This window comes from Sciurus carolinensis, chromosome 2 (genome assembly GCF_902686445.1).
Source record: "Sciurus carolinensis chromosome 2, mSciCar1.2, whole genome shotgun sequence".
NCBI classification, from domain to species: Eukaryota; Metazoa; Chordata; class Mammalia; order Rodentia; family Sciuridae; genus Sciurus; species Sciurus carolinensis.
In genome coordinates this window covers 6,240,132-6,312,220 of record NC_062214.1, presented here as the reverse complement: position 1 = coordinate 6,312,220, position 72,089 = coordinate 6,240,132, and the positions used below count along the sequence as shown (strand labels likewise).

Sequence of the window (72,089 nt, the reverse complement as noted above, 5' to 3'; positions counted from 1 at the left end):
ACAAAGTTCTCTCTCCAAACTTGGGATGTGTGAAAAGAACCCTTCACTTAATAAAAAAGACCTCTAACCATGAAAGCAAGCAGACAGAGACTCTGGACATCGCTACAGGTGATGTGAACATAAAGGGGACTTTGGGGAGCTAGAGGATGAGCATTTGCTTCCATCACCTGCTCGATCACTCGCTCACTACTGCTGAAAGTTTCACCAGAGTAGCACAATTCTTTTAGCTTCCTGTTTTGACTCTAAGAAAAATGCGAAATATAAAGACTGGTGATGGGAGACAATTCTTCATGACTTCATGACTTGAATTTCTCCAAGTCTTATTAGCAGAGGCACTGGCTGCTCTTGTTATGATGATGACTCTTTCTAAGATTTTATACAGCAAATGGCCTTGAGAAATGGAGATGGTGTGCCCTTGTGGAGCAAAGTTCAGGTTTGTTTACTTACTAAAATAATTAAGACAATGTCCCCCACTGGTGCAAACACTGGAATTTCCAACTATAAAAAATTTGAGTTCCCTAAACTTGGGATTCCTCTCTTGTAACACAACCCACAACCCAACGCATGGCTCCATGTGCACACATGACCTGGCCCTGTGGGGACTGAAGCTCAGAGAACCAACACAAATGTTGATCTCTGGATGCTGCCATTACTGTGAGTAATACAAACTGTCCTTTGTTTCTGACCCGGGAGTCTTGTGTCTTCCACATCATTTATCCAATAGTAGTGGGCTAACTTCTTTGCACACAAGTAGGAAAGTGTTTCTTTCTACTCTTTGATCTGTGACATACAGTTAATGTTCCTTTGTCAGCTGGAAGTTGGTTTGCAGGAACTTCTCCCCTGGACCTTTGAGCTCTCCATTAGCATGTTTTGGGATCATTTATCAAGTGTGTTTACAGTTTGTAAGATGATATGCTTGCTATGTTATTATTTGTTTAAAACAAGTCTTTTTAGCCAGTTATTCCTCTGAAGTCCCTCCTCTGTAGAAACTCACTTCTCTGCAAACTGAGCTCCCCAATTTGGAATAAATTCAAGAGAGATAAAAACCTAGGCATCAGAAGAGGAGCAGAGAGGAAGAGACAGGGATAACTCCCAAATTCTTCACAGTTTTTCCAGAAGTCAGTTCTAACAAATATTATTTAATTCAGAATTGAGAGTCCCTAAGAATCAGTTTATGAATTCATCTTTGGTAAAAGTAAAGAATCAAGAACAAATCAAAAGACAAAAAGAAAAAAAAAGGGAGTAGGAGAAGGGAAAAGGAGGAGGAAGAGGAAGAGTAGAAAGGAAATTTAAATCTTTTGCTCATTTCAGAATAGTCTAATTATCATAGTTCAGTTCCAATATTCTACTGAAATTCCAAATGTTCTACTGAGATGTCAAGGATCGGTATGCCCACAGCACACTGACCAAATCTAGCCCACTGTCTGGTCTTAAATAAATGCCTGTTAGATGCAGTCACACCCTTTGCACATTTTCTATGGTTGCTTTTCTGCTTCCACCTCAGCAGTGAGTAGCTGCAACAGAGACCTCACAGCATACATATGACCACACTGACTTCTGTGCTATTTCTTTTTTTCTTTTTTCTTTTTGGTTCATTGTACACAAATAGGGCACGACTTTTCATTTCTCTGGTTGTACGTGATGTAAAGTCACACCGTTTGTGTACTCATACATGTACATAGGGTAATGATACTTGTCCCATTCCATTTTCTTTCCTTTCCCCCACCCCCTTCACACCCCTCATTTCCCTATACACAATCCAACAGTCCTCCATTCTTCTCTTACCTCCTCCCCTCCCATTATGTATCATCATCCATATATCAGAGGAAATATTTGTTCTTTGATTTTTGGGGATTGGCTTATTTCACTTAGCATGATATTCTCCAACTCTATCCATTTACCTGCAAATTCCATGATGTTATTCTTCTTTATGACTGAGAAATATTCCTTGTGTCTAAGGAGCACATTTTCTTTATCCACTCATCTGTCGAAGACCATCTAGGTTGGTTCCATAGTTTAGCTACTGTTAATTGGACTGCCATAAACATTGATGTGGCTATGTCACTATAGTATGCTGATTTAAAGTCCTTTGGGTATAGGCCAAGGAGTGGGATAGCTGGGTCAAATGGTGGTCCCATTCCAAGTTTTCTAAGGAACCTCCATATTACTTTCAGAGTGCCTGTACCAATTTGCAATCCCACCATCAATGTATGAATGTACATTTTTCCCCACATCTTCACCAACACCTATTATTGCCTGTATTCTTGATAATATCCATTCTAATTGGAGTATGATGAAATCTTAGGGTAGTGATAAGCATTTCTCTTATTACCAGAGATGTTGAACATTTTTTCACATATCTGTTGATTGCTTATATATCTTCTTCTGTGAAGTGTCTGTTTAGTTCATTAGCCCATTTATTGATTGATTGGTTATTTATGGTTTTGGTGTAAAGTTTTTTAAGTTCTTTATAAATTTTGGAGATTAGTGCTCTATCTGAAAGCATGTGTGGTAAAGATTTTTCTCCCATTCTGTAGATTCTCTCTTCACACTGTTGCTTGTTTCTTTGCTAAGAAAAAGTTTTTTAATTTGAATCCATCCCATTTATTGATTCCTGCTTTTATTTCTTATGCTTTGGGAGTCATGTTAAGGAAGTCTGGTCCTAAACCAACATGATAAAGATTTGACCCAATGTTTTCTCCTAATTGATGCCGTCTCTGGTCTAATTCCTAGGTCCTTGATCCATTTTGAGTTGAGTTTTGAGCAGGATGAAAGATAGGGGTTTAATTTAATTTTGCTGCATATGGATTCTCAGTTTTCCCAGCACCATTTGTTGAAGAGGTTATCTTTTCTCCATTATATGTTTTTGGCACCTTTGTCTAGTGTGAGATAACTGTATTTATGTAGGTTTGTCTCTGTATCCTCTATTCTGTACCATTGTTCTGCCTGTCTATTTTGGTGCCAATACCATGCCATTTTTGTTACTATTGCTCTGTAGTATAGTTTAAGGCCTGGTATTGTAATACCTCCTGCTTCACTTTTCCTGCTAAGGATTGCTTTGGTTATTCTGGGTCTCTTATTCTTCCAAATGACTTTCATGATTGTGTTCTCTATTTCTATGAGATATGCCATTGGGATTTTAATTGGAATTGCATTGAATATGTATAATGCTTTTGGTAGTATAGCCATTTTGACAATATTAATTCTGCCTATCCAAGAGCATGGGAGGTCTTTCCATCTTCTAAGGTTTTCTTTAATTTCTTCCTTTAATGTTCTATAGTTGTCATTGAAAAGATCTTTCACTTCTTTTATTAGATTGATTCCCAAGTATTTTATTTTTATTGAGGCTATTGTGAAGTGAATGGAGTGGTTTTTCTAATTTCTCTTTCAGAGGATTCATCACTTATGGATAGAAATGCACTAGATTTATGAGGGTTGATTTTATATTCTGCTACTTTGCTCAATTCATTTATTAGTTCTAGAAGTTTTCTCATGGAATTTTTCAGCTCCTCTAAATATAGAATCATGTCATAGGCAAATAGTGACAGCTTGAGTTCTTCTTTTCCTATTCATATCCCTTTAATTTCCTTGTTCTCTCTAATTGCTCTGGCTAGTTTCAAGGATGATGTTGAATAGAATTGGTGAAAGAGGGCATCCCTGCCTTGTTCCAGTTTTTAGGGGGAATGCTCTCAGTTTTTCTCCATTTAAAATGATGTTGATTGTGGGCTTAGCATCGATAACCTTTACAATATTGAGGTATATTCCTCCTATCCCTGTTGTTTCTAGTATTTTGAGTAGGAAGGGGTGCTGTACTTTTATCGAATGCTTTTTCTGCATCTATTGAAATAATCATATGATTTTTAACTTTAAGTCTATTGATGTGATGAATTACACTTATTGATTTCCAGACGTTGAACCAACATTGCATCCCTGGAATGAACCACCTAGCACCATCCTTTTAATATGTTTTTGTATGTGATTTGCCAGAATTTTGTTAAGAATTTTTGCATCTATGCTCATCAGGGATATTGGTCTGAAGTTTTCTTTCCTTGATGAGTCTTTGTCTGGTTTTGGTATCTGGGTGATACTAGCCTCATAGAATAAGTTTGGAAGGGTTCCCTTCTTTTCTATTTCATGGAATAATTTGAGGAGGATTGGTGTTAGTTCTTCTTTGAAAGTCTTGTAGAACTCAACTGAGAATCCATCTGGTCCTGGGCTTTTCTTGGTTGGTAGACTTTTAATGGTTTCTTCTATTTCACTGCTTGAAAATGCTCTATTTAAATTGTGTATGTCCTCCTGATTCTATGTCTTCAAGATTTTCTATTTTGTTGAAGTATGGACTTTCAAAATAGCTTTTAATTATGTTTTGTATTTCAATAGTGTCTGTCATGATATTTTCTTTTTCATCATGAATTTTGGTAATTTGAGTTTTCTCTCTTCTTCTCTTCATTAGTGTGGATAAGGGTTTATCAATTTCATTTATTTTTCCAAAGAACCAACTTTTGTTTTGTCAATTTTTTGAATTGTTTCTTTTGCTTCAATTTCATTGATTTCAGCTCTGAATTTAATTATTTTCTGTCTTCTACTACTTTTGGTGTTGATCTGTTCTTCTTTTCTAGGGCTTTGAGATGTAATGTTAGGTCATTTATTTGTTGACTTTTAATTTTTTTATTGAATGTGCTCTATGCAATGAATTTTCCTCTAGTACTGCTTTCATAGTGTCCCAGAGATTTTGATACGTTGTTCTCATTTACCTCAATAATTTTTTTTATCTCCTCCCTGACATCTTCTACTATCCGTGCCTAATTCAATAGCATATTATTTAGTCTCCAGGTGTTGAAGTAGTTTCTATTTTTTATTTTATCATTGATTTCTTTTTTAATTATTTTATTTTATTTGTTCTAATTAGTTGTACATGATAGTAGAATGCATTTGGTAGAGCAAACAGAGTGTAATCTCTCATTTTTCTGATTTTACATATTGCAAGATCACATTGGTCATGCAGTCATACATGTACATGGAGTAATAATGTCTGTTTTACTTCACTATCATTTCTTCTCCCATACTCCTTCCCCTCCCTTCACTTCCTTCTACCAAAGATAAAATAACTCTGTTCTTCCCTATCTGATCCCCTTATTGTGAATTAGCTTCTTCATTCAGCCTTTGTTTTTTGGGGTTTGGCTTAGTTCACTTAACATGATATTCTCTAACTCCATCCATTTACCAGCAAATGCCAGAGTTTCATTCTTCCATTGTGTGTGTGTGTGTGTGTGTGTTTGTGTGTGTGTATGTGTGTGTGTGTGTGTGTGTATATATATATATATATATATATATATATATATATATATATCACATTTTCTTTATCCATTCATCTGTTGAAGGGTATCTAGTTTTCTATGTTGGTTCCATAGTTTAGCTATTGTGAATCGAGCTGCTATAAACATTGACGTGACTGTGTCACTATAGTATGTTGGTTTTAAGTCCTTTTGGTATAGGCCAAGGAGTGGGATAACTGGGTGAAATGGTGTTTCTATTCCAAGTTTTCTGAGGAGTCTTCATACTGTTTCCCTAATTTCTTTCCACTATGTTCTGATAGAATACAAGGTAGTATCTCTATTTTTTAATTTTTTTATTTTATTTGTTCTAATTAGTTGTACATGATAGTAGAATGCATTTATACATTTGATAGTTCATACATAAAGAGTGTAATCTCTCATTTTTCTGATTTTACATATTGCAAGATCACATTGGTCATGCAGTCATACATGTACATGGAGTAATAATGTCTGTTTTACTTCACTATCATTTCTTCTCCCATACTCCTTCCCCTCCCTTCACTTCCTTCTACCAAAGATAAAATAACTCTGTTCTTCCCTATCTGATCCCCTTATTGTGAATTAGCTTCTTCATTCAGCCTTTGTTTTTTGGGGTTTGGCTTAGTTCACTTAACATGATATTCTCTAACTCCATCCATTTACCAGCAAATGCCAGAGTTTCATTCTTCCATTGTGTGTGTGTGTGTGTGTGTGTGTTTGTGTGTGTGTATGTGTGTGTGTGTGTGTATATATATATATATATATATATATATATATATATATCACATTTTCTTTATCCATTCATCTGTTGAAGGGTATCTAGTTTTCTATGTTGGTTCCATAGTTTAGCTATTGTGAATCGAGCTGCTATAAACATTGACGTGACTGTGTCACTATAGTATGTTGGTTTTAAGTCCTTTTGGTATAGGCCAAGGAGTGGGATAACTGGGTGAAATGGTGTTTCTATTCCAAGTTTTCTGAGGAGTCTTCATACTGTTTCCCTAATTTCTTTCCACTATGTTCTGATAGAATACAAGGTAGTATCTCTATTTTTTAATTTTTTTATTTTATTTGTTCTAATTAGTTGTACATGACAGTAGAATGCATTTATACATTTGATAGTTCATACATAAAGAGTGTAATCTCTCATTTTTCTGATTATACATATTGCAGGATCCCATCAGTCATGCCATTATACATGAACTTAAGATGTTTGTGGTATAACATGGTCTATTTTAGAGGATGATCCATGTGCTGCTGAGAAGAAAGTGTATTCACTCATTGATGAGTGGAATAGTCTATATATGTCTGTTAAGTCTGAATTATTGATAGTGTTATTGAGTTCAATGCTTTCTTGGTTCAGTTTTTGTTTGGAAGATTTATCCAGTGGTGAGAGAGTTGTGTTAAAGTCACCAAGTACTATTGTATTGTGGTCTATTTGAGTCCTAAATGAGAAGGATTTGTTTGATTACAAAGATGCTCCATTGTTTGGGGCATAAATATTTAAGACTGTTATGTCTTCTTCATTTATGGTTCCCATAAGCACTATGAAATATCCTTCCTTATCCCTTCTAATTCTGGCTTAAAGTTCACTTTACTTGATATGAGGATGGAAACTCCTGCGTTTTTACTGAGTCTGTGTGTGTGGTATGTTTTTCCCATCCTTTAACCTTCAGTCTGTAGATGTCTTTTCCTATGAGATGAGTCTCTTAAAGGCAGCATATTGTTGGGTCTTTTTTTTTTCTTAAATCCAGTCTGCCAATCTATGTCTTTTGATTAACAAGGCCATTAACATTCAGGGTTATTATTGAGATGTGTTATTTATTTGTAAGTCATTTTGGCTTTTTTTTTTTTTTTTTTGGTTTTTAATTTGACTTGGTTTCTCCTTTGATTGGTTTTTCATTTAGTATAGTTCCTCCCTTTGCTGACTTTCATTATTTTTCATTTCTTCCTCCCTCAAGGAATATTTTGCTGAGAACATTCCATAGTGCAGGTTTTCTATTTGTAAATCTTTTAACTCTTATTTAGCATAGAAGGATTTTATTTCATCATCAAATCTGAAGGTTAGTTTTGCTGGGTATAATATTCTTGGTTGGCGTCCATGTTCTTCAGAGCTTGAAATATGTTGTTCCAGGCTCTTCTAGCTTTTAGAGTCTGGGCTGAGAAATCTTCTGATATCTGTATTGGTTTCCCCCTATATGTAAGCTTATGCTTTTCTCTTGTGGCCTTTAAGATTCTATCTTTATTTTGTATATTAGGCTTTTTCATTATAATGTGCCTTGGTGTGAATCTGTTGTAATTTTGTGCATTTGGTGTCCTATAAGCCTCTTGTATTTGATCTTCCATTTCATTCCTCAAATTTGGAAAATTTTTCTAATATTATTTAGTTGAATAGAGTGTTCATTCCTTTGGTTTGTATCTCTGTGCCTTCCTCAATCCCAATAATTCTTAACTCTGATTTTTTCATGTTATCCTATAATTCCTGGAGTTTCTGCTCAGGATCTCTTACTGTCTTCTCTGTGTGGTCAACTTTATTTTCAAGATTAAATATTTTGTCTTCATTTTCTGAAGTTCTGTCTTCCAAGTGATCTAGTCTGTTGGTGATACTTTCTAATGAATTTTTAATTTGGTTTATTGTTTCCTTCATTTCAAGGATTTCTTTTTGTTTCTCAGAATCTCTGCATCTTTATTGAAATGGTCTTTTGCTTCCTGCATTTGCTCTTTTAACTGTTTATTGGAGTCATCATTCATTGCCAGCATTTGCTCTCTTTCATCATTCTTTACTTTGGGGATCATTTTAATTAGTTAATTTTCTGAACTCCCTTTCTGACATTTCCTCTACCATGTTTCATTGGATTCTATTAATATAGCATCTTGGTTTGTTTGGGGCACTTTCTTCCCTTGTTTTTTTCATGCTGTTCATGTATCTTCCCCTCTAGCAGTGCAGATCTGAGGTATTGCAGTTTCCCCCATAGGTTTATAGTGTCTCTGCAGGTTTTCAATGCCTCACTTTTAAGGGGGAGATCAATATTAGCAGCACACAATACAAACAATTTGCAGCCTTAAACCAAACAGCCCTATGAAGACATTAACAGTATTGTTGTAATAAACAGAGATGATGAGTTCGATTATTATCTACAGCATAAACAATAGGCTTGCAATGAGATCTACAATTTCTAATGGTGGACAAAGAGGATTGGGGAGGGGTGTAGGATGTAATGTTAATGAGATAAGAAATGAGTATATAGAGGTACTAGATCCTAGGAAAAGTGAAAGTGGAATCAAAAGAAGTTAATTGTTAGCATGAGAAAAGGGAGAAAGAGACTCCAAGGAAACAGATAAGTGGAAAATAGAGTGAGAAAAATAATAAGAAATAGAAATATAGGAATAATAATAATAATAAAACTTACAACAAAACTGTAATATACTATTCAAACCTCCCAGTTTTCAGTAGCCTGATGCACGAAAGGTACTTGATAATATGGTGTCCCAGGATGGGAGCTGCCCCAACTAAAGATGGTGGCATCTGAATCAGGGATAATCCATGATGGTGGGCAGAGGCATCCCCTCATGTTGGTACATGGGGAGCACCAGTGCAGCTGCACTAGAGATGCCTATCTGGGCGGCAAGGCCCTGGAGTTCTGTGAGGCTGGGCTGTGCTATTTCTTAAAGCACCAAAATCCACTTGCACATGGGGGCTTTGTGTTGGGCATTTCCTCCAAGCTGCAATAGCACACATGGAGTCCCACAGCAGTTTAGACCCTGCTAAAATACTGTTACTTTACAAGGAACTTTCCTGAAGAACCCATCTAAAAAGGAACTGCCCTGTCCCTCTGTGGACTCCAACAGGCCCTGGTGTTTCTTTGTACCACTGACCACTACCCCTATGTGAAGACTCTTTTCTGTGCACATATGGTCTGCAGCTACACTGGAAGCTAGGCTTTGAGGAGACTGTCTGGTGGAGGAACCATGATGTGCTCCCCAGTACCCACAACACAGTATGGAACTTTGTACATACACAAATGGACAGGTATGTTCAGAGCTACATACCTAAGACTAGAAAAGTACACGTTGCAAAATAAAAGGCCCCAATCATACAGAAAGGAAAAAATAAGGGAGTTGGAAGGAGAGGGGAAAATGGAGAAAAGGAAGACGCTGGTACTTCTCTGAGTGCAGGATTTAGAAGGAGCATTTTAGTAAGCATTTTTACTGCTGTGACCCAAAGATCTAATAGGAACAATTAAAGGAGGAAAAGCTCATTTGGGGCTCACAATTTCAGAGGTCTTGGCCCACAGATGGCCGATTCCATTGCTTTGGGCCTGAAGTGAGGCAGAGCATCATGACAGAAGGGAGGGAAAAGGAAAGCATCTCAGGACATGAAACAGGAAGCAGAGAGAGCTCCACTCTCCAGAGGCAAAATATTAACCCCAAAGGCACATCCCAATGATCCATATCCTCCTCCACACCCTACCTGCCTATGTTACCACCCAGTTAATCCATTCAAGTAAATTAATGTGCTGATTATGTTAAGATTTGCACAACCCAATCATTTCACCGCTGAACTTTCTTGCATTATCTCTCACATGAGCTTTTGGGGAACATCTCACCTTCAAACCATAACAAGGAGAGACAATGAAATAACATAAAGACAAAATGAGTAAGAAGACCAAAAATGGCACCAAGAGAGAAACTGATGGCACAGAGCAGAGGTGAGGGGTAGGTATCGCAGACCCACTGTGCCATTTGATCAGGGTCTCCCATCCCCAGGCACCTGGTGCCATTGCACACACAGGCCACTGAATGTTCAACATCCACACAGGGATCTCCAGAGACCTCACGTCCCTAGTGCTTCCTTTGAAGTAGAACTGAGGGAACACAGCATTGTGGCTCTAGGTAGCTTGTTTAATTGACAATAGATACCCAGATACTATCATGCCCACATGTAAGATCTGAAGTGAAGAAAAGACCTCTCATTGCCCAGTAGAGCAGATCATAGCAGAGTGCCAAGAAGCATGGGCCAAGGGCTGGGGTGTCACTCAGTGGTGGAGTGCCCGCCTAGCATTCCTAAGGTCCTGGGTTTGATCCCCAACACTAAAAAGGCAAAGCATGGATTTGAGATGAACTTTCTGTCTTCCTCTCTAGTCATGAGAGCTGGGGCAGGTCTCCAGTTCTCAGAGCCAACCAGAGATAACTGTATCTACCAGTGGTTTTAACACGAGGAGCAATTGAGTGGGAATTTCCAAAACACGTAGCCCCAGCATGTCCCCACTAGCCATCAGTTCTACCAACCATGATAGCGGTGGAAACACCATGGAAATATTGGACACCTGAGGATGGAAACTTCGCTAGTCGCTTCTCCCTTCTCCATGGTGGCTTTGTGACTATGGTGGCTGATAACAATGGCTGGTGTCTCCACGTTCTCTCTCTTTTCCAGGCATTGTCCTAAGCCTTCCTACGCGTTACTTCAGTGAATCTTGAAAAAGTCCCAGGAGGTAGTTGTTATTATCTTCAATGGAGAAATGAGCCAGAGAGATGAATGTCCTTCCTAAGATCACATGAGCCTTAAAGCCAGTATTTTAATTCACATGGATCTCACCTCAGATCAACAAATCCGTGAATCAGTGAACAAATACAGCCAAACAAAACAGTGTATTGGAGAAGGTGGAGGAAAGGCCCTGAGAGGAGAGGGGCCCCTGTGAATGAGCTGAAAACCTAAATGTCCCCTGGGTGCTTGTCCTTGGATAGCTTGTTGGATGTCACAAACTGGACTATGGTTTCACCCTGTTAAAAATATTCCTCAGGCTGTGTTAGCTTAACCTCCTCTTCAACTTCTTTATGAAGACACAATAAAACACCTGACCCAGATAGTAAAAGGCTAAAATGCATCATGGGTGCTTGGGTGCCCCTTCTTCCAGACAGATTCGCTGCCCACAGTTCCGTATATGAAGGGAGAGGAACAAAACAGCACCCAGCCCAGCTAATGCTCATCAGCAAAAGGTGATTTATTAAGAGAAAAATAAAACAACTGCCTCCAAGAGACAGCCCTCGCAACCAGATCCTCAATTAAAGCTGAACTGTGCAATCTTTGCATTTAAAGGGAAATCAATAGCATTGATTGAATCAAATAAGAACAGCCACATATGAACGCATTACAGATCTGACTGCTGCAAAACACTGTTTTGAAAAAAAATATTTAAAAAATCAGTGTGAGTGTCTTGTGGCCAAACGTGATAACTGGGCCTCCCGACAGGGAAGATAAAACGTTCTTATTTCATCAAGAAATGGGGTGCTACTGCCTTGACTGAGACCTTGACTGGAGACCCTAGCTCAGCATATGCCTCGGTTGCCAGTAATTTGCTGGCGGGTTTTATTTAACAGTGAGGATTTGAATGGATTTCTCACCTCTTTTCCTGGAGTTACACACAGCAGTCAATTAAATTAGTACTAAAACCTTAAAAGACACCGAAGTAGTCAGTTTCAGGGGATTTAGGCCACAGGGGCTCCAGATCTGGTTTTGCAAGGTCCTCCTGAGTCTGCAGTCAGCTGGACTTGAGAACAGTACTTCCTTCTTTGGGAGAAAGTATAACAGTATCAGGGAGACCAGCAAGCTGGGGAGTTGTCACTCAAATCTAGCATCCTCATTCCACCAGCTCTGAATCTCAGTCTTAATAGTTTTATCAGTCTCAGGAAGTTTGATGTTCAATAATTAAAGGGGCATCCAGCTCTCCAGCCCCAGCATATGTTGAGATATTTAAATATGTGAGTAGCTATAAATTATGCAAAAACAAAAGCATCGATGGCAAGTTGAAAATGTTCCATAAAGATTTTTTTGTTCAAAAAAAAAATGGCTTTTTTGAAATGTAGCTCAGATGTGGAAAAGCCGACCAAGCCAAACACAAAAAGCTGCTCTGAAAATATTTATTCTCAAGTCATGATGATTCTGGCAAACTCGTACCTAAGAGGGAGCCCTCGGGAAGCCTCGAGAAGAAATGATTTTCCACATGAGGTTTTGAGATAGAATTTCAGGTTTATCTTAGCTACTAGAGGTGTGGGCCTTTTGTGTTACTTATACCCTAATAAAATAACCTGGAGATATTTTCACCCCATTATTAGAGTTTCCTTTAAATCTGATGCAAGGAAAAGAGAGAGCCCTTGAAAGAAGAATTGAAGAAAAGCCACAGCCAATTTTCCTATCTCTAAATGAAAGCGAAGTCGGATGAAAACCATAATGCTGCAAATAAATCCCCGGATCCTGGCGAATTCATCTCAAGAGCTGAATAACTAAACGACAAATGAAAACTAAACTAAATAAGAGAGAGAAGGCTGCAAAACCCAAGAGCTACAGCCCACCTTTGTTTGGGTTCCTTTTTGTAAACTGCATAAATTCATTCATTTGTTCACAGAACATCCGGAAGCACCTACTGTGTGCTGGGTACCTCTTGATGCTGAAGATGCTGCAGTGCACGGACAGACAGAATCCCCCAGGTCCTGAAGCCTACAGCTGCAGGCAGGGCACGTGACACAAAACCCACAGGACAGCAGGTGCACTGAGAGCAGCCACGGGTTGGGCCAGCCAGAGAGCTCCTCAGAGCTTCATGATGGTGCCCCCACCTGACCCCGTGTGGCTCCATTAGAAAGAGGCCCCTCCTTGCACCCCTCCCCAGGAGGCCAGGAAGGACAGAGTGGGCAGGACCTTGAACTCCTTCAGCTCCTCTGCTGCAAACACCCAGTCCTACATTCATACCTGGTGTCACAGAGGCTACGGTGGTCAGGAAAAGCCTCAGGGACAAGGTCTGACTTGGGGAGGAAACTGGTCATCTTGACACTGTCAACAGGGCTATGCCAGCTAGAGGCGAGCAGGAAGGAGAGAAGGGAGACAGGAGAGGGGAGCAACTGTGAAAGTCCCCAGACGGGAACTGTCCCCAAGGTACAGTCTTCAGCCACATTTGGAAGAAGCCCAGCACTCTCTTCCATGGGGCCAGGGGCACGCATCAGCTTCCCAGGGTCACGCATGTCCACCAGCTGCTCTGAGGGTGAACCTCCCGGCAGCGTGTAGGCCAGAAAGGGCAGTTTTCACACGGCCTAGGCGCGGGCTTCCCAGGAGCCCGCCACAGCTGCACCAAGCACAGAACCCAAGAGGCCTGCCCGAGGTTTCACGCTCCTGCAACAAACAAAAGCAAAACTCCTAACCCTTCTGTGCATTTGGACCCAAGCCTCTCCTCCACCCCTTCTCTCCAGTGTGACCCTCACTCTCTCCTGCCTTTCCTTCCGCTGGCAGGAGCCCAGTGCTGTCCCTTTCTGGCTGTTTTTCTGCTTCTGATGATGGCCCTAATCTTACATCGCACCCACGGACCCAGAAACAAACCACACTGCTCCACCGTTGACTCCTGACCTCCAGGGACAATGCCTGAGAAAAGAGAGTCTCAGGCAGAGGAGCCACGGGCGCAAGGTCTTAAAGCAGGACCACGCCGCCTGTTGATGGAGGAGCGAAGAGGCGAGGGGCCGGGGTGGAGGGCCATCTTTCCTCAGTCTTATAAAATAAGTGCTTAAATAATTAAGGCAAATTGAATTATAATTTAACTCAAAATCATTTAACTTCAAATGAGATACAGACATTGTACTTTCCGAAGGCCCAAGACCTCACTAAATGCTGCAGACTTGCTTGGAGGCGAACCTTTCTTCAGTGTCCAGATCCTATATGAGAATTTTTAAAGGAATAAAATTTGAAAACCTTGCGTGGTCCTGTTTCTGTATGCAGAATGGTGATCCTGATGCAACCTGGAATATCCATTCGACAAACACGTGTTGGACATTTACAACGAACGAAGTCCTAGCCAGGCAAGCAGTGAAAGACCAAAGGAACGTCACCTTCGCCAACCTGTTCACGGTGTGGGGGAAACAAATAGGCAAAGGAATGAAACTAGAAGTGCCGTTAAGGGCTGTGAGATAATTAGCAGTGTGGGCTATAGAAGGTCGGGCAGGAAGTGGGTTCCCACTTCAGGCAGAACAGCCATGCTGATTCCTGAAGGAGCAGGCTTCCGTCTAGAGAAGACCGACAGGGCGCTGCCTCGGAGCCCAGGGAGAAGCTCAGTGTTTTCTGGGAAGAAGTCCAATCTGTCCAAGGACCAAGGGAAGTCCAGTGGTGGCAGGCTGCCCAGAGGGAGGGGCTCCTGAAAGGCGGGCAGTGCCTGGTCCTGCTGGGCTGAGGGAGGGGAGAGGGCTGAGGGAGGGGCAGTGGGAGGCCACCAAGAGGAGCAAGGGAACAAAGTGACTGCTCTGAGGCTGCCCTTGACCCACCGCAGGACTGAGGCACCAAGCTGTGTGCCCTTCCCTTGAAAACCTAATGGTTCCACGCATTAGGTAGTTTGGGCCAAACAAATTAATAACCATTTATGTCCTGCAACCTTAGTAATCATTTGAAGAAAACAATTCACACAACTTGAAATTTTAAAGTAACAATTTTATTTTATTCTTAAATGACCACCTTGCTTGCTAATGGGCTCTGTGCCTATTGGGAACCACACAACGTCTGGAGCCCTGGAATCAGATTGAACCTGCTGTCCTCATTTCCCGAGACAAGTTCTTTTCTGCACGGTACTTCTTTCTTATCTCGGCAACTGCCAAAACCCCAACTACACAAAGATGTGCTGTTCTAGAAAGACAGGTAGCACAACCTGAGGGTGAAGTCGGGATCTAACTCAGGCTGGTGGTTTGCTTGGTGACACCATTTGAAGCACCCTGCAATGCCCCCGAGCATTCACCGCAGGGGCCTTCAGTGCTGTGGCACAGTTTGGGAACCTTGGCTGCAGGACCTTGAGAGGTCAGTGAAGTTAAGTGACTTCACTCAATGTCTTTCTAAGATCTGTCTACGGGAAAGAACTTGGCCCTGGTTCTTGGGGTTTTAATGCATAAAATTATAGTAAATTTTGTCTTGGCTCTTCTTGTCTCACAAACTATCATCCACCACACTAAGTGGCCCCTTGGCATTGAGTTCTAGAAAAAAATTGCCACCGTGGGTTATTAATGGTCTGGGCAACACTGAGCTCCTGGGCTTGGACTAGACTGAGTGTTTCTCTGACTACCGCCTTCGGTTCCATCAGAGTGGCCCTGGTTGCCCCACTAGTGGGTGGGAATGGCATCAGAATGTAAGCAAGATTCCAGTGCTCCATTTAAGACTGGCCAGATACTTACCAGGTTCTACCTTTTTATCAAGTTTAAAAAAAAAAAAAAAAAAAAAGTAGAACTCAGCCATGTTAAGATAATTAAATTGATTTGACTTGTGAGGCTTCACCTGCAATGATTGGCAGTTATGGAAATGACCAGGCAATTGTTATGCAAATCTCAGTCAAGTAGCCTCTTCTGAAATGAATGGGTGACTATGTGAATTGTATAATTTTTACTGAGGATGAATTTGAGATACTTAAGATGCTTCATGACTGAAAAACTCCAAGAAGAAGAGAGACCAGGAGAACGACTATCTTTATATTGTACAGGCCAAGCATAAACTCTTCATTCTCCCCTGAAAACCAGCTTCTGTTTTCAATGAAGTTGAATCCACCACAATGGAGACTCGGCTTTAAAGCTGAAAGTTAAAGTCACGTCTGTCTGCCCAAGGCCCTTATTCTCGACCTCATGACCAATACCACTTTTTCTAGTTGCTTATGTATGTTCTGGTTCCTGAAAAAGATGGATTTGGATGAAATTGTTAGTATCTGTGTACCTGGAAAGAAGCAAGGACTGATTCTTACCTCTCTCTAGTGCTTGATCTTGACTGTGGTTTCTGTCCCACAAAATTGGGTGACTTGATCCTTTGCAGAGTGTGAACTCTGGAGAACAGAGAGATCTATGGACCCTCAGTATCCAGTGACCGAGCCAGTTGAGCAATACGCTTGTCTTGCTATGTTCCATGGCTTCAAGAAGATTCCATAACCTCTATTCAAGGCTGAAGAGTGGAAAGTGCACTAGACCAGGAATAAGACCTGGATTCTATTCTTGGTTCTGAAGCTTCATAGGCAAGAGACTTAATCGAACCACAGCATCCTCGCCTGTGAAGGGAGTCGTGATATCACCAGGAAAGCACCCTCTCAAATCCTGAGGAAAACAATTCTTTTCACTAGTCAGTGTTCTGTTTCAGACAATGAAATACCAACCTGAAAAAGTCACACAGGCATCAGGGATCCTGGTGCTTCTATAGATCAGATGCTTGATGGAATAGGGCAAAGCCAATTCCCACCACAAAGACACGTGAGGACCTGCTACGCACCCCCAACACATCACCACCTCACTGGAATATCCCACCCTCTTAAAATTCCACCAGCGCCACAGGGGGCTGGCCACTTCCCACCCAGGCTCAGACACATGAGGGTTAAAGAAAGGTGGTTCCCACCTCCAAGATGTACCAGGAAGCCAGAAGCCAGGAAGCCAGAGATGATCCTCCTACTTATATTCTAAAATCCTCACCTTACTCTCCTTGCCCTTAAAAGAATTCTCAGCCTTCGTTCTGGGAGAAGTTGACTTGGGAGTTTTGTCTCCTGCTTCTGCTGTCCTTAGTCCAGAACCCAATTCTCCTTCCCTGCTCAGTCAGAGCTTGGTCTCTGAGAAACAAGCTCACCTGCCCAGACCCAAAGAACGGACTCAGTCAGGAGGTAGAGCAAAAGTGAGGTTTTTACGACGGCCTGGCAAGACGGGGTGTCTGGATGAGCAGGCCCGCTCAGAGCAGCAGCAATCAGCCTTGCACCCCTGGACTGCAAGGCGCCTCCCCCGGGTTCTCGTTGGCTGAGCACTATGGGATGCACAGTCTTCTCAGACATCACCTCGGTTTTACATATCCTATTGTTACTCAAAGAAATGTGCCTTTACTCGTCCCCACCGCCCTTTGTTCTCTGGCAGTGGGAAAGCCTTCTTGGGGAAAGTGCACATATCCAGGTGATCCTTGTTGGTCACCTCCTGTTGTCAAGGGGCTGTGAATCTGTCTTGCTCTAGTGCTAACTGCTGGTGACCATCTGTTTTATTTCTCCTTGGACTGCTTTCTTTTTACATCCCCAGTAATTTTGCATTTGAAGCTAAATATTGGGTTTTGAAAACGGACCACCAGACTTTCTATTTCCCTCAACCTCCTTTACCATTTCTGTGATTCCGAGAGGGAAAAAGGACCCAGCCTAGGGTCAGCAATTGGTCACAGTGATGCTGCCTACCTTACAGCGGGGACAAAGGGCGTCAACGGGAGAAAGCATGCGTGAGAGGCAGTGGGGGTCCCTGGTGCCATTCCTTTAGGGCCCGCGTGAAACGCACTGCAGAGCACAGCCCAGGGGGCTGGGGCGCCCCTTTTATCCTACTGTATACTTACTTCCAGTTTGACTTTGACAGGACTGCTGGAAGTCTTACTTTCCTTGCCTGCAAAACAGGGATGGCACTGCCTGCTTCTCAGAGTGAGAACTGAGCTCTTCCATAATTAGTACTCAATGGGTTATAACCAAAATTGGCCTTGGATAATACTGTTGCTCTGTGTTTAGACATCTTTCTGTCCCAACATTTAAGTTTCTTTACCTATATGCTGGGGATAGTGAAAGATGGTGGAGGAATAATTTTATGGAAGGCTTAAGTTCTAAGGTAAACTCAGCACGGAGATAGCTAACTGAGAGCAAAATTATCCTTGAAAGTTCCTTATGGTACCCATAAATAGTGTGACCATATGTCCCAGGCTGACTGAGACAGTCCAACTCTATGCCTTTTTTCCCTGAGTAATTACTAAAATAATCTTTTACCATCAAAAGTGTTTTAGTTTGCAAGAGAAATTACGTGGTCCCCCCGCCTACATGGAACAACTCTCACCAAGTCCAAGGGAGATTTTACCTCCAGAGTTAAAAGAAGTTTGTGCTTCTTTGGTTGAACCCCAATAGACTAGCAGCAGTTCACATTTAGAGACCATGCTGTATAAAATACATAAATCTTTAGGTCCTAGAATAATGGTATGAGATAGTTGAAGACGATAAAACGGGATGAGAGAAGGGAGATAAACTTCCACAGCACGCTCATCCCGGGCATAAATGCTTTCATTAGAACTGCTGGCAGCATGAGCTTCCCACTTTAAATATCCTCACCCTCTCTTCTGCCCCCTCCACTCCCTCATGCTTTCCTCCTCCTGTCCCCAAGGAGTGTTCACAGTTGAACAGCAGCAAGTTAACCGCACAGGCAGCAGGACCTACTGACCCTGTTTCATGAGGTTGTGAAATCACAACGAGAAATGCTCTGGATACTCCCTAGCATAGAGTAAGCACTCAGGCACAGCATTATTTTGTTTTTATTTATGTAATGTTATTTGTTTGATTTTTATTAATGTTAAAATTTTTCACTTAAAAAGAACTAATTGTTCATCATCATCTCTCTATACACACAGTGGTGTACAGTTTGGCTTATTCTTTGGTTTGTTTTTTGTTTTTGTTTCCCTACTAGAATCCACTTAGGTAAAGGCAAAGTACAGACTGCAGGCCCGGTTCAGGCTAATCTCAGGAGACACCAGGTTATATTTCACAAGGATGGTCTGTTACGGTTGTTTCGTTGTTGGTTTTATTTTTCATTCTAGGCAAAAGCAACAGTAAAGGCAAAGATATGGAAGAACAAAGGTTTGTGCGCTTCGGGAAGGGTCGAGCATTTCTAGCACGGTGAGGATGTCTGAAGCTTGAAGATGGATGTCAGGAGACAGAAGCCACAGAAGAGAGAGGCTGGGTCCATTGTGCAAAGAATTTCAACCGATGGGCACTGGGGAAGCATTCAATGATTTCAAAGCAGTGTGTGACATAATTATAATGTTTGATAGAGAAAACGGAAGTCAAAGCTAAAAGATGGAAATCAGAGGATAAGATTGGGAACAGGGAGGCTGGTTAGGAGGCAGTTGTCACAGATGGGCGAGGCGATGACTACCCAAAGCATGAAGAGAACTAGAAATCCTTTCTCTGTGCAAAAGTGTTCCCCGGGACTTCCCTCCCTGCACCCTCCGTTGACCCACTTTCCCTTCTGTTCCTGTATTTGTGGAAGAACTGGCCAAAACTGAGCAGAAGTGCAGTGTGGGACAGTCTGAGCGTCGTCCTCCGTGACGGTACTGATGGAACAGTGACAGCTTCCGGCACGGCACACTTGGTGCCAACACTGTAAGCAGAGCTGTACTTGTTAGCTCATCATTCCTTATGACGACTCTGTGACATATTCGCCAGTACTGTTGCTATCCTGCAGATGAGAAAACTGAGGCACGAGAGATTGAGTAGTTGACCCACTTCCTCCAGCCATACCCACCTGCCTGCAGTTACTACCCAGTCAGTCATCCACTCAAATTATTAATCCATAAATAAGGAGTAATCCACTGACAAGGTCCCAGCCCCAACCACTGCCTAGAAGTCCCACTTCTGAACCCTGCTGCGTTGGAGATCCTACCTTCAGGGCAGGAACTTTCCAGGGAACATCTCTAGACCTAAACATTAACAAATATGTAGTAATTGTACATATTTACGGGTGCAGCTTGATGCTTCAATTCACGTTTACAGTGTGTACCAATCAAATCAGGATGATTAGTATTTCCATCTTTCCATTATCTAATCTCCCTCTACTCCCTCTGCCTCCTACCCTGCTACCCTTCCTACCCTCTAATAAATGCTATTCTGATCTATTCTCTTTTGCCTTGAGATCCTCTCTCTCTCTCTCTCTCTCTCTCTCTCACACACACACACACACACACACATACTTTTATATATATATGCATATATATATGTCAAATTTTCCTTTTGCTCCATCAGTGGACACCTAAGTTGACACCTTCTCTTGGCTATTGTGAATAGGGCTGCAATAAATATGGGCTGCAGATGTCTTTTTGATATGCTGATTTGATTTCCTTTGGGTACATCTCGGGGGGTATGTTCATTAGTGGAAGAGTTGGATCATATGGTAGTTCTACTTTTAGGTTTTTGAGGAGCCTCCACACTGTTCTCCCAAGTGGCTGGACTAACCTACCTTCTCATCAGTGCTAAAAGTCCCTGCTCTCCAGATCCCTGTCAGCATTTGCTGCTTTTTGCTTTTATAGGAGCCGTTCGTTCTTGCATGTGACGACCTCGTTGTGGTTGTGAGCTGCATTCCCCTGATGGTTTGTGAAGCTGAGCATTTTTTGCACACCTGTTGGCCTTTGCGTATCTCCTTCTGGGGAGGGTCCCCTCAGAGCTTTCCCTCTGGGCCTCACCCACACTGTCTCTTGCTGCAGTCTCAGGGCCCTCTGTGTGGCATTCAGCTTCAAGGGAAAGGGGGCTATTTTTAAGGCCGAATATTCTTTTTAAAGAGCTATGCGTTGATATGATTTCCCTTTGGGGATTATTTCTAGGGAGCCATTAGCTACATGCTCTGCATTCTGCTGAGATTGGTCTCGTCCAATCAGGAAAATTGTGAGGAGTGAAAATGGAGATCACTCACGATGTCTCGTCCTCCCCTCCCGTCTCCCCTAGGAGGTGACCGTCCAGGCACTGTGATTTTGAAGACAGTGCACTCCAACAATTCTCTGGACAAGACAGCTCAGACTTTCATGCACAGTAGCTTCTCCAGTGCAGAGAATAGGCTGTCCCTCCCACCTCGGCTCCTCTGGCACCTGTTATTCTCCACACCCTTGAAGCCATCCACTCTAGGGCCGGATTCTCATGATGGTCATGATGGTTGCTCGCTCTTCTTAAAATGCATTACATTGGCACATCACAATGGACATAATAAACAAGAGCAGTTGAAAGGAGTAGATGAGACCTAAATCCATTGATTTTCCCCCGATGGCTCCGGTTGGCCCTCTGTGCAGAGGTGTGTGTGCTGGTCTCAGAACACTCATTTTGTCTACCCTGCTAGTCCTCCTATCAAGACAGAGTGAGATATGGGGTTGTCCTTTCTGGTGCTGCTGGACTTTGTGCCCAGGTTTGTAGAGTCCTAAATCTGATTTCATTTTGGTGCTTTAATGATGATAAACATAACTTTCTGCCTTTCTTACCATTTAAAAATCTGAGTTAACTCATTGAGTTTGACTTCATTTTACCTGCATCTTCTCCCAACAAGCTTTGCTTATTCATTCAAAACCGTTTATCGATCTCTTATTACGCACAGCTTGTACAGGATACTGGGAATCTGTCCGAGAGTGAATAGATGCTTATGCTGCCATTTATGAAGCCAACAGGTTCAGTGGCAAAGACAGATACAAGGAGGGAAACATATATCACTGCATAAGTAAATCTGTGACATGTCCCACTCTAGCCGGCTTCTGCGACTCCAGCATCTGTGTTCTCTGCTCCTCCCTTTTCTTCTCCTTCCTGGTAAACCCATCTCACCTACAGTTAGATAATGTGGCTTGGTGGCTCCACCCATCCTGCCCCGCCTCTAGGGATGCACAAATGTCCCAGGCATTGCTGTTGACCTCGGATCAATTCTGAGACAAGCAACTGACATATCTATCCAGTGACAAGACTTTTGTGGGAATTATTGGTACACAGCTGTGGTGCTAAAGGTCTCCCTGGAAACCGAGCCCAGATAAAAATGATGACCAGCTGAGAAGGCAGGCTGCATATGTGTCCTAGACAGGGTCTGTGTGGCGCTTGAACCAGCCGCGCCCTCACCATCTACCTTCAGTCTTCTCGGTTACGTGAACCAGTAAGCCTTTTTCCCCTTCAGTCGATTGAACTGGGTTTCTTCCACTTTTAAAAAATATCTAAACACAGCCACACTGGGACAGGGCAGGTGAGTGGGACAATGCCACACAAGCCTTGGTGGCATCCCTGGTCTGAGCCAAGTCTGAGTGGTGGTGAGTCAGTTGAGTCTGGGAGACACAAGGCCAGAAACCAGGCCTTGGCTTATCACTGGCTCTCCCCAGTGGCTTCCACAGAGTGCATACTGCAGACCTGCCAGAGGAAGGAACAGAAGAGTAAAGAATGGAATACCAGCTCCTGCAGCCACAGACCATCTGTCATTAACTGGTGGTTTCAGGGGTGTGGCTCTGCCAGGCGCCCTACCCACCTCAGCTAAGCTCTCTCGCACGCAGTGTCAGCAGAGTGAGATGGAAGAGAAGAGGAAGTGAGTCTGGGCTCCAGGTGCCTTCTCCTTCTGTCCCGTGAGAGGAGAGACTGCAACGCTGCCACAAGACAGCGTGAATGCAGGGAACAGGAGGACGGGGGCCACTCATTCACCTGACCCGGGTTCTCTCTAATTGACTCCAAGCTCAGAGAAGTTAGTCATATAGCCCAGACATGAAATATGTGGTTTCCTGTGAAGAAAAGAGGTGCCTCGTAGAAACAACCAGAAAAGCTCATGGGTGGGAGTTGTCTCAGCAGGAATTAGCCCATTAAAAAAAAAAAATCTTGATCTGATGCTGACTGAGCCAGTTTCCGGCCTGCGTATCTTCTGGAATATCTGTTGCAAAACTATTTTCTAGTCCTCTCCCTAAAACTTTGTAGCAGATCCTTTGCACAGAATCCAACTGCAGCAAAGATGAATTGTTCCCATCATTCTGTGTTGCCAAAAGGCAATGAGTCAGTGTTAAGTTCAGGGCTCTGGCAGAGGGCAGCCTGTTCCAAGGGACAAGGGAAGTGAATTCCATGAAGAGACCATCTGCAAAGCTGTGCCTGGGCTTTTCAGAAGGACCACACATCATGAAGCCCCAGGTCCAGCAGAGAAGGTAGGGCTGGGCCACCCAAGGATGAAAGGAGCAGGGGTGGACGTGTTTGCAGAAACCACCTGAAGCTCTGGTTGTGGGAGGGGCTGCCAGACACCGGTCGTGGGCAGAGATGGAGGAGGAGGAAGCAAGGATGATACAGAGCCCAAATTCCTTTCTCATCCTCCAGTCTCCTGCAGGCGCCTCTTTCAGGTGAACTCAACTAGAAGCTAAAATTTAGGGGGATTCCAGGTAATGTATTCCATGTAAGACATGCTCTGGGGCACAAAGCAGAAGGAGGGTGGAGAGTGAGTTTGCCTGGAATCCCAGATGAAGAGCATCCGGGTCAGCATACGTAGGTAGCTCTGAGTATTACAGCTGTTACTCTGATGTATCTGTACATTATCCATACAAGGTGGTCAATAGTGACAGCTGCCAAATATCCCTGGTTCCCTGCCCTTTGAACACAAGATGTGATTTCACTGTTCTGTCCCCTGGTGTCAATGAGACCATGGGTCTAGTCCATGGATTTAGTTCTAGCCAACAAGCATGAATGGGAGTAATGTGAGGCGATTACTTACCCGCTAGGCTAAGACCTTCCAAAGCTCCCTTACCCAGTGTCCTAGTCACCAGCAATATTCCAGACGCTGGCTACTCTACCAGACAGAGGCCCAAGTGTAGACAGTAGCCATCTCACCCAAACACCCCTCAAAAGGATACATAGAACAAGAATAAATTGCTATCACTTAAGCCACTGAGATATTCAAGATTGTTTTGTTATGACAGCATACTGAGCCTATGCTAACTTATATAACCCTATATAAGTTAGTGGGAACCCCACTAACCTAGTCAGTGGACAGAGAAAGCACTCTTTGAAATTCACCTTGTCATTGACCCAAATGGGATGCATGAGAAGCTCCCCCATGCAAGGCTCTGTGCCGCGGGACACAAAGAGTAGAGGAGCCTGTGCTCGCCCTCAAGACGCTCTCTGCTTGCCGAGTTAATTCCCTCAGATATGAGCGTACGAAGCACTTGCGTTGGGGTGGAGAGACTCTAAGGCAGCAACCTTGGATCCCAACCTTCTGATGCTCACACCATTATGTGGTCCCTGTCTCACGGTGCAAGAAAGACCTGTGAGTTATTTTGACACATAAGGTCGTGATGTCATTTGGGGAAGAAACTATCTCCTCTGCTGTTTTAATGGGGGCCATTTTGAGAGAGATCCATGTACCAGGGCACCAAGGGTAGCCTAGGAGCTTAGGGTGCCCTCCTGCTAACAGCCAGCAAGAAACTAAACTTTACCTGGAAGGGTGTCCTTCCTCAGTCAAGCCTTCAGATGAAAACCCAGCCCTGGCTAGGAACTTGATCACAATTTTGCAGAGGACCTAAGGAGCTAGTACCTGTAGAGAATGTTAGATAATAACTGTTGCTTCAAACTGCTATTGTCCATCAAAATGTACAAATGCATTCTACTGTCATGTACAACTAATTAGAACAAATAAGATTTAAAAAGTTAAAAATTTTAAAAACCTGCTATTGTGTTGTTTTAAACAGCAAAGTTTATGGTAATTTTCTACATGGCAATTGGCAACCAACACAACTGCCCGTGGCAATGATAGGTGCACCATCTCACTAAATCCTCACAACCAACCCTTAAGATAGGCACTAGTATTGTCTTAATCAGTTTATAGATAAGAAAGGGATCTGAAGCATAGATTTATTCTACCTACCCAACAGCATGCACTCAGTGCTTGGTAAAGTCAAAATGCAAATTCAGGTTGACTCCAGATTCCCTCTTTTCATCTGTTCTTGCTATTTGCCCATTCTTCCCTTTTGATCTTGCCATCAAAGGGGCTTCAGTGGCTTCCCCTCTGCTAGGAGCAATGACTTCCAACACCTGTGAAGTCTCAATGTGTTACAAATTCTAACAGCTACATTTCTGTAGCACTTACTCTACGCCAAGCATGTATCATACGACACTTAATCTTCCCCCCAAACCCTGTGATGTTGTTTTAGTCAGTTTTATCATCCCTGTGACCAAAAGGCCTGAGAAGAACAATGAAAGGAGGAAAAGTTTATTTGGCTCAGTTTCAGAGGTCTCAGTCCATGGACAGCCTACTCCATAGCTCTCTCCCAAGGTAAGGCTGAGTATCATGGCACAAGGGAGAGAGAGGCAGAGGAAAGCAGCTCAGAACATGGCAATCAGGAGGCAGAGAGAGAGCCTTACTCACCAGCGACAAAGTAAAAACCCAGGCACACCCCTAGTGACCGACCTCCTCCAGCCACGCCCCACCTGCCCACAGTTACTGCCCAGTTAACCCGTATCAGTGGATTAATGCCACTAATTAGGTTACACTCTCATAACCTATCATTTCCCCTTTGAATGTTCCCACGTCGTCTCACACATGAGCTTTTGGGTGATGCCACATACCCAAAGCCCAACAAGAGTGTCTCCCCCATTTGAAAGAAGATGACATGGAGACAGATGGACTAATTAATGTGCCAAAGGTCACCTAGGAGATGAAGAGAGGATCAAGTCGGGAAGCAGACCCAGCCATCCTGGCCCCTGAGATAATGTATGACTACATAATTAACCGCATCTATGTTGTAATTCAAGGTTCGAAGTTTGGGAATGATGAATTTGTTCGTAATGAACCAGATGGATCCATCACTATGAAGATGTCCTTCTCACTTGCTTCCAATGTTCTCTCTCAATGGGAGCAAAAGGAATGGAATCACATCAGGTTGTGCCGAACGCTAGCTCTACGCACAGAGATGGGTTGTGTATATGAAGACCATCCATCAGATGTGTCAAAACAGAAGACATTCATAACCACTGACCCAGAGATTAAATCCGCGTTCCCCAGAATTGCATTCAAGGCCCTCCCTGGCTCAGATACAACCTTTAATCCTTGCAATTTCCCACTCACGGAATCCATGCTCCAGCTGAGTGGAACTTCTTGCACACGCCTCACAATGCCTCTGCTCACAACAGCTGCTTCAACTTCTCTTTATCACACTTTCAAATACTGCCTGTCACTCAAGGGCCACTAGACATCCCACCTGCTCTTAAAGAAACTTTCCTTTCCTTTTCTCAAGACCTTTGCCTTGAACATACATCTAGAAAGCAAGTCCACTCTTCTCTAAACCACAGTCCCATCTCGTTTGCATAGTCCTAAGATGTGACCTCTGCCTTATGCAAGAGTTATCAACACACCAATGAGGATTGCGACGGTGATCGCAGACACAACACAAAACCAAGCTTTTTCTGCATGAGCACCCCACCTCAGGCACAGTGGTGAGTGATCTGCAGTCAAAATGTGATGGGCAATGCTATTATCGCCCAACTGGCAGGTAGCCCTCAAGCTCCAAGGATGCTTGAAGACAGAAAAAAAGATCACTTTTCCCCAAAGTTCACTGTTCAACAGAATTTCAGAACACTCGCTGTCAGAGCATCACTCCCATCTTTGCACATCAAAGGTACAGAAAAATATTCTTTCATTTACAGCCTGGACTGACCCTTCCCCGAGGGAAAGGGGAGCTGGTTAGGATGCCGCGGGAGTCAGACTGACCCTCTCTTCTCTCATATCACCAGGAGTTCAAGCATAGATTCCAGTCAAGAGTGAACATGTGTTCTTATTTTTCAATCTGACAATGCTATTTGTGAGAATTGAACCTCAACATCTTTCACCAACCTTAGGTGCTTCCATCTAAAACCAGGGCACATCTATGCTCTTCTGATACAAAACTGATACTAAATGATGGAAGTCGTTACCGCTGCCCTATTGGGAGCTGAATGCTTTATAAGCACCTTTTTTAACCCCTTTCAAAACAAAGAGTGACTGCTTAGTGAATTGTTACAGGCTCCATCCTTACTTGGCCACCAAAATGTTACAGATGAAACAGGGAGTTATAAAGTAAGCAAAACTTCCCCAAAGGAAATTGCCATTCAGTTTCTTTTGATCCCTTCCACAGAAGAAAAAATAAGAACAAAAATAAGATCCAATACTTGGGGAGTCTGTATTAGGACTCCCCACCATACTAAAGACTGGTACTCTCACCTAGGTGAAAGTTAAATGATTAAATTTTAAACTTTAAGTGATTAAAACTTCATTTAATCTCACAGTTAACCTAACGAGTTGTATATTCATTATACACACTGTCTATGAGGAAAAGCACAACTCAAAGAGGTTTCATCCCAGGTCAGAGAAAGAACACATGGGAGCGGAGCGGTGGGATTTGGACCTCGCAGTCGGAGGTGTGAACTGTGTGCAGCCTCCCAGCAACTCACACGGGGTAGAAAGAGCCAGAGGGTCAAGGAGAATCCCATCACCCTTTTCCAACAACTAAATAATAATAAAGAACTCTTATTTAAACAATAACTTTAGAAATGTATGTACATTAAGAAGTGCACTTCTTGTTAACCATACCATTATCGATTTAAGTATCTTGAAGGGAATCCCTGCCTCGTAGAGACATTCCAGGATGCCTTTAAACAAGGCAGCTTTAGCTTCAAAAGGTCAAGGCACTAGATCTCAGTGGGGAGGGACGTAGGTGACAGGCCAGGTGAGAAGGGAATTCCCCTGGAACTGGGCAGTTGTATGAGTTTAATTTTTTTTTTCAAAATAAGCTATTCTCTTAAAATAAAATAAAGAAACCTATGGAAGTAAAGAGTGAATTCTCCTCCTCTCATCCCAGATCTGTTCCCTCGCTCTTTTCCCCCAACCACTTTCCGTTTTCCAGAGCATTGGTCCAGAAATTCTCCATCTCTGTACTAGAGAAGGTGACGCTCCTCCCCTGACTTCTCTGCACAGCGGGCACCCGGGCTTTCCCTGCCTCTGTAGCAGCAGTAAGCCCCCCACATCCCCACCCCCTTACCATCTCAACACCTCGTTTATTTCTTTCACACACTTAACAAAATTTATACTTGCTGACCCCATGACTTACGGAGTTTTTCAAATCGAAGTGAAATTCATGTAACATAAAATTAACCACTTTAACATGTACACTTCAGTGGCATTTGGCTGTAAAAACATCACCTCTGCCTGGTTGCAAACATTTTCATCACCCCATAAGGACCCTCACGCCTCTGAGCAGCCTCATCTTGTTCTGCCCGCAGCCCCGGCAGCAGCTGACCTCTTCCGTGTGCGTGGATTGGCTGTGCGGGACGCGTGGTGTGGGCGGAGTCTCGCCTCTGCGGCCTTTCCTGCTGGCTCCCTCCCTTCACAGGAGCTCCTCCACCCACCCTGCTGTGGCCTCCTTGTCTGCACAGGCCACATCTGCTCCTCCATTTGCTCATCCATGGACGACAGGGGTGTCTCCACCTTTTGGCTACCGTGACTAGTGCTGCTGTGGACATTCGTGTCCGAGTTCTTGTGAACATTGTGCTGTTGTTTTGGGTGCATGTCTGGGGACAGAGTTTCTGGGTCATACGGTAATCCCATGCTTAACTCTCTGAAGAGCCACCAAACCACTGCACAGTGGCTGTGTCCTATTTGGCATCCCCACCACGAAAGGCAAGCACCTTAATGTCCCCCATCCTTGTAACCCTGGTCACATTTTGTTCCTTTGCCTGCTCTTCTTGAAACACTCATTTCTGACCTGTCCCCTCCAATGGATTACAAACCCAAGCAGGCCAGGACCCTCCAGGGCTCCGGTCCACACTGCACCTGCAGCTGCCGGCACAAAGCCCGTGCCCAGCGGACATGCACACGTGTTCAGAGAAGGAAAGACACGCAGTCAGGCACGCAAGCCAGCCCGGAAGATAGAGGTAAGCGGCAGCTCCATTCTGAAAGCTGCCATCTTGACCATTTCTCAGCCCCAAATCCTCCAGCAGCTTCCACTCTCCTCAGAGGGGACCCAAGCAGCCACAGCGGCCTGCAGAGTGCCGCCCGGCCCCTCCGCACCCCCACGGCAGTTCCCAGACCTTCGCCCAGTTTCTGCCCTGCTTTCTCCACTCTGCCCACACTGTTCAATCCCAGCTGGAGCTTAAAGATTTGCAGGACGAGGCAGGAGAGCCGTCGGGAAGGCTGAGGAGCCATCGGAGCCGTGACGGAGTGGCAGGAGGAGAGATGGGGGAGCCAGGAGGGACATGTGACATCGCCTGCAGCTGCCACCCGGTGCCTGGACCAGAAGGCACCAGAGCAGAGGAGGCGTCATAGGCTCCACGCGTGCTGTTCTCTCCAACACCCGATGTCGTTTCAAGGTGGGGAGAGCCCCCTGTGGGGCATGGGGTGTTCGGGCTGGCAGGTGCAGCTGTGGGACCTCTGCAGAAGAGAATCGGGTTCTGGCTTTCCAGCACCAGGACTTCCAGAGAGCAAGGGACCAAAGGCGGCGTGACGCTTTGACAGGGTCAGCAATACTGAGCTCCCCGTTGTGAAAGACTGAATCCAGTCAAAAATTTAATTTTTTAAATAAATAGAACAGAAAGGTCAAAATACCGCCGGCAGAAACAGGGATTGGAAATGGGAAATTGCTCAGAAATGTCTTTTACCTCCTCTCTGTTCCATTAATGACTTTTCAAACTCACTCCCAAAGGAACTTCTCTTAGATATGCTAATGTTACTCCATTGCTCTCAAATCCTGTGTCAAATACTGCTGTGGAAAAGACCCTAATAGAAGATACAGCTGGAAATCGCCTGTGATTAGCCGTTTTGTTTAAAAGAAAAATCCCTACAGATTCAGGTGGCAAAACCCAACAAGGACTGTTCCCAAGATCCTGGTCCCTGGGGGGTGACAAGGATGCTCCCACAGTCTCCTGCCTCTGCCAGGACCTTCTCGCTCCCACGGCCCCCGAGTCCCTGCCCCTTCAGATGGGGCGCAAAGACCCTGCTTTCTGCAGTCCACCATACTCCTCAATGTCCCTCCAGCACTGACTCAAGCCAGCAGGGCACTTCCGCTTGTGATTGTGGGGTGTCTATGATACTGAGGGATATTTCTCTGTAGCTACGCCTCTGGCAGGAGTGGGGCCATGAAGCAGGCTTAGACAGCCCTGTTTTTCTTTGATCTCACCTTTTCCTACCAGGTACATTGTGTCCTGACGGATTCTGGTCTTAATCCGCTCTAGTGGGATTGGGGTCTATGGGATGCACTTTAGAAAGGACACATTGCTCAGTGCTATACCACTGGGGGCACACAACATGACCCCCACATTTTAACATACCCCTGTGATCAAGGGGTCTCTTCCCCACATGCTGTCTGTTATGGACTGAATTGTGTCCCCACAAACTTCAAATGCTACAGTCTGTCATGAGACTAATGAGGGACAGGTCTTTGGAAAGGTAACGAAGGGCATAATGTGGTCGTAAGGGTGGAGCCCTGATCCAATAGGACCTGTGTCCCTGAAAGAAGAGAAAGAGACACTGGGTGAGAGAGGAGGCCGTGTGCGACATGGCAGGAAGGTAGCCACCTGCAGGCCAGAGAGAGCCTGAGAAGAAACCAACCCTGCTGGCATCCGGATCTTGGACCCCCATCTCAGCATCTGCTGTTTGAAAGGCCCAGTCTGCAGCATCCTGTCATGGCGGCCTCAGGAAACCAAAACGCCATCCTTCCTCAGGGCCACACTGACACTACATCCTGAGGAGATCCGTGGGCTATCTCAGGGCTTCGGGGTAACCTGTGCCTCTTCTAGCTTCCAGGGTACAACCCCTGGCCCCTCTTTCCCAGAAGTCATTCTGGGGTTCTCTGGTCCACTTTGGCCCTGCAGCCCCCAGGTGGAGCTCAGGCAGAGATGCTGCCGAGCCCCTGCTCCAGGGCAGTGCTGGGGGAAGCAGCTCCCTGGAAGGCGGAGAGAGTTCACAGGACCTGGGGAGCCACCTCCCGTGATGTGGCCCACTCCACAGGCCTGCGTCTCCCAAGGGCTGTCTTCTCTTCCTGGGGCTGCTGTGTAAACACGGGCTGTGGTGAAGTGAGCCCGTATTAGCTTATCGATAATGGGGGAGCGAAAACATCCGGCTGTGAACTAGGTGGTAGTAGCTCTGGCCAGCCTTGAGGTTGTCAGGAACGGACGGCGGAAGGCACATGGAGAGGAGTGAACAGAGCAGGAAGAAGATGGATGGAACGGCGTTCCCAGGGTTTCTTTCAGCCTCTGGAGTCGGTCTCCATCGTGAACCCTCTGCAGGTCCTCACACCCCATTTTACTTGGGGAGCCACCCCTCCCTCATCATCAGTCAAGGAAGTTAGGCAGACTGACTGTCTGGAGCCAGAGGAGGGGCTGGAGCTGTCAGCGTAATCCCACCCACTGGCCAGATGACATTCAGGCTGTCTGCACCAAGTCTACCCAACCAAAGTAAGTCCACAGACCTCCGTAAGGTTGTTTTCTCTTGCTGGAGATGAACCAGAAAAGGCACAAACCCAGAGGATGGAGCCTGGGATTGCTTGGGGCCACAACCAAGAGGACGCCTGACTGACAGACAGGACAAGGCTATGACCATGAGAGGTAGGGGCTGGACTGAATCCTGTTGCTACCACTTGAGCCCTGGATCCAGCCATACCTGAGCCCCAGGGCCCTGTGAACGCTGCAGTGTCCTCTTAATTAACCAGTGTGATACAGGTTTCTATCACTTTCAACTGAAAAGACCCAGAATAATGAGGGCAATTTCAAATTATCTTCATTTCAAGGTAGGACACCAAATGAAGAAAGTCAGAATGGTGGATGATTGATCCATAATCACATGATAGCTACCATTTTCAGACAACGAGTATGAGACAAGAACCAGAACTGGACCCTGTTACTCCTTCAAACAGCTCTGCCACTAAAACTTGGGGCTACCCAATCACCTTTCAGATCCTCTATTTTTTAAGTAAGATAAATAAGGCATCCAAATTTCCAATACCTCTCTCTCTCTCTCTCTCTCTCTCTCTTTTGGTCTTTTAAAATGAAATTCGTGTCTCAGTGACCATTCTTTGTGTCAGAGGGAAGAAAAACACAGGTACGAGAGAACCTCCACATAAATCAATCTTTATTCCATTTCAAAGCCTGCAAGATTTTCCAGATATTCCAAAGGCCTCCTTTCTTGAGTGAAATACTACATTTATTTAATAAAGCAGGTAGGATTTACTATCTGGGCACGGGTAAGCACTTTTTATTTTTCACAAGATAGATGACAGCACTGAAGGTTTTTTCTCCCTCCTCTCCACTCTTTTCTCCTCCTCACTCTTTTGCTACAACTGCACAACTTCAGCCGTCACAATTGAATTACCAAATGGAGCCAAAGGAAGATGGTCCCTGTGGGGGTGCCGTGTAGCTTGAGCCTTTATCTTCTTTTCAAGAAAACTTTAAGGAATTAGAAATAAATGTTATCAGATGTGGGTTTAAATGATGCTGACTCATCCCCTTGGGGAGCCCTAACATCCTCCACAGGGGGTGTGTACGTGTGTGTGTGAGTGTGTGTGTGCACGTGTGTGCGTGTGTGTGTGTGTGCACGTGTGTGTGTGTGTGTACACGTGTGTGCATGCACACATACTCCAGGCTCTCCCAGCTGCACTCGCTGGCAGCAGGAGCTGGGAGTAGGGTTCTGGGGAAACTGCACCCTGCAACATCTGGACAAGATGCGCGGGGGGAAGACAAAGACGGAGCCCGTGCGTGGATTGCGGTCTCCTGGCTTAACACGAGTTAAGGAGCCAGCGACGCTTTAAATAGAGTCGGCCGGCGGAGGAGAGAAAGCAGCTGGAAGAGGAAGAAAAGCGGTTTGTTTTCATTTGCTGCCAGCAGGACAGAAGGTGAGGGTTTCTCTCTCGACATCTTCACCCGCAAGTTGGGCAGCACGCCAGTTTGCTGTTTGGCTGAAAAACTCCAATTAAAAATGTATGACTTCGGCCTTCCGGAGAGGAGGGGCGGAAAGTCGGTGCCAGACTGAGCAGATCCTGGGGCCGCAGAAGAGAAGCCCAGTCCCCCAGCCCACTCCCCTGCTGAAGTGACCCGCGCCTGCCGGTCCCAGGCAGAGGGGGATGATCCGGGCACAGCCAGCCCAGCCAGGCACACAGTGGTCACACCCAGCCTACCCATGTGCGCGGCACACACACACACACACACACACACACACACACATCTTCTGAGGCTGTCTCGCCATTGGATTCTCCTCCCATCTCGGCTCCCCAGAGATCCCAGGTGCTGGGTCATCTCCTCTGGTCCCTTCACACCTTTGCTAACTCTGAGCGTGACGCAATGATCTTGCTCCTCTCTGTGCCCTCCACGCTCAGTGGGCAGCTAAACGCTAACCCACCTGTGGAGTGGACGCACAGGTGGCTGTTTCCCACCATCTCCCCCCCGGGGGTTCCTGACATGGCCACCTTCGCCCTCGCGTCCTTCCGGACTCTCCTGCAAGAGTCCCTGTCCATGCGGTGCCAGGGATCCACGTGGAAGTTTCCTGGTGATTTCACCAGGGGAACAGATATGCAACGAGGGTCTTCTCCCCTTCTCCAGGTGCAGCCCCTCTTGAGGTGTCTGTCCCCAGAGGCACAGGGCTCACTTCCTCTCCGCTACCCTGAGCGATTTAGCTCTTCACAGGAATCCCACCTCAGCTTTCGTTAGAGAAGAACCTACGCTGTCTGACCTGAGGCAGTTTGTAGACCACTAAGATGAGGCTACCTCTCTTGCTGATGCTATCAACATTTGTCTTCCAAACTTCCAGAGTTCTGTCCCTGAGTCAGGTTCTGGTACGTGAAATTTTATCAGTTCATAACCTTTAAGTTTCAAACTTAGCACTCAGCCCAAGGGTATCCTTGAATACCTTTGCTGACTGGAGCCTTAGAACTGGTTAACCTTGAGGGCCAATTGTTCCATGCCAGTTACCATTGTCCTCGAGTCCTTTAGAATGCTCCTTTGATGGTTTGCCTTAGCTGCAGAAGGTTTTAGAATGTCTGCACTTAGCCACTTAGCAGGTCTGGTGGTGCACACCTGTCATCTCAGCAGATGGGAGGCTGAGGCACGAGGATCACAAAAACAAGGCCATCCTCAGTAATTTACTGAGACCCTAAGAAATTTAGAGAGACTCTGTCTCAAAATAAAAATTAAAAAGGGCTGGGGCTGTGGCTCAGTGGTTAAATGACCTGGGGTCAATTCCAGGTACCAAAAAAAAAAAAAAAAAAACAACCACTTGCACTTATGATTTTATTATTTTATGACTCTATTAGGATCACCCTTACTAGCATTCCCTGATGTAATTTCATCTTTCCAGTGAGGGGCTGACATGACTAAGGAAGAGAAAGTGACCAAAGCCATCAGACGACCCTTCTGAGGTCAGGTGGCCAAGGTGTGGCTCACCTTGCTGGACCTGGGAACCACGCTGGTCGGCACACCTTAATGAAGCCGCTTCCAGGTAACAAAGAACTCAGGCCAGCTTTGACTCAACCGCCAGCAAAGGTCCACCTTTGTTGAGGAAACGAATCCTGCGGACGCCCTTTGCTGAGCTCAGAAGGGGGCTCCTCCCCAGCGAGGCCTCAGAAGAGACCAGCAGCTTGATCGGCCTGGGAGAGCCCGTGGGCCGGAGGCACAGTGCTAAGTTACCTCCAGTTACTGATTCAGAGAACCAGCAGATTAAAAAGTGGGCGTGGATCTAAGCCACTAATGGGGGCAGTTTGTCCCATGGGGATGGGGAACTAGTTACCTGGAAATTAAGATCTCCCTTCAGTGTCCATCGCGTCCGGGTCTGGCTCACAAGCAGTGTGACCCAAGGTGCTCGACGTCCACTCCACTGATGGTTCTATCACATTAAAACTCCGAGAGGCTTTCCCTTCTCATCTCACTGACTGATCTGAACAACAGACTCAGGGAAGTTGAATTCCACAAAATGAGTGACTGCCAACAGCCCACTACACCTACACTATCTTATCAAAATCCTACGAAACCCCCAGAGACCAAGATCAATGTTCTGTGAATTATCTTTCTGTGAAGGCCCTGGAGGCTCCTTCAGCTCTCCAGATTGTATTTAAGCTGCTTCCAGCTAAGGCTCTTAGCTAAGGCCGTTGTGGAAGACCACTCTCCTTCTGTCAGACTGATCCCCAGGGGACTGTCCCCTTCTCCAAGTAAGGGATCACTCCACTTCCTAGTAGTCAATGAGGGCTTCACGCCCAAGCAGGACACAAGATCGGGGTTTTGAGCAGCCATGTTGTGTGGAAAGATCAACTTTGTGGATTTATCAGTCACTGTATTGATCAGTTCCCAGGCATGCTTCTTAGCACGCCTCTAGATATTTCCATTTCCAACTTGGCAGGGGAGTTCCATCTGAGCTCTGTAAACAGCACTGTCCCGGATACAGAAGGGCACCACCCAGACCCCCACCCCACCACCTTGGGGAAGGGCTGGCCTCCCAGCTCAGACTCCCTCGCCCTGCCTGGGCCACTGCAGTTGGCAGATGAGCAAGATGGGCTGAGTTCCAGGAGGCTGGCCACTGGGCCCCACGCAGGGCGCTCTCACCAGCTTACTTGTCCCCCAGCTCCCTGGGGGGTGAGCGTGGCAGAGCTGCCTCATCTGGGGTTGGCTCTTCCGTCTTCCAGTCCTGCTTCCTCCGCCTTCCTTTCCATACTTGATCTCTCATAAATATTCCATACCCCAAACTCTGCCTCAGCACTTCCTGAGAGCCCAAGCTGTGGCCTCGCTGCTACAGTCCCTATTCAAGATGCAGTTCCTTAGGACCGTGTGTGGAATACCGCAGCGGCTGCTCCCCTTCCGTCTCCCCCGATGTGTTCTGTCTCTACTTTAGCCTCCTCCTCAAGGTGGTGACTAATCTCCATCACATCAGGAAACATCACTTTTCATTTCTTTCTCCTCAAAGTGTGGTTGGAGAATCAGCAACATCAGTGTCAGCTGGTGGTTTTCTTCAGAAGCGTTGAAGCTCAGTCCCACTATAGGAAGGACGGGTAGGTGAGAATCCAGATGCTAACAGGAACTCATTGGCGTTGGTCAGCGTGGTTCTGTTAATGGGCAGCCTAGGCCTGAGCTCAGGGCAAGGGTAGAGACCCAGTCCTTGACTTTATAGGAGGATGAGGTAAGAAGACTTCGGGCAGTGAAACTTGTGGCTGGAATATAGGAATATCTCATTTTGGAGAAGAAGCATGAAATGCAAAGAAAGACAACCAGCACCTCCCAGCCGGCCATGGAGCTGCCCTGGAGTCGTTGCTCATTCACCACACTCCCCTGTGCTCCAGGAGAGGACTTCCAGCGTCGGCTGGGCTTTGCCCCGTTCATCTCTTCCCCTGTAGCTGCACCAAATGTCTAAAGAAAGAAGCCTGAGAAGATGAGACTGAGATCCAGGGAGGTTTGTCAAATAAGCCAGCAGCATGAGATGTGACCATTTGGCCTCTGAGACAAATCATGTGAATGATGATTTAGGCATTTGTCACTTGGACACAGCGAGGAGTCAGGGACGTGTGAAGAGCCGCAGGTCAGCCTTCAAAGAGGGATTTTAATGAACTGGCCATACTTCATCATTCTGATGATCACAGAAATTAGAAAAGGAAATGAGAGGCTTGGCAGGTCATCCAGCCCATCTCCTACCTGGATGGAACAGGGTCTCCCGGAGATCTGGCGGGGCTTACACAATGCCTGGTGGAAATGATTTCTGTTCCTAAAGAAAATGAGGAATGGGTTCAGACCTGCTTCTTTGCTTCCTTCTCCTACAAAACTTATGGTTCAGATTCTTCCCTTCTCATCTGCAAACTATTTCTTGCAGGTGGAAATAAAGTGTGACTCTGAAGCCAGACATCATATCCGCTTGGTTTGAGCCAGTGTCCTCAGGATGGGTGAGGACATGCACCAGCTGCAGCTGCTCAGGGGCTTACTTCTTGCACGTGCTCCATGCTCAACGGATAAACTCGTGATCACTCAGGTCCCCCCACTGATGAAGAAAGTTCAGTTTGTTCTTCCGTGGTCACCAGAGGGAACAGACAGGCACAGGCAAACACTCCTGCATTTCCTGGAAGTGGACACGCTGCTTCCATTCTCACCGTCTTGGCCAGTGTGCCTGGGAGGGAGAGGACCAGAAGTACCGTGGGCAGCATGGATGATCGCCATGAGGAGAAAGTCCCCACCAAATGCTGAAGGGTCAGCCTCTTTCTCAAGGCCCCTGAGGGTGAGCACAGAAACCGTGAGAGTGGGCAGAGGCCTTAGCATGCCTTGCCTTTGCTCAGTGAATTCTTAACCCCTGTAACGGTGAACTTTATGCGTGAACTTGAGTGGGCCACAGATGCCCAGATGGTTGGCTAAGCGTGCGTTCTGTGGGTGCCCACCAGGTGTTTCTGGAAGAGACGAGCATTTGGATGGGTGGACCGAGTGGAGTAGATGGCCTCCCCACTGCAGGTGGCAGCAGTCAAGCCCTGGAGGCCTCAGAGGAATTTGCTCCCTACCTGGCTGCTGAGCTTCAGCACGATCTTCTGTCCTGGTGTTGTGGCTCTCAGGTCTTCCGGCTACACCACCAGCTGCCCAGGTCTGCAGTGGGCACATAGCAGATCATAGGACTTCCCAGTTTCCATAATTGTGTGAGCAAATAACTTACAATAAATCCCTTGATTGTACATCTCCTCCAGGTTCTGCTTCTCTAGAGGATCCTGACCACAACCCTACTGTGGGAAGACTTGCAGTGACAAGAGAGAAAACCACTTGATGACAGAGGTTATGTTTTAAATAAGAAGAAAGATAGATGAAAGAAAAATAAGTCAATAGAAACTAGATATTCAAAAGTGTTTGAAGTATATATACAAGGTGTGTAGGGGGTGTGTGGGTTTGTGTGTGTGTGCGCGAACATGTGATGGGTCACAGTATTGTGGGCACCCCAGTAGGCTGAGGAAGGCAGCCACGTGGACACGAAACCCACCTTGAGAGTCTGAAGTCCAGTGGTGGAGAGAGAATCACGTGGAGGAGGTAGCCCGACACCAAGGGTGAGTGAAGATGACCCGATGCCATCAAGTGAGTGAAGATGACCATGCTTAACGGGATGAGAGGGTAGTCCAGCATGAGAGGCAGGATCCTGATTGAAGCAAAGAAGTCATCCTCTCAAGGGACAGGTGGTGGTAGAAACAGGAGATTGGTTAGATATAGGATTAACCATTAACTAAGAAACAGGAGTTTTCTATTTTTAGGAGTTTTCTATTTTATTTTCTAGTTTTCTAGTTTTCTATTTTTAAGAAGTACAAACATGGAAAGAGAAAGTGAAAATGAGACCTGCGTTGTTGGACTGGAATTGGAGGTTACTGAGATAAATTAATAGTTGGATGAATGGATGAATGGATGGGTGGATGGATGAGTAGATGGACAGGTGGATGGATGGATGGATGGATGGATGGATGGATGGATGGATGGATGGATAGGTGGATGGATGGATGGATGGATGAGTGGATGGATAGGTGGGCGGATGAATAGGTGGATGGATGGATGGGTGGATGGATGAGTGGATGGATAAGTGGGTGGAGGGATGGGTGGATGGATGGGTGGATGGATGAGTGGATGGATGGTAGGATGGATAGATGAACAGATGGTAGGATGGATGATGGATGGATGAGTGGATGGTGGATGGATGAATGGATGGGTGGATGGATGGGGTGGATGGGTGGATGGGTGGATGGGTGGATGTATGTGTTATACATACTTATATTCCCTAGATGGCCCTCTGAGGTGCTTAGGATCACCAACACTAGCAGCAGCAAGCACACCTAGCCCCTGGGTCTTGGATTCTAAGTACCAATAACCATTGAAATGAACCAGAACCTGGGAGAAATCATTTTTTCTGTTCTGGGAAAGAAAAAGTACAATCTGATCCTGGAACATCTTCTACTGCAAGAAAGTGCTCGAAGGATGATTTAAATGTCTTTTCTTAAGTGAAACCAAATTAAAGGGGTTGCTTTGATTGAAGGGCAGACAATTTGAGCATTTAACTCAGTTCTAATCCAGATATAAACTAAGAAATGAGAAGCACATACAGGTATAAATGGACTGGTGGACACAGTTGGTGATAAATGGGACATTTATGTGGTCACAAAGATCCTCTCCACCAAATGCCTCCTAATTCCAAAGGGAATGAGGGTGACAATAGTGGACAGGTCCGGGAGGCACCACTTTAGTCTAAGGATCAGAGGGAGTATAGCAGAAATGGGAACGAATTGAAGTCGCATGCTTCAAGTCGCTATGTCCTGTCAGGGATGCACCACCGAATCCATGATGAGAAGATATTAGACAAGGTGAGGGTGTGGTGCAGAGTAAGATCCTGGCCTGTCATTCTCAAAAGAGTCAGGGTCACAGGGGTCAGACAAAGACCGAGGACGTGTCCTGGGTTGAAGGAGTCCGAAGATGAGAGAATGCAACGCATGCCTTCCACATGGAAACTTTTGCTATAAAGAACATCATTGGGACAATGGGTGGAACCCTAGGACTAATGGTAATAATGCACCAAGGTTAATGTCTTGTAGGAGAATTACCTTCTATGTAAGAAATGCATGTTGAAGTATATGTGGATGAGGGGACAAAAGATTCAGGAAGAATAGAACATGGCTCAGTACTGGAAGTGCAACTTTGATAAGCTTTCATTGCTTTAGAATAACAAAAGAGATTAAAAGTTACACTAAAAGTGAGAATGTAGTGATGATGCTAACAGAATAATGAAGTTAAAAGCTGAAGAGTATGATTTCAATTTTGTTGTTTAAAAAGGAACACACTCATGTGTGCTGAAACATACGTGTACACGTATGCACACACACACACACACACATACGCAAGCCCATAATGTTAACGGCCATCATTTCTGGGTGGGATGATCAAGTCTGGACTCAATGCTGTTGCTTCTCTGAGTTGCTCAAAATCCACTGTCATGAACGAGTTTTCCTACTGCGATGAGAAAGGATTGCAAAATGAGGTTGGTTGTTTCCGAGGTTTTTGCAAGTTCTCCCAGCACTGAGTATCTTCAACTACAGCCCTGCAAAGCCCACAGCCTCACCCAGATGGCGAGGCTGGGACAGAGACTGCAGGAGAGAACATGACTCTGCATGTCCTGGGTCCTGGGTTTCTCTCACTTTGCCTGTTGCACAGAAGGTTTCTTGAAAATCCCCCAAGGGGAAGCCCTGGCGGTGCTTAACCTCGCAATTAGCAGGCTGCTGAGTATATTGCCAGCATGAATCACTGGCAGCCAGACTGACTTTCTTGGCTTTGCTTAGAGCAATTTAAGGTTGGTACATATTCAGCAAGAAGTTCAATATGTAGGAGGCCGGGAGGTTGGGTACTCTCTCAGGGCCTCCAGTCAGCCTACCCTCCAAGGCTGAGGACTGGGAGCTGTTAACTAGCCTCCTCCCTCCTCCCATCACTCATAATCAGAGAGGCGGGCTGGGGAGAAAGGCGTTTGGCTGGGCTCCCAAGTGTGCAGAGCGAAGCAGGTGCTTTCTGGTCTCACTGCCTCCATCATCCCCAGCAGCCTTTGCTGAGAACGCCGTGGCAATCCTCAGCGATTCTCTGGAACTTGCAATGGATTTGTAAGCGCTGTCTTAAATGAAAAGATGAAGGCTCGAAGCCCAACTCTCTTCTTTTCAATGCTAGGGATGGAATCCTCTGGGGCCATGCACAACCCAGGCAAGCGCTCCACCCCGAGCTACAGCCCCAGTCCCAAGTCAAATTCTTATTTAGGACTGAATAGTGGCAATATCTGAAAATCTCTCTACATGGCTCATCATTGGAGTCTCCTGGAGAAATTGTGAAAAACAGGCCAGATTTGTGGGCCCCACCCCCACACCATGCACCCCACAATTCAGAGACTCTCATGAATTCAGAAAGAAAAGTAAGAATGAGCCTCTTGGGTTTTGTCCTCCACATGACAGCATCATTTGCAATTTTTTAAGCAAGCATGAATTAAATTGGTAATTCCGAAAACAAGGAGGAAAAAAATAAACCGTCATAAAAATTCTTCAAGCAGATGTGACTTTTCAAGTTGAGGATATAAAGAGCAACCTCCAACCTTGAGACTCATCCATTTGGCTCAAATTTAGAAGCTGCATTAGGAAGACAACAGGCAACGAAAAGGCAATCATTCCTAATTATAATATTAAGAACAATCTTCTTCACGTTAGGGTGGCGCTTTATGGTTTGCAAAGCCCCAGTATGTATTTTTATTTAAATAATAATTCTCAAATGGCAGTATAAAAGCGACTGATATGAGAACCCTCTTGGTGCTGGGGGCCGGGGGACACACAGGTTTCCTGAGTCCCACCCTAGGCTCGTGCAGTCAGAAACCCTGGGAACAGCAAAGGGTACATCATGGGAACCACACATCCAGGACTTCTTATGCACGGAGATGTCTGCAGACAACTGAAGAGCTTCCAAACCCTCTAGGGAGACAGGCAGGCAGTGGACTTAGCCAAGGTCGCTAAGGAGTGCCCTGGTGACCTTCACTCCTGGCACTTGAGAGACTGCTCAGAGCCACAGGGCTGCACAGCTCCGGGTGAGTACCCCACAGGGCCCTGGAAAATCTCCCTACCTGTTCCTGCAGCTTCCTCCCAGGAGCTGAGGGAGATGAGAAAAGGAAGCTATTCTCTCTGGCCCGACACCGTCCGCTGCTTCCTGAGCTCGCTCCCTGGGACGGGAAGGGAAGCCCTTTCGGTGACCTCGCGTGCACCGTCTTCTGAGAGCAGGGCTCTGCACGGTGACCCAGCCCCCCGTTGCTTCCATTCAGCGCACCAGAGGCCAGCGGCAAGAAGAGATGGAAGCGCCAGGACTGCGGGCACCCACTGCACCCCTGTGTGAGCTGGCAGCGTCCCAGTGGGGGAACACATGCTGAGACTCCTTCCCCTCGTCCTTGCCCTCTCACCTTACCTTGCCAGAGGTGCTTCGAGATTCACCTCCTCTCCTCAAGGGAAATGCAGGGCCCCGAACAAATAGGCTGCAGGACTTCCCGGCACTTCTGCCAGGATCCACTTGGACCCGTAAGCCGGTGCGCCACCCTGGTCACAGTTCCTGAGACCCCAGGACTCTTGTCCAAACCCCTGGGGGAAGGAGCCAGGAGCAAGAACAGCCGAGGAGAAATCGCCTACCAGACAATTCAAATGGGAGGGCGGGATAGGGGTCTCAGATGAAGAAACAGAGTTATGCAGGTTTTTACAGACCCATACTTGACCTGCCAAGCCTTTCAGGAAGCTGGCTGCCAAGAGAGCTGACTCCAGGGAGAAGTTCTTCCGCTCTTGGTTACAGGTGTCACGGGGACTCTCAGATCTGGCCTCCCCGCGTGCTTGGGTGCTCCAGTACCAAATCAACAACACAGACCCCTCGTATAGGACCAACAACCCCTTCCCCACAACCAAAGACATTCTTGGGACATCAGACTGGGACAGGATTCAGCAGGCAGACCACTCCCTGCCGTGGCACTTCTGTGCAAGTTAGACAAGGCAACTCCTTGATAAGAATTTTTCCACCTATTGGAAGGCGGCCATAAGAAATCTATGCTATTTGAGCCTTCTGCTGGAAAACTGTGGGAACAAATATACAAACTTTTGTGAAGTCTTGGATAGAAATGGCACACCCAGGAATAGTGCAGTGTACAACTCCTCCAACTGCACATGCAAGTCCTGTATCATTCATCATTTTAACAAAGTTTGACTCCGAAAAAGCGCTGCGATAAAAGCAGTGAGGCGGTCGCTTGCAGCTGGTGGTTGTTTCGAAACACTCGATCACTGAGCTCGATAAAGGCTAACACTCAGCTCTGCTTTCAAACTGCAGAGCTTCCACCCACAAAGCAGAGAGGCCTCGCCAAGAGCTTTGAAGCAGACTGGAATGATGAGGCTTGCAGAGGGTGGGGCAAAGCGTAGGTGACAATACAATGTGAGTGCTTCTTCAGTGGACAGTGGACACACCCAGGCCCGGAAGGAGGGCCTATCCTTTTTCCTCCCTCAGAGTATTGACCTCTAACTCTCAGAGGGCTGCAAACGACCTTGTGACTTGCTCAATGTCAACTCAGGGGCACTGCACCCACACCCAGTAGTAAAGGAGGCCTTGGTATTTTATCTTTTACCTTTAACAACCAGTTCAATCAAAGAAAGGGAAATCTTGCTAAACAGGCCTTTTTAATGGCTCTTAGGGACCGCACATTTCCCTTTATGGGTACTTATAAAATACTGTCTTATCATCTCGTAAGAAGGAAAAGGGCACAGTCCTGTCTCCCCTGAGGCCAGCCCCGGCACCTCTGATATGCCCACTAAATCTGGAAGCCCCACAAGCCCTGTCCCACACCCCGGGCCCCATTCTGAGGCTCCCTCAAGGCAGGGAGAGGGAGCGGGGCTTCCCTGAGTTTCTGAGACCTGGGACTTTCCTCTCCCGGGAAAGAAGTTTCCAGACTATTTGGGCAGCATTTTTCCTCCCAATCAGCCCAGCCAAGAAATGCAGAGGCAGGGTTCAGGGCAGCCCCGGGAGGCGGGGGTTCAGAAAGCCCCCTTAATGAAGAGGCGAGAGGTCTCACCAGCGAAGCAGCACCCTTCACCTGCAAGCGAACAGACCTGAACACTCAGAGGCAAAGAAGAAGAAAACACTTCAACCCGACCAGGATGGAGCTGGCTCTTTCCCATGGAATCGTCACGTCAGGCATCACCGAAGTTCGTCACTCATTTTCTTGCTCGTCTCCTTGTTGAGTTTGGTTTTCACCTGGCACACTACTTTCCTGAGGAAATTCTTCTCATATCCGCATTTGGTCCATTTTTCTTGGTACATTGGGGGGGGAGATCATGATGGTTTTTCACAGTGGTGTTAAAAATGCGAGCACTCAAAGTAAGAGCTAGGTTATTTTAAAAGGAACACTTGTGACTGTTTGTGTATTTTTAAATAGCTAAGGAAAAGAAACTTGGGAGAAAATAGACTCTCACAATTCACCGAAGAAAACACAGAAAATTATCCAACCCCCAACTCCATCCTGAGAGTGGAATCATCCAGATTGGCCATCATTCTTGGAGAAACAGGGTAATTAGTGATCTCAGGTGGAGACGGTGCTTTGCAGACATAAGTAGAGAGGTTCCATTGCACAACTCAGGGCTGGGAGGTGTTTTCCCACCCAAGCATCCGGGACAGATGTGTCCTTAGCACTGCTAAGGAGGGTGGCACTAGCCGGCCCTCCTGTGCCGCGTCCTAACCAGGAGAGCACAGCCCGTGACCTGTTTCCAGGTGGTCACCTGCTTCCTCATCCTCCCATCCCAAAGTGGCCCCCTGGCTGCTTCTTGCTTTTCCATCTCCTTTTTGACTGGAAATTTATGGAAAAAGAAACATGAAAAGATTCTCCTGGGGGGACAGGTCATTTGAAGTCATTTTTTCCTCTTGTCATGAAGATTAAAAATTAGTAATATGGAAATCACTGCCCACCCTGCATTCATTTCCCTACATTTTCCTCCTCTTATTGATTATACCTTGACAACAAAGTTTAAACATGACAAAAATAGAAAAATAGCAGAGGGGTGAAGAGGACGAGAGGAGAGCGAGAACCTGCTTCCCTCACCCAGACCCTGAGCAGAGGGCAGATCTTGGTGGGCATCTTGAGTCCCTGGGAACCACCAGACCAAGACCTCTAGGAACCCCTCACCACTCCCAGTTCCCAGGAAGCCCCAGTTCCTGGAAAGTCAAGATGTATGTTCCTGAGGCAACTGCATGGGAACAAAGACCTCCCAGCTCAGTGCAAATAATACTGGGATCTCTCATTATAAATATCAACAATAGGGCCTAGAAACTACTCAGAAAGCCTCTGCCTTTACAGGAACTTTAAACACACACACTGGCCACCCAGAAACTGCTGGCGTCATGGATCCTTGAGTATAGTCTCTCTTACACACACACACACACACACACACACACACACACACACACACTTTACCCAACGAGCAACATCTTCTGGGCCAAGTTCAGCAGCATGGCCATCACCAGGAGCTTGTTGGAAATGCAGAATCCAGCCCCACCCAGACCTGCCCCTGGGCTCTGCGTCTATCAAGATCCCCAGGTGACTCTTGCAGTGTAGTTTGCAAAGCTGACAGAGACCTGCAGGGCCAAATCCACAAAGGAGCTAGTTTCTATCAGAAAGGTCGGAGATCACAAAAAGTCACATTGACTCTAAGATGTTCAAAATGCACATTAAAGCCAGGTCCATGTGATAGTCAGCTTCTTAAATCCTACCCACCTCTGCCAAAGAAAATCATTCAGGGCGAGAGTTCCATGTGGCTAGTGCCCAAGCTCTGAATGTGAGCAGCTGTCGCAAGCCCTTATCACCTCTCACGGTCATCAGGTCTGTCAGTCTGAGGACCTCACGTGTCCCGTGGGCCACCTCCATCCACGGGACAGGTGGTCTACATTTTAAAGGTGGATCCATAACGTCCAGCACCTCAGTCGGAGGCAGGGTGGGAGGGCCCGTATGCTTCTCCCACTCCGCGTGAAGAGTCCGGGAACGGGGAGCGGTCACCACCTCTGCACTCTGGGGACTCGCAGATAGTACCCGTCCTAGGGATAATCTACCACTGTTAGAGGAAGATGTCGATTTCAAAACTTAAAGCAGCAACTTGCTGAACATGGAGGAGCCTAAAAGAAAACATGGCATTATCCAGGTGGCCAGAAACCAGAAGGAAAGTGGGAGACAAGCTTAATGAAAAACAAAAAGAGAATGTATTAGAATATCATTTATTAGATAATCAGATAATAGAATGAGATAATGAAAGTCCAGCCAAACCGGGGACCCCGGAAGCAGTGAGGATGGTTGCCCTTGGTTTCCTTCCGCTTCCTTTGGTGGGTTTCGGTCAGGAGGAAACTGCTGGCTGCAGACAATCTCTTGCATTTGTGATCAATAGATCAAGGAACAGTCAGGCGAGACAGGAGCCGTCTAGGAAGGGAGGCACTGGCATTGATGAATGCAGACAGGGCCAATGCAAATACCGTGCCCGATTAGCATTTTTGTGGACCTAGCAATTTCTGAAAACAGTTTTCAGGTCATAGAATACACAGCGAATGTCTGCCTTCCTGCATGAAATACCTCGGATGCCTCCACTCCTGCCTCTCAGCTGTCCGGCTCCATCTCAGCCACCCCCCTTCCTCATGCCACCCAGAAGAGCCTCCTAGGGGCCGACCTTCTGCGGCCTGCTGAGTTAGGGCTTCCAATTGTAGTCATGGTGGTAGGTCCTGAGTGGCTCTCCTACTGTGTTCCAGTCATTCACAGGTCTCCTTTAATCCTTGCAACCGTTTCTTGTTCACATATAAAATAACTAAAGCTTAGAGAGGTGGCAACACCTGCCGGAGGCCACAGAGCTGCCAAGTGAAGTCTACAGGACTCCAGCCTGCATTCCGTTCATTCGTCCCAACTCAGCACCCTCTGGTGACAGGGTCCTGGTGGTTGCTCCTGTTCTCTCATCTGTCTTACTTTTCTGGCCCGTGTGTTTGGGGAGCTTCCCTTCCTAGAACCAGGCTTTGGATGATGCCTTGCTCCCACCTCGCTGTCCACTGTGGACCCACTATTGCAGGCACAGCCTCAGCCGCAGGGCCTTTACCAATGGACTTTCTCTTGAAGGTTTCAAATAAATCTTGTCTTCCAAAATACGTACACTAGAACTAGAAGGTAAAGTTGAGCCCTTTGCCAGAGTTCTTCTGTGTTCAGAAGAATCAAGAGAAATAAGAACAAGACAAAAGATCCGCATGGGCTCCTCTGGAAAGGCATTGCCACAATGCTCTGCCTTGGTCATCTCTCTGTCCCTTCTCAGGTACCCATAGGTGATTCCAAAACTATTGAGTTGTTTCGCCAAAACAATGGCTACCAGCAGATATACCCCAGCCTGGCCAGGCCTACACTGAGTAGAGACCCCCATGGAACCCACGCTAGGGGGCTGCGTGGCCAGAAGACACCACTCCTGCTTAGGGGAAAGCCCCCTTTGCTTGCCTTCTGTGTGGCACTGGGGGTTCTCATATTAAAAAATCAAAATGATTGACTGAGGATACCTGGCATCAGGACCCACTGCAGATAACCTCCTGGGGAGGGTGGGCAGCTTCCTGGGATGGGCAGCTATTCCGACTTGGAGATGAGTCACAATATACCAAAAGGTGTGCCTGCACGTGTCTCCCTGGACCCACGTCCTCACGGTCACCAGCCCCAGAACTCCCCCACCCCCTTTGTCTTCATTGACTGAGAACCTGGACACAGAGCCAAGTCTCCTCAGGAGACTGTGGGACCATAGTCGCTCCTCGGAGGAAGCCCACGCCCTTCTGTCCTGGGTGGAGAGCGGGCAGAACTAACCGTTCCCCGAAGCCCTCACTTTGAAGACCCTGGTCTTGGTCCCCGACACTGTTCATTCACACGCTGAGCCACCCCTGAGATTCTAGGGGATCTTTTTCAACCCAACTTCCTAAGAGTAAGTCCTTCTGAAAGAAGTTTACTGAGTTCCCTGATGCTCTTGGCAAGCTTGCAACTCGGCTTCAAATAGAGCGAACGCAGTAAAGATTTTCTATACCAAACTGGAGGACCATACCTGAAAATTCTAAAAGGTTTTCTCAAACACCAGGCAAAAGGAATCAAGAGGAAAGAAGGAAGAAAGGGAAAAAGGGAAGGATGGAAGGAGGGAGGGCAATGAATCATGCAGAATACATATTTTCAAAACTGAAAGGACAAAACAATTCAACTAACATATATTAACCTTTATTCTATAACAGACATAAATAATCTTATGAATTCATATGGCCTATACAAAAGACAAAATAAAATATTGCACTAATTTAGATATGGAATATTTGGATTTACAATTAGCCAAACAGATAAATATATACAATTTAAGGAGTTAAGGCAAAACCAGATGATACTTCAAAACACGACAGAAGGTTTGAAAAATAGGTGTAATTAAAAACAAGGGCATCCCATCTCCAGTTAATAAAGCCATCATGTCTAAGGGAAAAAAATCCCTTAGGTTTTTAATAAAGTGGTTATTATCAATCATGTTAATTAAAGTTGAGCAATAAAGAATAAGATTTCCCACAGAGGAGAGCTGTTTCACCAAGGTTTGGGGACTGAGCTCTTAGAATTTGGGTAAGCAACTTTTTCCTTGTCGGATTTATGATCTATTTTTCCTATTAGAAAATATAATTTGGAAAATATGACTCTTTCACATATATAATTAAAATACAATTATGAAGCATTCATTCTTTTCTCTTTTCTTTTCTTTCTTTTTTTTTTTTTTTTTTTTTTTTTCTTTTCTCACTGAAGGAAGCCACATAGGTGACCTCATGGCCAAGGTAAGTTTTCAGGCAAGCTAGTCATTACCTTACTTGTGGAAAAAACACAATGCCATTCACTACAAACCCATTCCCAGGTACCTCAAGAAAACAGAACAAATGAATTCCAAAGGAATAAAAACAAGCATAATAAATCTATCAACACAGAATACAGTTCTTTGGCAGCATCACATGAACCATTGATTGAAGCCAGAACTTTAGAGTTTTCTAATTCCTATACCCAGTTGCCAGTCTTCAAAAATAAATAAAAATTCGCATCTGTAACAAATTCAGTAATTCCAGGAAATTAAATTCAGAACAAACCTTGAGACAGCTTTGACTGTTACATTTAAGCATAGATAGGCATGATCTGCTTTGAGTCCTGATCCAAATATACTCAAACACGCACACACATGAAAATAATCTGAAACTTTGTGTTGGTTCAGAAAGGTCTAGAATCCTTAAAGAGAATCCATATTCACCCATGAGAAACCAATAAAAGACACGAATCCAGTGATGAAAATGATCTTCCAATAACTCAGGGTTGGGCTGCCCCTCACCTGGATAAACGTCACGGAGAAGTCAGATCCTATAGGGGGAACACCAGAAAGCCGGAGAACGTGGAGTACTGCCAGCCTCCGACCAAGTTACCTTTCTCCAGTTTTAGGTAGACCTTGTCCTCTTTGTCCAGGTAGAGCAGGACTCCATTCGTGGCAGCTTCGCGAGTGACATCTTTGTCCCCAGCAAATGCAGATATTACTGGTTTTCCATTTAACATCAAGTTCACCTAGGAGAAAAAAAAAACCACTGCAGAATTCCCTTTCGAGTCAAGAGGGGATAAGATGACCCACCTATCAGACACCCCATGTTCAGGAAACATATTCCCCCCATCTTTCAAATTAGTCGATTATGGGGTCAGACTAAGTATCTATTGCGTTGGATTTTTTTTTTTTTTAATTTATCCCACTGAAATTTCCTTACATTCACACACACACGCACACACACACACGTGGGTGTCTTGTGAACATGGGCTTCTTGGCATACCCACTAGGGTGACCGCAGTCCCTTCCCTCCACAGCAATCCTCTGGGAAAGAAGAGAGCTGGGCTTGGAGCTCGCCAGTGCTCTTGACCTGACAAACCCAGATGCAGCCAGATTCTACCCACCCCCAGGCAGGTTTCCCGGAGCTGCAGACCTGCACAGCTCTGAAATGCTTTTGAAATAACAGTGCATGTACTTGAGTGAGACTGTGAGTGTGTGTTTTCTGTTTCTATTTTCCCTCCTACGAAATGTGGGCTAAAAGTAATACCACTGCCACTGGAGATCTTAGTGATGGATAATGAGCAAAAGAATTCATTCAAAATTTTATTAACTTTTTTTTTCATACTATGATTTTGATTGTGTCAGCCATTACACAGACTTCTAAATATTGGAGCTTGGAAAAAGTTTTCCGTGAAAGTAAATTTTCTTACTAGATATTCGCTCTTTTTAGGTTAAAAGTAATATTAAATGAATTAAATCTGAGACTGACCAGGTTATCCATTCTCTAGGCAGGATCGGTAAAACTGGCAGATGAGGGTGTAATCTTCCATTCACATGACCATAATATATGAAATAAATATCAAGCATAAGATGAAAAGTTACCCTAGAATTCCATTAAGATGTGTTGTTGTTATTTATCATTAGCATATTTGAATATCATAGGAAATAGCTCCGTTGCTGCTTTTGAGTGGGAGGTCAAACCCATTATCTAGAACTCCACAGGTATACCTTCAATCATGTACCCACAACTGGTAAGAATTCACTAGGACCAAAGTAACAGGGTACACTAAAGCATAAGCACATTTCCTTTAAAAGGGATACTGACTTGCTGTCTTTCATAAGTTTATGTTGATGGTTAACTGCTTCTCATAACTTTTAAAATGATAGCAAATTTGTTTTATTTAAAGTGAACTTGCAAAGCTCTGCTAGTTTTATAAGTTTTTTCCTTACAAGCTCAAATAATTTTTATATGCACCAAATGAAATCAAGATCTTAAAAAGAGATTTGTGTCACTAAATTTTTACCAAACCATGTTTTTCAAATGTCTGGATATTATTAAGGTAATAACTTTGCTTTTCTACATGCTTTTGGGTACACACCTTAATGGGCATTGTACATAAAGAAAAAAATTGGAAATGAAGTGTTTTAAAAATAAACTATAAATATGGCTGTTTATTTTTATAATGAAAACACATCTTTGAATAAATACTTAAAAACATAACCCACTGAAGATAAACACAGTTGTTTAGGGATAGAGAGAGAGAATGGGTCAGAACACATACCTGGATCGTTTGACTCTGGTAGACTTTAATTACATGAAAACTGAAACTGTAAATTCCTTTCCTTGGTGCTACAAAGACAGACTCCAATGTGAAAAAATTACCCACATTAACTAGGATCTACAAATAAAAATAATAAATAACAGTAAATTATTATAATACTTTCTCCCATAAAGAAAATATATTTCCTTCCTCCCTTCCTTTTCTGCTTTTCTTCCTTCTCTCCTTTTACCCTTCTACCCTCCCTTCTTTCCTTCCCTCCTTCCTCCTTCCTCAACAACTGGCTTCAGTAACCACAGAGTATCTTCCCTCTTAAGTGACTTGGACCGTGGCCTTGTGTATTGGAAGGCTCCTCTTTCTTTTAAACAGTGTAGAAAAAATAAAGTAAATGTTTTGTATTCATGCCTTAATTTCCAGCAAGGCTCAACGGCTCTGCAAACATCTGGGTAACGTGAGAGTTCAAAGTATTCACTTTACTCAGAATCAGATAAAAAGCATCTGCCATGGACGTACATTCCCACCATCCACAAGTCCTTGCAAAATCCAGAAGTGACGTTACCACACCAGCCAATCGACATCGGTGGTCTCTCTGCAGTAATCCTGGACACTTCACATAGAGCCATGGGTACCCCTCCTCCGTGTGACATAATCCATGACACTGAACAGTTGATGCACACAGTGATCTGAATGCCTGGCCCTTCCCCGAGCCTCCGACAGAGCTCTCCTAAGATCCATGGCATGTTTTTTCATTTCTGTACCATCTAAGCCTTAATTATAATATTTTGGCAATGAGTCAGCCCTTGCCGGCTGCCAAAGAGTAGAGAGTGAATGAGGCACATGAAATAGGTGGCCTTTCGTGTCCCTCTCGATGTTATACATTATCCCCCTATCAATCACCTGCTCTTTATTTAAAGTCCCAGGGTCAAAAATGAAAAGTTCAACGAGGCACGGTTTTGAAGAGGGCAGCAGTGAGCTCTGCACCCCAGGATGTTCAGTCGGGTTCTTCTGCTTAGAACATGACTGATTTTCAGTAAGTGACCTCTTAATCTAGATTTGCAATGTCACATAGGTCAGCCCCTTCTTGAGAGAAAGGGGGGGGGGCAATATAGGTGTTTTTTTCATGTCTCTCCAAGAAATAAATATATAGGTGGCATTCAAAAATGTCAGATACTCCTATAAAGATACATATTCTAGATATCAGTGGTCATTTCCAGCAATCTTTTAAACATTACCTTCTTGTCAAAATTAATACATTTTCATGGCTCTTGCATAATTTCCTAAAAATGCACTACTAGCTCTGAGCAACACAGCACAGTGTCATGACCGTCAGGCAGGTATACCAGGCTCAACACCTTGACAAACAAGTAAGTGTGTGATTTTATGGAGATTTTATTGAGATTCCACCTTCTTCCCAGTAAGCATCGAAGTTCTGTTCTCTGACCTGATGATGGATGGTCTTTCAACAAGTCACCAGCTGTGCCATGATCCCCAGCAGAGGCTTCACAAAGAAATTTTTTTCAAGCACATTTAAAATAATTCCAGGTGCTTAGCAGGGACTTCCTAGCTCAGATATAAGTAGTATAATTCATTAGCAATAATGGAAATGGCTGATTAGCGTTGACTACACATAAATCAGCGTGTTGACTCTACGTAGTAATTGGAGTATCCAGGCACATCAAGATTTATAACTAAATGAGTGTTGTTGTCTGCAAGATGCGTGGCTCCCTGTACAGAAGAGCAAACCCTCCTCCTCTTCTAATCGACAGGAAGGTCATTGAAAAGAACTCTCCGTTCAGAGGGTAACAGGATGCCCACATATTCCAACATTTAATTAATGCACCGAAATTCAGTCCAGCAGTAGTGCTCGATTTTATTTCCACCACACTGGAAAATACAGCACCAAAACCCCAAAAGGGCTACTTAATTACTTACAAATTATGGCTATTGCATAGTAATTCCCCAGAGAGACATACTCTGGCTTTGACCAGGTGGAGAGTGCCTTACTTAGGAAAACTGAGCAGGGACCACAGATGTCACCCCACGCCTTTTCTGGCACACCCTGCAGCACTGTTTAACCTGTGCTCCTTCACATAGTGCTTTGCATACAACTGTGATCTGTGACTTTGGAATTTTAAACGAGTCTGGGTACCGTTCGGGTTAAAATGAAAACTCTGAAGTCAGTTTTCTTCCTTAGGAGCTTTGCTCAAGCTAAGCGGATATCCTGGGGTTTCTCATCATGCCAAACCGCAGAGCACCAAGCGGCAAAACAGAAGCCTCGGCATTCATGGGTCCCGCCTCCACCCCCTGCCTTGCACCTCACAGTCTGTCTGACTAGCGATTTGCAATTCTGTGAACGGACTGAAGCCCCGGGAAGCGGGAACCATCTCCCCAGCCCTTCCCCGGGGGAGCTCGGTACGGTTGCCCCATTCCTTTTCCTCCCTCCTGAGCAACTTTTCCCTGGGAATGCAAGAAGCCTACTCTAGGCAGCCTCAGCGGCGCCCGCAGCGTGAATGGGGACCCCATTCTTGCAATCAAGAAGCGAGATCTGAACCGAGGTCCCGGCGCCAACCTCTGTGGCCACCTGCCGGATCTCTGCACATAGCGTAGAGACCGGGATCTCTCTTTGGGGAGAAGCTTCTCCACCTGGGGAAGCAAGTCAAACGTTTATCCTAAGTCCGCTTGGGCATCACAGAACATCTTGTGCCGCACATGCAGAGGAGTCGGAGCCAGAGGCGAACCTCTGCCCAAGAGATCCCGGTGTCCAGGGACCAGGTTCCCTCAGCTCCCGCTGACCTGTTGCTGTTAAACTTGTCCTGAGCTTGGGCTGCCGGCCTCTGCGTTCCCAAGCCTCTCCCATAACGCACTACAGCCTCTGTTAGAGACCAGGAGGGAAAGGGGTCCCAGGGTGGGGTGGGGAGGAGGAGTCACATCCGAAGTTTCAGACCCGGACAAATATGGGAAGGCGGGTGCCTAAATGAATCCCCACATCCTAATCAGAGGAGCTTAGCCCCACCAGGCAGCCCCCGTCTGAAAGGCCCTGAGACTACCCACTCAACGGCCCGCCCCACTCCGGGTGCCCTGCATCCCTCGGGGTCTAACCTGATCGAAGTAAATGATGCGCGTTTTGTTGCTCATCTCCGACGGCTCGTGGTTGGTGCTCCGCACGGCTGAAAAGGCCACCTTGGAGTTAGCCGCCCGGACCGATATCCCCAGAGGCGAGGAAGAGGAGCCCTTGGAGTCTGTGGCCGGGTTCGAGTCGCACACTACCAGACACTTGCCCTCCAGCACGATGGGCTCGGTGTCGTTCTGCGCCCAGACGGGCAGCCCTGGCAGCGTGAGGGCCAGCAGAACGGCCGGCACCACGGACAGCCCCCGGCGCGCGGAGCCCATGGTGAGCGGCGTGGGCAGCGGCAGCCGGCTGGCGCTTCTGCTCGCCGGCGTCGCCTCCTACCCTGGGATCCCGGAGCTCCGGAAGATGCCAGTGGCTAGATGGACAGCGCTGCAGGAACGACGGCGGTGGCGCGCACACTGCCACCAATTCTGTGGGCTGAAGTCAAAGTCTTCCCTGGAGCTCTCTCGCTGCCTCTGCTACCTTCGTCCTTTAAGGAGCTCATGCAGAACCCCTACCTACCCTCCTCCGCCCAAGCATCAGCCCTGCCTGGGGCCCCTGCACCCACCCTTATCCTTCCACATCTAAAAGTCGCCAAGCACTCACAATCACACCTCAAAAGAAAAATAAATAAATAAATAAATAAACTGTAGCCCCAACCCAAGATCCCCCAGGTGAGGTGAACCACGGAGCAGGAAAGACAGCGGGCACTCAGACGCCGCAAGAGCGGCGGGTGCCAAGCGGTGCGGTGTAGGTCCTGTATGAGTCTGGCTGGCGCAGGAGCGAATTACAGAGGCTGGAGGTGTTTCCTGGGCAGAGAAGAACGCGAGCCTGTGTTCGCAGCCAGGATGCTGGAGACTCTCGCTTTCGCTTGGTCAAAAAATTCCCCGAAGCCCGGTGTCACTCCGACGTCGGTAGGCAGCGGCTAGACCGCACTGAAAGCACAGTTTCCCGGGATCGGTTCCAAGGTGCAGGGCGCTGGGCTGGCGGGCTCTCCCTTCCCCAGTCCCTGTGCACAACTTTCTCTCTCCTCGCGCAGCCGGGAGAGCGCGAAGCGGGCACCCGCGCGCTATTTATAGGAGCGCGGCATCCAGCTGGGGTTGGCTTAACGCTCCACCCGCGGGCTCCGGGGAAAGGAGGAGAAGGCGTCCGGTGACCCCAGCTGAGCAGCTCCTGCCTGACGTTCAACGGACCCGGGAGCAAGCGGGACGCACAACACTGCCGCTTGGCAAGGTCCGAGGCCACGGGCCCCCAGGACCGCGCGGCACGGAAGGTGTGTGCCCAGAGAGAGGCGCCCTCAGTCACACGCTTGCCCCTGCTCGGCGCCGGCTCGCCCCCTCCGCGGTCTGGGCCTGAGAGCGGGGCTGCGTCTCCCCTCGCCCTCCCCAGCGCGGGACTGCGCCTCCAAGCGCCCTCCGAACCCAGCGCGGCTCCGCCAGCCGGGTTGCGGAGATGGATGGTCCGCGCGGCGGATTCGCGGGCACGCTGCCCAGAACCTGGGGACCCGCCCGAGCCCCCACCGCGCCTGACCGGAATTCCGTCCCGCAGAGCCCTCGGGCCTGGCGAGCTCGGGGAAGCCTGGGGACAGACCGCGGGCCGTGGGGGCGGCTCGGAGGAGGTGCCAGATTCCTTCCTTCCGCTCGGGGAAGATGCGCCTCAGAAGCCGCAGGGGCGCGCCTTTCCAATTGCACCGCTAATCCAGCCCTAGCAAGGCCAGAAAAAGTAAGAAGGAGGCAACTCAGCCAGAACAAGTCTCCAGAAACCGTACCCCCTTTAAAAATAAAAGAAAATAAAAACAGCACCTTTCTCCCGCAGCCCCCCTCTTCTCCCTGTGCCACCCCATTGCCATCTTGACTTCTAATTGGCAAGAGTTATCTTCCTCTTCCACCGCCACCAAGGAGAAGTAGAAGATTGTCTCTGTCTGTGATGGACAGAATGAACTTGACCAAGTCACATGCTCTCTTTGAGAGGGTGTAGCTACACCAGGAGACCCTTCTGCTTTCCAGTTCTGTGACGCTTTGGGGTCACGGCTCTCGGTACCAAATTCCTTCTTGACTTCCAGATGCCAGAGGGCAGGCACCATATCAAAACAGCATCCCCAACCACATCAGCCATGTGGAGCGCCTTGAACTGCACTAACCACTTAGCAGTTGAAGAGACGTTTGTTGAGTCACGTCCCAGGGGCAGATGACTCCCCACTCGGTTCCTAGTGAACATCCTTCTTAGCATGACATTCAGGCCCCTCTACACAGAAGCAAGACCTGGATCTCCAGTCCTGTCCCCTCTTAAGTTTATTTCTGGAGGTCAGGTTGGGTCATAGCACCATGCTGCAATCCCAGTTGTTAACACTGAAGATTCTTCTAGGAGCTGCTCATCCTCTGACTCCTATCTCCCTAGAATCTTGCAACCGTTGACTTGATGTCTGGCACCACAGGGCCTCCAGATTCTGCACTTGTGGGACAGTGTCAGTTCTGAGTGGCAGGTGCCACGCTATTTGTTACAATGTTGAATGTCACTAATCTAAGTTGGAGCCACACAGGTCAACTGGTTGGTGCCTTTTGAAGAGGGCCATCATCCACCCAGCACTGATGCCCCCCCAGGCTCGCACTGCTTCCCTCCCGACCCCTCTCTGCACTTTGTAACTCCCTTTCAGCTTCCCCACAGGCTTCCTGGATGACCTCTGAAACTGTCTTTTCATTTGATGCTCTCTTAAAGGCAGGTACTGAATCGAATTTGGTTCCTCTTCTTCTCTGTAGGGGCAAGCACTCTGCCTTCCCTGTTGCAGACAGCTATTTAGTTACTAAGCCAGGCCTTGGGCTTTTTGATGTCCAGCTGGGAGGAGTTTAAGAAAAAGCTCTGTTGACTATAGAATTGTTAAATATGCATTAAGCTGTCTTTTTCATCAACCCCAATATATTCTCTCTGCATCCTTTTCTTTCTCTGGGCATTTCCTTCCTGCAAGAACTCAGATTTTTAAAACATCTCTGTCTTTTCTCCTATTTCCCTCACTGAGAGTATTCATTTGTAGCCCCCAAAGCTAACTGATCATATTAGGGACTCAATAATTGAGTGAGGAATGACTGAATGCATCCAAATGGAATGTAATTTATTAGTCATTCATCTTGTAGTATAAGCTAGTTTAAATGAGTCTCAGTAAAATTTAAATTCAGACCCTCCTGGTAATTTGGGAAGAAATTCTTTGTTCCTTTACTGAAGGATGTTCTGCTACTCAAGGTAATCTGAAGATGAAGAGCATGGGGTCATCTGTGGTCTTTTGAGCTCTCTGATATTGTGAATCACAGAGTCCCGTTCTTTTCTCCTCTCACTTGCTTCAACAGGGAGAGCCTCTAGGTTCTAGGACTGCCAATTCATTTGATACCAGAAGTCTATGATTTTCATGGCCCGACTTGGCCAGATGAATTGGATGCCAGATGTTCTCTCTCTGGCATCTGAATGAGATGCCAAATTGCTTCCAGGAGACACTGGGTGCCACAGAAGCCAGATCTGTGGGCTCCCAAACTGGGAGGCTGCCACTGAGGAGTCCCCTGGAAACCAAAGCAGAAAAGTGTGCTGGAAGAAATGGGAGGACTGACCACAGTGGAAGACAGAAGCCAACACTGGACAATGAGCACTTCTGAGAGATGAAGGAGCAAGGAAACGAGCAGCCCTGACTTTCCAACTCTGAGCTCATACTCTCAAGAGATCCAGCCATCTTTCTTCTAACCTCTGGTTTCCTTAGATCCTTCTCTATCCTGTCAATAAAACTCATTTCACTTCAACTATTTTTAGTAACCTTAGTGCTCCTTATCATCCAGAATCCTCACTAGAACAGAATTCCTGAAATCATCGTACCACAGAAGTCCATGCATGTCCTGACAAAAGAATGAGGAAATCCAATCTAGTGCCTATGGGAAGTGATTCCTGAAGACTTTGAGAAAGAAATCATCACCTGCTCCCCACTCTCAACTCCCACTCCAGTCTCCCTGGAAGAAAGGAAACAGGATCAAGTCCAAGGTTCTCTTCAGTCATAGCACAAATCTGTTGTTGTTGTTTCAGTTAAAAATCTGCTATTAGAAAACCTCTCTGTGAGGATGTGGGGAAAAAGGTACACTCATACATTGCTGGTGGGGCTGCAAATTAGTGCAGCCACTCTGGAAAGCAGTGTGGAGATTCCTTAGAAAACTTGGAATGGACCCACCATTTGACCCAGCTATCCCACTCCTCAGCCTATACCCAAAAGACTTAAAATCAGCATACTACAGAGATACAGCCACATCAATGTTCATAGCTGCTCAATTCACAATAGCCAGACTGTGGAACCAACCTAGCTGGCGGGGGGGGGGGGGGGGGGGGGGGGAATAACAGAATGAATCAAACATCATTACCCTGCGTAAATGTATGATTACGCAAATGGTATGCTGTTACTCCATGTACAAAGAGAAACAACATGTATCCCATTTGTTTACAATAAAAATAAATAAATAAATAAATAAATAAATAAATAAATAAATCAAAGAAAGAAAGAAAGAAAACCTCTCTGTGACCCGAATCTCTCCCTATTTTGAGATTCCCAGATCGTACTTGATGCCCAAGGATTTTCTCTTTCCTTTTTGCTAGACCCTTAGAGGGAAGACAGGAATGCATTTCACCTCCCGGCAGTTGGGCTCAGCCTCAGAGTAAATTAGAATCTGCACCGATCTTGCCCAGGACAGCTCCTCCTGCTGTCCAACCAGCCTCAGAGAAGCCACGTTTCCAGCTAGGCCAAGGCAGTCAGGATCCATGAGCAATTTTCTCCTGAAGAAAACATCTCAGAAGGCAAAAATAGACACACAGCCGTTCAGCTCTAAGGGCCTGGCTTGCGGCTGAATGAAAGAAGATGCCACCTCACCCTGCGGCAGAGACAGTGCAGGTCAGTGGTGCAGAAACAGTGGGAAAGAGAGCCGGCAGAGAGGCTCACATCTGGGCCACACCAAGACTCCGAGTCTGCTGATCCTCTGGTCACCCTTCCCTCTGTCCAGGGGCAGCTCCCACCCAAGCAAATGCTCTTCTTTGAGGGAGCGTCAGCAGCAGACGGAGGAAGAGTCTCTAAACAACCAACGTGTGAGCACTGGAAAGCAACCAGCCACTGAGGAACCCAGGGCTCCTTTCAGAGACAGCCAAATGGCAGACTTTGATAAAGACGCCACTGTGGGGGAAATGAAATGGACCATTTAAAATCTCCGTAATTGCTTTTAGACTTTAAAGGTTGTTGGAGATGGCTCCTCCACCTTGTCTCTTCCCCTCCTCACATTAGCCAAGACCCCGTGGCTGAGACCTCAAGCAGCATCGGAGCTGCCCACAGATCTGGACCCCCTTCGCCATCCACATGCTGCGCCGTGCTTATCCCGTCTCCCACGGGCTTTTCTACAAGTTGTTGATTTTTTGTTGTGCTTTCCAGGGCCTATTAACGCGGATTATTAACACAGAAATTAGCAGAGGGTGAGGATAAATAAGAGTAAGGACAAATAATAAATGATGGCTGAGTACTACTATTGCTCTTATTTCTCAGGGGAAATAAACCACTATGATATATATATATATATATATATATATATATATATATATATATATATATCTCAATACATGTGCATCACAATAAATGTCATACATATATATTTGGGTTATATATATATAACCCAAAACTGCCTCTGCCGTCTCGCCTCCTCCTCTCCCTCCCTCACCCTGCCCCTCTGTCACAGGTCTGCATTATTCTTTTGCTCTCTGCACTCTACACTTCTTTAAAACCCACATGATGGTAAAGAGCAGTCGACATTCCCAAATTTCACACGTACAGATCCCTCCACCCAGAAGATGTCCTAGAATTCTAAAGAAGAGGTTTGTTGCCCCATCCGGATCCCGATGCTCAACTCGAATCAACCACACAGACTGGAGAAGCAGAACAACATCACGTAGTTGATTTCCTAGAGCAAGGGGCATAGAAAAATGGGGCAGGGTGGGCAGAGGACCAGTCCTTCATCCGTGGCACCCACAGCGCATGGAGAGGGAAAGAACAAGATCGAGACTAATCTGTATGTGGGATTACATCTTAATGCCCTGCAAACATGTACAAATATGTTTATGTTCCAATAAAAGAGGAGAAATATGAAAAGCTAGGCAGCAAATTGTCAAATTTAGAGGAATGGAATGCAAGGAAACATTAATTTTACTTCAGATATTTATTATTTGAATGGCCACAGCAATCATTTATTACATTGTGATGCACATTTAAATGAATTTACAAATAAAGGAAAGGGTTTCTGGGAAAATCATCCAATAGCAACCTATTACATTAGCATTTTTTCTCCATAATTTAAACTCCATAAAGTTTGGAGAGCATTCTTTCTCAGGAGTGGTGCTGGTTGAACAGAAATTCCCCTTCTTTGGTTATATTGATCCGACTCATCAATATAAGATCATTCACTTGGTGTTGGGGAAGATGTTCAGATATACAAAGGCTCACATTACAGTTAAGGGAAAATATATTGAAAATGGTAAAACTCATGAGTAGTACTGAAATGTCTGGTTATATTTCAGATTCTGTTCAGCCCTTATATAACCTGTTAGCACCTCGCTCAGCACCTGGCCACCCTGAATTCTATTGCTGAGACAGGGGGAACTGAATGTGGGGTCCAGACCAATGACTCCTACTCGTGAGATCTGAGAGCCTAATTACCTGTGCAGAGTGCTCTGAGATGATGCTCTGGCCATGAACTGGGGATCTGTTTTATTAACCAGCACTGGATGAGTCAGAAGCTTTGACTTGGTGGATGTCTCTGTGAAACTCATCTTCCATATGAAATCAGGCTGATTACCCAGAGTTAGGACAGAGTACTTAGGACCAGCTCTTCTTCCAACTAACCTAGGACCAGGGGACAAGTTACAAACACTCCTTCAACCAAGAAAACTGCAATCAAAAAAATAATCTTATGGCTTGCTGTGAGGGTTGAATGGGAACCTGTAAGCAGAGAACCAAGCACAGTGCCTTGCACACAGAAGGTGCCAATTTGGTGCAGCATTTACTATCATTAATTTGTGGAACCCTCTGATGACTAAAAGTAAGCATCAGACCACAGGACCCTGGCTCAAGGCCCACTAACCTCTGGCAAGCAATGGCCACAACTTAATCTCCCAGACTCTATAATGCGGGAGAATGAAGCATGCCCAAGTGTGAGGCACCTAGACAATAATCAAAGCCCAGCGCATGAATGCCTGTGATTCTGCATAGCTGAAGCTGTTGAATGAAGCTCCGGCACAAAGCCAATTTGTGAACTCCCCGCAGGGGATGGACAAAGGGCTTAATTTTCTTTTTCTTTCTTTCTTCCCCATTCTCTTAATCAGTGGGTCTCATCTGAAGGAAGCACTGAGCAAAGTAGCTGGATTCTCCAGGTAGAAATTATAGAGTCAAGAGCAGAAACACTCATCACAGCAACAGATGGCTCCAGAAAATCCAGACAACCAGGCAGGCATGGGAGAAAACTTGGCAGTAGTTAAATACAATGGGGCACCTAGAGCCGGCCACGGTCATCGCCGGAGCTGGTATTCTAGCAGCTGGAGAGTCCTAGGTGATTTAATTTTCCTGCTTTAACAGTGTGTGTTTAGGGGAAAGAAAGGGAAGTAGCTTCTATCCAACAGGTAACTCTCCTTGCCATTGCCATCAGTGAGCTCCTGAGTGCTGTGAGCATGAGACGGGAAGCCTTTCAGATGCGATTATGGTGCACCACTGTGTGCAATTCTAGTGTTCACAGAGAAGGCTTTCCCTACAACATGACAGTGAAAGGCAAGCCAACCACTTGATCTGGCATTCAGCTGAAGAAACAGCAATCTGTTTCGACTCTAAAGAAAACCTGGCTGTGGCGGGCTCCCTGAGAGCCAGCATGGCAGCCACCATGGGGAGAATTTCCAAAGGACTTTCAAGGGTAAATTCAACTCTAGGCAATCTCTCTCTTGTGCACCCACTTCAGGATCTAACCCTGAATCCGACGAAACTCTATTGCTGGTTCTCTTTTCTTTTGTTTTGTTTAGGGAAACCTCCTTGCTGGTAACTTCTCCCACTTAATTGCCACCACTTGAAAGAGAGGCAGATCCTTGGCAGATGAGGACATGGAGGGTCTGGGAAACTGCTGCACATGGTACTCAACTGGTGGATTTGACCACAGTTGAATTTGCGCGACACACGTCTTCATGCCCCCAAACCTTTACTCCAGACCTCACAACAAAATTCAAAGGGCCTCTAGAATGTGCAGATTTATTTATTTGTTTATTTGTTCGTTTATTTTTAATTTATCTATTTGTCAGTCGGTGACACCAAACCTGAGGACCTGAATCATTCCTGGAATTATTAACGTCAGTGGGCCTGCTAGAATCAAAAATTTTGGCACAGGAAGGAGACAAGCTTTGAATCAAGAAATTTTAAATAAAAGCTATTGACCACAAACCAACATGAAGCATAAATAAATACAATAGACATACACATGTATATATTTGAACATAAAAAATATTAAATATGTGGAGACAGAACTAGATGATAAGGGTTAAATACTCCTATGACCTTCTCATAGCTTCAGGTGCCCTTCACTGTGGCAATGCCACATTCATTTGTCCTGACAGTCTTGACAGTGTCATAAGATCCATGAGGGGAGACATGGGCTGATTTTTACTCTTCATAAATGATTTCCAAGAATGGGTCTTGGCACATAGAGTAAATGTTTGTTTTAATAAACAATAAGTAATGAATAAAGTTCTGTGGCCCAGATTTTAACTTGGGCTACATTTTCAGAGTGTATTTCCAAATTATAACACTAGGTAGTTTCAAAAATTAACTTATGTTTCTTTTTCTAATTCTTACTAATTATTGATGATGTGCAATAAGCCATCCTTTACTTGGAAATTTAATATGCATTTGGAAAAAAAAATGCTGCGAGTAGCCCTTTCCTTCCCTGGATACACGTTTCCACAGCTGTTCCTTGTTCTCACATTCTTCATGCTGTGTGATGAGTATCTCAGTTTTGGCCAAGCTACCAGCTCAGTCACTCTCTTATTTACCACTGGGGTTATGAGAACAGCTCTTCTTCACTGGGTTGTGGGCTCACTGAAGCAAAACCTGCCCTGCTTTGTCTTTTGTTGCTAATTGGGTACCTGTAGATTTCAGAAGCAAATCCAAGATGGTGGGCTATGGTTTCTGCATCAATTGGCTTTGAGCTATTTCAGCTGGCCAAGAGCCTCCTGAATGACAAACAATATGCCAACTAACTTGGCTTTCTTGGCCATCTGTCTGTTGGCTAAATAACTCATCTTGGATGGACCAACTCATCACTTAGGCAGCTGGTGTTTTGGAGATTGAGTTGAACCACTTCTGGTCTAGGTCCAATATTTCCTGCCCACTAAAAAAAATGAATTTCACAGGGCTTTGTGTGAGTTTTGTAGAGTTCTCATAAGGAAAAATAGAGGGAAAAAAGAAAAATGATTAAGGAAATAGATGGACAAGGTTTTACAGTGAAAGTATTTTAAGGCATGAGTCATTTTTTATTTTAGCCTCTTTGGCTCTTTCATTATCTCTCCTTTTTCTTTTAATTTTCCTCTTCTTTTCTACCCTTATTCCTGCTATTTTCTCCAAAAGATCCTTGTCTTATATGCCATTCAACCAATATTTAATTAGGACCAAGTGAGGATAGCAAACTCAAATGCCTTCTTATGATTGGGAACTCTTTCTTCTTTTGAATCCTGAGTCCTGGAGCAACATGAAATGCAGCCACCCTCTAGTCCGCCATCTTGAAACCTCGGAACTCTTTCTTCTTATAAAGCACAGCTGTCTTCTACCAGCAAAGCTTTAAGTCCAGATATTTATTTCCCAGGTTCCCTTGAAGTTAGGGGGCAAGCACATGACCCAAGCTCTACAAATCTGGCACACCCACCTCAGAGGTTAGAAGTCTCAGAGCGAGCAGAGACTTCACAGAACCCCTTCTAGTGAAAGTGGCAGCAGAGTCAGTGGTCTGGGGCAGAGCCGGCATCAAGTAGCCAGCATGGGTAATGCAGGTGAGGCAGCCAAATCATTCCCTCATGGTGGTCCTGGGGCAACGGCATGAGCCGACTGCCATTCCTCACTGTATCACCTAAACCCAGCTTCACAATCTCTGAGAGATTCTGTGAACCACAGATTTGCTTTCATATACCTTCTCTTTCATTGAATTTTGTCAGAGTCAGCTTTTATTACTTGGAAATAAGAATTCAAATAGGTAGTGAAGTCAATAAGGGATCTAAAATGGGTGAAACCAAGAGAAAATAAAGAATAGATAGAGGATTCACACCTCACCTTCTGCAGGCAGCTGCTGCTAAACCTTTACAATGTGAACCTAATAGTATCAGATATTTGACTTTCCAGTAGGAAGATTAATTCAGATATTTTGGTGAAAGCCCCAGTATCAGATGTTAGTGACTAGTTCAAACATATATGTGGGCTACCCAGAACATGACGTCCCATTTGCAAGCCCTTGAAGACTTGGTTTTGCTTTTAAGGAGCATTTGAGGATATTTTCAATAGAGAATTCTTGGTAGTAACTTTCCTACATCTCACATGAGCTCTCCATTTCATCATGACTCAGTTACCTCATGACTTTACTAGAAAATTATAGGGGACCAGGAAGATCTAAATGAAAAATAGCATAGGTGACTAGCAAATCGCCATAGCTGCCCATACCCTCCTGGTCAAACCCACCCAACTAATCAAAATGTGTGAAATCATGCAAGATCTCAGCCTCAGATGATACCGTACATCTCAGGGAAGACAGAATCATCACCTGGCTTTGCTACTCCAATTAACCACATGCCTTGTTGTTTAGCATCACAAACCCAGTCTTAGGATGGTGCATCTCATTGGTAGGATCTACTTATAAGCCACAGCTATAGAAGAGACTGGGAAAAGGGGTTCCCAACATCAGCAAAGTGGGGGTTCATTTTCGCTCTCTCCAAGACTCAGTAGACGTGATGCTCCCCAAGCAAAGAAGGAGGTTCTGATGCTGAAGGCCAAGAGTTTATGCACATCCCCACTACCCACCATTGTCTTGCCCTTCTGTGTGCCCTTCTCAGACAGCGTCCTGGTTTCTTCATCAAGTCTCATTCTCTCCTGCATCTCCATCAACATAGGAAGAATCAGACCATATCTACCAAAAAGAGACTATGATTTCTGAAGAATTCGAGTGCAAATAAAGATTGCATCATGAAAGGACATTTAGCTCAATTTAACATTTCTTTCACAATCTTATACCTTGTCATCCTTCTAGAACTATGCCCACTTGTGCTTCCCAAAGTAGGCTCCTTCTCAGGATGACCAAGGAAGCATTAAAAATAGCAATTTTCCTGTTCAGCTGGTGTAGATATCTTCTAATTCTGAAGATGGAGGAGAACTCCTAGGATCTAGTTGAAACTATTCAGGACTGTGGACATCGTATTTTGCTTGGGAGCACATGTCTTTCCAATGAGAAGCTTTTCTCAGTCCATTTCAGTCTAATGATAGACAGGAACAATGCTAGTTATAACTCTCCTCCTGGTTCCAGAAATGGGCATGTGAACCTGGCCTAGCCAATAACAATGCCCCATCCTCTTGGCCATGGTGGTTGGCCCAGAGATGAGCATGTCACCCAAGCAAAACCAATCTGATTTGTTCAAGAAGGACTTTATATTTGGAGGCAAAAAAAAAGAACAAACCCTATCATTGCCTTTAGGATCAGGCACTAGGAAGGGCAGAAGTTGAGGCCAGTGGGTGGTAATTTTATTTATCAGCAATATGGCTATTAAAAAAAGATAGCTAAGAAATAGATGAGATGAAACTTCTCTTAAAATGTCTTTGCCCACTTCTACCTGAAGCCTCTGGACTTTGCCAAAATGGAGCCCATAATCCTGTTTACACTTGAAATGCTTCAAGTTGGATATCTTCCCCTTGCAACAAAAAACATCTGGAGTAATAAGGTGATCTTTGCTTTGAATAGAGAACAATAAGAAATATGGGAGTAAATGAATTTTTGCATTTGGTAAGGCTGATCAGTAAAGATGGACATTTACCTACTCTGTTAATATCCTTAGCTCTAATCAAGAGCATGCCTCCAGTAAACTTACCAGAAGGTACTAATTAAGATGTCAACCTGACTCCACGCAGGGACATGAACAAACTCATGAGGAACTGTGAAGGTTCAAAGTGACCTTTCAGGCAACTAAGTGGGGACTGTAGACCAAATGGACTGGGAACAAACACCGTTGACTAAAATGGTACAGTACAAAGAAGAACAAAGCCAGCAGGGCCCTTCGTTTCCTCGGTTGATGACTGAAAGAGCAGATCCTCACTGCCTGCAGCTCCAGCGCTTCTGTGCCCCGGGATGGACAGGCACAGAGAGAAAGCTAAGCCACAAGAACTGAAGGGTGCGTCCCCAACACAGATGTAGATGGGACCTGTAGGTTTCATTCCAAAATCCACCCATCCAGTCTCTCCAGAGATTCCTTTATGACAACTCAGTGCCAAAGAAGCCAGACTCATGCGATTAATGGTCATGTGTGACTTGCCAAAGCCCCATGAAAACATCCTCTCAAGACCCAAGCTTGCATCGCTATGGAAACACTGTCACGCATTAAACAGGAGACACACACACACACACTCACACACGGGAGTTCTTCTCAAGTTCTACGCAAGCCCCTGGATCTGCTCGTGTTTGAGCATGCGTGTGCAACACATCCTGGAAGAAGCCAGCATGGGCTCGTCCTTGGCGACTGATTTCCATGAGGCAGCTGTTTCCAAAAGGAAATGGTGGGAAGCATCTTCAGAAGGAGGATCTAGGAGCCATGCCTCTGTGGTCCTGGGGCGAGGGCGTCCTGTTTGATAGATGAAACGCGGAAGAGGAGAGTGTCACAAAGCTTTCTGGCTCTTTCAGCTTCCCCTCTGGTTCCCTTTCCTGCGTTTTCAATACTTGCTTCACGGCCTTGAACACCCTCTTCCTCTCAAGTGCTTCAAGTCCCTGTTCTTTTATTTCTCTTTGGTCAGAAAAGTTCTGAAAGTATAACTTTCTGAATAAATAAAGCCCCGGTATAATATCTCTGCAACACAGTTCCTAATTCTGAGATGAAAGGTCAGCAGAAACAAAGGCCCCTACTGGCCTTACCTGGAAGTGGGAGGCAGGCGCCTTCCTCCGTGGCCCTAGGTGTCTCGGGAAGTCCGATGCCTCCACGGCCACTCCAGCTTCTCCACCCTCACTCTGCTCCTGCCACCAACGTTGCCCCCGGGAGACAGAGCGTTTTCTCTCCGCTGCCCTGAAGGCAGCAGCATGCTCTTGCCTCCTCACCAGGGCAGCTGAGTCTTCCTTCCCCAAGCTAACGGCACCATGCCCTGACGGGACGTCTCGACTGCCCCTGTCCTAGAGAGCCCTGTCCTGCCATGTCTGCCTCCCTGCCGCCCCGCCTCCTGCACCCCTCGCTCCCCTTCGCCCTGTTCTTCAGGCTCCGGCCTCAGAAGCTAAACGTGGCCCTTCACCTTCCTCGGTGACCATTCTCACTGCGGCCTGTGCACACGCAGACCCCTCTGCCGGAAGTCATCTCTCCCTCCTTTCCTCAGACTGGCCCTGCCCTGAGGCACCCTCACCTCTCAGACCATCAAGTTTGACTTCTTGTTAACTGTCACAATTACCACAAATCAGTATATTTTCTTTTCTGATAGTTTGTAAACTCAGTGTGACCTGCGATCATATCCGTCTTGCTCAGAATTTTAACTTCCATTCTCCACAGAGCGCTGAGTACATAACAGGAGTTCAATGATTTTTTTTTTAATTTTTTTGTTGAATGAATGGCTGTCTTAATTAATAGATTCAGGAACTTGTCACTCAGACAGTAAATTCCCTAAGGGCCAGTCCTTTGGTTCTTCAGCCCGTTGTACTGTAGAGCACATTGCATGAGGATAAACCTGCATGACAGTAAGTGTCCTGTGCCAAAGTGTAAGTGTCTTTTGAGTCCTGACTTAAACATTGTGTGGGCCTCCCTGCGAGGTGGGGCCAGGGAGCACATGGGAAGGAGGAGTTTTCCTGGGAGACCGACTTTAGAACCGAGAGTGACAGGTCCCTGGACCCTGTCAGGAGAGGTGTTACCCAAGGCAGCTTGAAGAAGCCTGCCAGGTGAGAAGGCCCACTTGACCCTGACAAGTGAAGTTAAGGTCACGGCAGGAGGATCACAAAGCACTATGCTGACGCAGGGACAGAAGGCACGTGGCACGTGGGGAGCGAATCTGGGCTACTTGGAGAAGAGTTTTTCAGCCAGGGGTTGTAGGCACAGCACTCACTGAAGTCCCAGAATGCACTTCTGAGACCTGAGCGTTGGCTCAGAGGAGCCTCACTAGGCTAGACCTCACTTGCAGATTTCTTTGATTCGCTCTCCTCCTCGGAGCACCCAGGTGACCTGCGTGCACCCCTTGCAGGGTACTCAGCCCGTTCTGCCTCTGGGTCAGGCTGTCTCTCGTGTCTGCCTGGCTCGCCCAGGAGCACCCGGCAGTCACCGTATTCACATCTGTATCTCCTGCCCATCACAAGAGAAGTGCCGAGCTCACACACAGAAAATGGAATTCTAATCTCTCACTCTGATTTCATTGCATTGTTGGGCGGGTTGTAGAAATGATGTACACATGATTTCATAAATTGCAGCATGCTTTACAAATGCCTGTATTACCTCTAGGTCCCAAGGTTGCATATTATTTAATATTAAATTCCCACCAACCTAGATGAAAAGAAGTCTTGGAGGTCCCTCCATGATACGTTCAGGAATCCCCAGAGGCTTGATCCAGGTCAGGGTGCGCATCTAGCAACAATCCAGTAGCAGTGCAAGGAGTGTCCACAGTGGTACAGTCTGAACAGCCAAAGGCCCCAGGCCATGGCACCTGTCACCCAAGAGGCACTGCTCTTGGTGACACACGGGCCTCTTCCCAGCTGGTCGATCTTCATGGTGGTTTCTGTCCTTTCTATTTGGACACATACAGCCATTTCCTCCAAGACACGGGATCAAAGAGAGTTTCAGTATCATCCACACACTTTCTCCAAAAAAAGTCCTACTCTCCAATGGCGCTCAGGCGAGGGGAGGGCGAGCACGATTTCCAAACTTCCTCCTTCTTTACGTGTGAGGCCTTTGGTCCTCATCTGCCACCCAGTCGTCGTCAAGGACATACGATTTCATGGACAATGTTTCAATTATTTTGAACCACAGAGAAAGGGGCCAAATGGGAAAGTCCTCTCTCAATGTCCTCTGAGGATGCCCCCAGGTCTCGGCACGTTGCTCAAACACCTCATGAGCCTCCAGGTTGCAACGCCTGTGGAACTGAGGTCCTTGGGTCCATAAAGCCCTCATCCCCAGAAATGACTCCGTGCTTAGTCTTCATCTTTGCAATAAAATAATACAATCAACTATTTTTCAAGATATGAACAAAGTGCACCTGGAAGGAGAATCGGAGACTTCTGCCACTAGAAAAGGAACACGCTCACTTTTTCATAACTGGTTGTCCAACTTCATAAATCGTCAAGTTCCAACTCTACCAGGTCCCTCATTATATATGATATTAATTAATGTCCTGGGGTATTCACATTGTAGCAGACACATAATGAACATTTAACAAATAGTAATGAGATGATAATGTTGATTAAAACACGACGTGATTGGTTTGTAGGCCATGAAATTCTCTTTATAGCACCCATTCATTCCAGCATTTAGTCGGCATTTGCCTTTTATTTGTTTAGCGACTCGGAGAGGCCACAGCATACTCTGCACTCTTGCCTTCTGCTAAACGTCCCTCGTGGTGCACAAAGGAAACCCAAAGGCTCCCTCCCGCCCTCCCCCCAGCACAGAGCCGCAGGGCCATTCCTTCTCCTCTTGGAGGGAAGCCCTGCCCCTCCTCCACTGGCCCTGTGGTTCTCCCTCCTGCCTGCCTCCCCATGACCCTTCTGTCCTTCCCTTAAGTGATGCTCCTTGTCACTGCAGGAACTTCACAGGAAACAGTCCCTCGTTCCAGAAGAACCGGCTCCTGCCTCACATGATTAAATCGCATCCATTCTTCAGAGAACCACTGACCCCTTCTGGGATGGTGGGAAGAGTCTAGACCTGCCTCAGCCAGTAGGACAGCCGGCGGCTGCAGGTGGCTGCTGAGCCCTGGAAATGCAGCCAGGGCAATCGACAACCAACTGAATTCCAAGTTCTATTTCACTTCAATAAATGTTAATAGCCACATGTGACTAGTGGCTCCACATTGGACATTGAGCTCTAGAATTCAGCTCAAGTGCCTTTCGTTGTCCTTGAATTTTATGTCCACGTATATGTTAGTCCTATACTTTTAAATTTGACTTATCGCATAAATTCCATACATTTTGATTATTTGTTTACATTTTCTCTTTCCCGCACTAGTCAGCAATTCCTGTTAAGGCAGGGGTTACATCTGTTCTGTTGAATATTAACAAGACACAGTGCAAGTGCCTGATCTGTAGAGGGAAAAAATGTTTGTGAACCAGCAAATGAATCAATGAACGAATGAGGCTCTGTGACTGAGACTCTGGAAAATCATCACATCTCTGAGACTCAGCTTCTCCATCAGTAACTTCTGTGGGTCCCGTCAAGCTTAAGCATTTTGTAGATTTTACCCCTAAATAAGGAATTACAGAAATGTGAAGCTGAGTGGAAAGTTCTAGACATTTCTTGGGACCATTTTTTCCCTAAACAATAACTTTCCCTAAAACATTTAAAGAAATTGGAAGTATTTTGTGATTGAATGATCAAATAGGTCATGAAATTTTATCAGGGCCCAGTTCTGCCACTTCATTAAGAGACATGAAACCTATACAATTCATATTTACAATCCATATTGAGATGACCATTGTCAGCTTTCAAGACTGACAAGCTTGTCAGACTGAAGTTAAAAGCTGAGGCCTCAAAATTTGAGAGATCTCCAAGTAATCACTCTGGCTCTGATTTATGCAATCTAGCAACTAATAAAATATGGATCAGAGAGATTTAGTGCAAATGCATAATTATCTTTTCCTTCTTATTGCTTTTGGTAACAACTTCTGTGGCTTTCTCAGCACAGACTCTTCTATCAGAACAAAGCAAACCGCAGAAGTGCAGAAGGGCCTCCTGGCCAAGTTGTCAAGATAGAGAACTGTATAAAAATGCAATGACAGAAAGTTTACATGGAGCTCCAATAGTTTCAATCCAACTTAAACTTGGGAAGAGTCTCGTACACAGTCCTAAGCTAATCATCTATTGTTAAGATTCTGAGTTTAGAGAAATCACAGTCACCTTCTAGTTTAAGATCTGTCCTTCCCATAGTGCCCAAGCCTTGCCTCCCCTTTGTCTTAGGTGAATGCTGATAATGACATGTGGTAATGAGCTCACGACAGCTCAACACAGTGGCCAGATGCACTGGGAATGGAGAAGACTGCTTATGTTCCTAACCTCTTTATACTCAGTTGCTCCTTCTGTAAAATGGGGATAAAGGTACCTACACTGAGGGCTGGCCTGAGGATGAAATGAGTTGCTCACACAAACAACGAGCTCAGTGGGTTGGCCACAAAGGCCCCTGCATGACTCTATCAGGCTGGCTGCTATGGGGGCTGCACAAAGCCATAGGACCACAGGCCCATGGCCACACCTTCTTCACTGTGAAGTGACCCGACACAGTGTTGTGCCAGATTCTGTGCCGAGGGATCAAGCGCTCTAGCACCTCAGATGTTGGTGCTGGTGCTGGCAGATGCCCCGTGACACAGGTCAAGATGAAACGCTGTGACTTCCACACGGAAAGGACCTGGGTCATCCACTTACCTCCAGCGGCTGGCTGGACTCTGGGGATCACTGCCTCTCAGGGCTTGGCTCCACTCTGCAGCTGTCAGGTTAGATACCCCGTGGTGGCGAAGCTAGGGCAGCCTCGGCAATGGGACAGCCTCCATGTCGTCAACTGGCCAGCTCAGCACATCTCATGCAGTTGTCAGGCCAGCCCTGGGGGCCAGTGAAAGACGCCGGCTGACCTCCACTGGCGGAACACTTCCTTCTCCTTGGTTGTTTAGTACTTGTCCCATGGCTGCCTTCTGGAGGCTGTCGGTACGCAGTACAAAGAGTTTCACAGTCCACCTCTGCTCCCATGCAACCCTCCCTGGGCTATGTCCCCAAACCATTTTGATCCCATCCTTCCACTCTTTCTCCCTTGAGGCTCCCAGTCCTCGTGGCCCACGAGCCCATACTCGATCTTGAGGGAACCTCTCTTCACACACGGTGGACAGGTAGGGGGACTGTGCCCAGCTCTGCCATTGGCAGCACTGCTCTCCTCTGCTACTCTCCGGGGCAACCCTGAGTGGCAGCAACTTGCTCCCACAGGCCCAGCAGCCCACCCAGGAAACAGTCCTGTTCCCCTTCTTCATCAGCCGGTCACAAGGGAGCCCCCACTTGGTCTCATGTGAAACGATGGGTAAGCCATGAGT

At 46.0% G+C, this 72,089-nt stretch overlaps 1 protein-coding gene across 2 annotated transcripts; it reads right to left on the bottom strand.

Moving 5' to 3' along the window:
* Positions 1-45,641: 45,641 nt before the first annotated feature.
* On the bottom strand, positions 45,642-55,021 carry Cbln4 (cerebellin 4 precursor). 2 transcript variants are annotated; one of them, XM_047540353.1, is made up of 4 exons: positions 53,568-55,021; positions 50,472-50,588; positions 48,800-48,935; positions 45,642-45,779 (listed from the first exon to the last, which is right to left on the bottom strand). In XM_047540353.1, the coding sequence occupies exons 1-4, from the start codon at positions 53,856-53,858 to the stop codon at positions 45,760-45,762; spliced, it is 564 nt and encodes a 187-aa protein (XP_047396309.1). In that variant the 5' UTR covers positions 53,859-55,021; the 3' UTR covers positions 45,642-45,759. The 2 variants fall into 2 exon arrangements, with proteins under 2 accessions (XP_047396309.1, XP_047396308.1); XM_047540352.1 differs by lacking the exon at positions 45,642-45,779 and having other exon boundaries at positions 46,892-48,935.
* Between the last annotated feature and the right edge of the window lie 17,068 nt (positions 55,022-72,089).

Bases quoted from the DNA above. Each gene is read 5' to 3' on its own strand.
- Cbln4 (XM_047540352.1), bottom strand. From the start codon at position 53,858: ATGGGCTCCGCGCGCCGGGGGCTGTCCGTGGTGCCGGCCGTTCTGCTG. The intron at 50,589-53,567 runs GTTAGACCCCGA...TTTTATTTGTAG, and splicing joins GCATCATTTACTTCGATCAG to ATCCTAGTTAATGTGGGTAA. The intron at 48,936-50,471 runs GTATGTGTTCTG...TTTTTCTCCTAG, and splicing joins ACCAGAGTCAAACGATCCAG to GTGAACTTGATGTTAAATGG.